Below are 72,089 nucleotides of genomic sequence, written 5' to 3' on the forward strand. Positions count from 1 at the left end.
CATAGTAGGTGACTCACAAAGCAATGTCAATAACTGGATACAAACATTGGCAACCATCGACAACTGCCATTCACTAGACCCCATCTTCTCACAGATAGATGTTAACGCACTACAGGTCGATCCTCCACCGACGCATGAAGAACCAATCGATCTAGAGATGCCATTCTTTATGGCTGACCTCGAATGGGATAATGAACCTGAAGAAGATACCCATACCAATGATGACTCAGATTTTCCTTGGGACCTTGAAACAGAGGCTGCGAATGCTGAAATTGAAGATCAAATCTTTGATAATGACCTAGCCATTCTGCATGCCCTAATGGCAGTTGAGCTCCCAAAAGTTGAACCTCCACAATTGCATAACAGCAGACGATCCCGCAAGAAAGCTGCAGGAGGAAATCGCAGAGAAGAGCCAAGGCCGAGCACTTCAATGAATTCGAACGAGTCCAAACAAGGATTGTGGAATTGTATCTTGCAAAGGCAGTCCCCTCAAAGTCAAAACCACCATCTCTTGAATGGTCCCCTGAAGGACTGGAAGGAGTATGTGCAGTACATGAACCCTTACTTGGAAACACCTTACCAGTGGAAAAGTTACCCCACAATTCCCAACGTAAGAAGTTTCGGAAATATAAGCCACATGTGCGGATGAAGCTCGATCAAGAGACTTCAGAAAAAGAAAGGAAAGAAGAGCCTAACAAATTACTAAATGCAACTATGCCACCCAATACTCATGCAACATCTCAGGCTAGTTCAACCCCATCAGAGGCCGATCTTCGAGAAGTGCCGGAATACTTTAAGAATTATACAAGTGGTAGTGCACCAATAGCAATGCCCAGACCAATCAGAGAATCTGAAGTTCAAGAAACCGATAGCATTGGAGAAACTCCAATCTATGAGGGACCGGCAAAAACACGCACAATAAACCTCGCCCTTGAAGGGGAGGAAGAAAAGTTGGTTTTCATTGGGAAACAGCTCCGTCAAGAAGATGAAAGCAAACTCAAAGACCTCCTAATGGAATACCGTGACTGCCTAGCATGGTCATACAAAGAGATGAAAGGAATTTCACCAGAAGTGGCAGTTCACACGATCCCTATAAGGGAAGGTGCTCGCCCTAAGGTATGTGGACCTTATCGCACAAATCCTAAATATGGCACCATGGTTTATGACGAGCTGGAAAAACTCCTAGATGCCGGATTCATCTACGAAATAGAGCACACTGATTGGGTTTCACCCATTGTCATTGTGCCTAAACGCAACAAGAAGCTCAGAATATGCGTAAACTTGAAAAATGTGAATGCCGTCACAATTAGGGATCACTACCCCCTACCCTTAACAGAAACAGTGTTGGAAAAGGTGGTAGGATCCGAAATATATAGCTTCTTGGATGGATTCAGTGGCTATAACCAAGTACAAATTGCTCCTCAAGACCAATCAAAAACAGCATTTGCTACAGAATGGGGTATTTTTGCATATAGAGTCATGCCATTCGGCCTTTGTAATGCCCCAGCCACATTCCAGCGAGTCATGTTCACAGCTTTCAAGTCATTTTTGAATAAGTTTTTACAAGTCTTCTTGGATGATTTGTGCATCCATTCAACCAAACAGGACCACTTCAAATGTCTGGAAGAAGTACTAATCAAATGCAGGGAGTATGGCATCTCCCTAAATCCAACAAAATGCCAGTTCATGGTCACCCACGGAGTTGTTTTGGGACACATCATCTCTCAACATGGGATTGCAACTGACATGGACAAAATCAAGATCATCATGGAATTGCCTCCTCCTACAAATTCCAAAGGTGTACAGGTCTTTATGGGACATGCCGGCTATTATAGAAGATTTATATTGCGGTATGCCATGATAGCTAGACCACTTTACAAGTTATTAGTGGAGTTCTTATGGACCGAAGAGTGCGACCAAGCCTTTGAGCTTTTAAAGTGGTGCCTAATCACAGCACCCATCCTTCTATCTCCCAATTGGGATATTGATTTTCATGTTCATACTGATGGATCCAAGTATGCAATTGGGAGTGTGCTTTGTCAACCGGGTGAACATAAGAAAGACTACCCCGTCTACTTCGCCAGTCGACAACTCAATGATGCAGAGATCAACTATACAACCACAGAAAGAGAAGCCCTAGCAATGGTGTACAGTGTAAAGAAATTTCGGCACTATCTACTCGCAAATGATTTTGTCTTCTACACCGACCATCAAGCATTGCTTTATCTTGTGAACCGTCCGTGTACCACCGGAAGAATAACCAGATGGCTCCTCTTGCTGCAAGAATTCAACTTCAAAATTGTGGTCCGCAAAGGTGCCCAACACTACATTGCCGATCACATGTCTCGAGTCAAGACAGGAGAACAAGCCACTGGCATAGAAGATGACTTACCAGATGCCACACTATTTCAAATAGATGCTGTTCCAGAATGGTGTGGAGATATCATTGGGTACTTGATGGCAGGAAGACCACCCCCTGACATGAAAGCAGTAGATGCCAGAAAATTGATTCTAAAGGCTGCACCATATCAACTCATTGCAGGACAACTATACAAGATGGGCAAGGACCAGATATTAAGAAGATGTGTAATGCCTCATGAGATCCTGCCAATCCTGAGTGAAGTCCATGAAGGCATTGCAGGAGGACACTTCCAAGGGGAAGCCACAGCAAGAAAAGTTCTCCTCGCAGGCTACTGGTGGCCAACACTGTGGGCAGATGCCTATGAATATGTAAAAGGCTGTGATGTATGCCAACGAACTATTAAACCACAACACAAAGACTTCAATCCTCTAACAACAGTTGTTGCACAACAGCCATTTGAAAAATGGGGGATTGATTATGTGGGTCCCATACATCCAGCAGCAAAAGGAACACAGGCACGCTACATCATTGTGGCCACTGATTACTTTACAAAATGGGCTGAAGCTAAAGCAGTCAGAAAGGCAGATGCCAAAAGCACAGCAAGATTCTTGTACGAACATGTGATCACCCGATTCGGATGCCCCCTTGAAATTGTGTCGGATAGAGGCACACATTTTGTCAATGAGGTAATCCAAGAACTCTTGTCTGGCTTCATGGTCATTCATAGAAAAAGCACACCCTACTACCCCCAAGGGAATGGACTAGCAGAATCCACAAACAAAATCATATGCAATATCCTCACCAAGGTAGTAGAACCACAGCGTTCTGATTGGGCAGAGAAACTGAATGCAGCCTTATGGGCATACAGAACCACATTCAAGGTCAGTACAGGGAACACACCTTTTCAATTGGTGTACGGCCTTGAAGCCGTGGTCCCACTTGAATTTGTAATACCAAGCCTGCGCATCGCAATACAGGAACGCATGGGCGATCATGAGTCCTTGAAAGAAAGGCTCTGTCAGTTGGAAAAGCATACAGAGACAAGACTAGTCGCTTATCATGCCATGACAACAGAAAAACGTCGAAGAAAGGCATGGTTTGACAGGAATCTGAAAGCTAAAGACATCAAGGAAGGCGACTTAGTCCTGTTATACAATGCCAAAGTACAAAAGGGAAAACTGAAGTATCTAGGTCAAGGACCCTACCGAGTACGAAAGATGAATCCCATTGGAGCTGTGCTACTTGAAACACTAGATGGAGTCCAATTCAACACAACAATAAACGGGAGCCGACTGAAGCGCTACTACGTCAACACGCGAGCCATCCCCGACAAAAACGAAGATTTGGGAAACCAAGTCTTCCTTAGTTAGGATTAGATTGTATCACAAGCACTCACTCGCATATGCACGTTTTTGCACATATAGTTTGCACTAGATTCTTACACGCACACTCACTGCATACGCACGTTTTTTGCACATTAGGGATGTTTGAGTCTTAGTTTCCCTATCAAAACCCACGAATAAGCATATAGTTAGACACATCACATGCACTCACATGATTTTGCATAGGCACATAATAGATTCCATAAAAAATAGTATCACACACTTTCATTCCATACTCTCAAAGCATGCAATGAATTCACATGCACTACACAAAGCTATGCCAAAACTCAAGATGAATTGGCAACAGAGTCTGCAGCCTCCGCAACGAGACCCCCGCCAAACATCACAGCCGTCTCCTATATGCAAAAATATCAAACTTGCATACTAATTCTCTACAAGCTCAATGCTACGGGTGCAATCGCATCCAACATGTATGCAAGATAGCAAGAAATGACAGCCTCAACAACGAGACCCCCGCCAAATCTCTTCCCAAGAAGATTCGATGGCAGCGTCCGCAACCTCAGCAACGAGATCCCCTCTGACAATCATAGTCATCTACCCCTCCTTAAGAGGAGATAAGTTTCTTGACTATTAACTACAAATTGTGTGGTGCAAAAGCATTATAGCAGGAACGACTCGCATACCACAAGCTAAATAGCCACTGAATTATGCACATGGCATCCCAACTCTGAAATCAAAATAAGCCATAACCCGAGGACGGGTAATAAAATGGATCCGGGAGTATGTTGACTCTGTGCCAACATGAACTTATGAAGAAAGAGAAGGTGATACAACTTTGTGATACAACTTTGTGTTACAACTTCTAGACACAACTTTATGTTACGACTTTGTGTAACAACTTTGTGTTACGAGTTTGTCTACATGAAGAGAGAGAATGTGTTACGACTTTGTGATACAACTTTGTGACACAACTTTGTGTTACAACTTTGTGTTACAACTTTGTGTAACAACTTTGTGTTACATCTTCTACATGAAGAGAGAGAATGTGTTACGACTTTGTGACACAACTTTGTGTTACGACTTTGTGACACAACTTTGTGTTACGACTTTGTGATACGACTTTGTGTTACATGCAGAGAGAGAAGCTCTCCAACTTGTATAAATACCCCATAATGGAATGAAGCCCACACTCTTGGGGCATTGTGTTGAGTCTACATTGGTATTCCAAGCATTTGTCTCAAGTGTCCATGCTTCCTTGCACTGCACGTCCAAAAGCATGTCCTAACCTTGCAACCCTTCTCCCCTCTCCTCCAACCCTGCAACCCATCCTCTCCCTCTCCTCCTCCCTTCTCCCTCCTCCTCCTCCTCCTTCTCCTCCCTCCTCCTCCCTCCTCCTCCTCCTCCTCCTCCTCCCTCCTCCTCCTCCTCCTCTCTCCTCCCTCTCCCTCCTCCTCTTCCCTCCTCCTCCTTCCTCCTCTCTCTCTTACTTCACCCATGCTCTTACACCTTCTTCCTCTCCCACTCCTATGCTTTCCTAAACCCTTAAACTCAATGATCTACGAGGGAGACGAGTTCTCCACCATGTACTCTACTCTGAACCTTGGATCCTCCTCCTAACCCTGAACTCCTTCTAAACCTTGGAACCTCCTTCTGAACCCTGGAACTCTTTCTAACCCTGAACTCTTTCTAAACCCTGGAACCTCCTTCTGAACCCTTAAACTCCTCCTAAACCCTACAACCCCCAATGAAGGCGAAAGCCTTCATTACCCCAACAACAATGGTTTACGTGCCTTTTACACATGCTTGCATTATGTTTACTCACCACACTTAAGCCTACGTCTCTCACCGGAACACGACTCGAGGTCCTAAGCTACATATATACTACAACGACAATTCCAATATATCTGTAGGTGACAAAAAGCCTCGGAACCCTGCAACATAGAATACCCAGCTCTTCCTACGAAAGCGGTAGGAAAGAGCCAACAAGGTTCCATTATGAGAGGGGATAGAAGTTGCAAGAAGAATGCAGGTGAGATAGAAACGGTCAAGAGGGATAGAAGATGAAATAATGAAGGAAATGGAATAGTGGAGGCTTGAGTTTGTAGTCCAAGTGCGTGGGAGAAAGAAACGGTCAAGAGGGATAGAAGACAAAATAGTTAAGGGAATGGAATAGCAGTGGTTTAAGTTTGTAGCCCAACTACATTATCAAGGTGAGAGCCACCCCAGTGGTTGGCCCAAATTTTGATTAATTCAAGGCTGTAGTACTACCTTGCATGGTAATGAGTAATTAGAGGTGGTGTCATCTAAGATTACCAGCCACGTTTGTGGTGGCTGCTAAGATTCCACTGGGCTGGTAGTTAATTACCAGCCACCGCAGTGGCCCGCAAGTACTCACCTTCCAGTTACCAACATCGGATTTGCATGCATGCTTACTACAAGTGGAGTAAATTATCGATCATCGGTTTGCATACTCGGTAGAGTACTAGAGTGCATGGTAATGAGTGATTAGAGGTGATAGCTTCATGCTTTGCTTTTGTGGTAATTACTGCTCGGTGGTGGTGTCTCTCATCAACCACATCTGTGGTGGCTAAGATGCCACCAAGCTGGCAGTTAGTTACCAGCCACGTCCGCAGTGGCCCGCAGTTACTCACCTACCAATTACCACCATCGAGCTTGCATGCATGATTACTACGAGTGCAATAAATTATCAGTCACTAGGCTTGCATGTTCTGTAGAGTACTAGAGTGCATGGTAATGAGTGATTAGAGGTGATTAGGCTTGATGATTTACTTTTGTGGTAATTACTGCCCAGTGGTGGTGGCTAATGGCTCTCGTCATCCACGTCTATTGTGGCTAAGATGCCAATGGGATGGCAGTTAATTACTAGCCACCACAACTGCCCCAGTTACTCACTTGCCAGTTATCACCACCGAGCTTATAGACATGATTACTACGAGTGCAGTAAATTACCAGTCACTAGGCTTGCATGCTCATTAGAGTACTAGAGTGCATGGTAATGAGTGATTAGAGGTGATTAGGCTTCATGATCTACCTTTGTGGTAATTACTACCCAGTGGTGGTGGCTCTCATTAGCAACATCTATTGTGGCTAAGATTCCACCGGCATGGAAGTTTATTTTACTAGCCACCATAGTGGCTTGCTCACCCACCACCGAGTGCTTGCTTCATGTTACTAGCCCATCTGGGATGGTACCTAAGACAATGCGGTGGCCTATAATTTATATGGATAGAACCTTGGGCTCCAGCCACCATGGTGGCTCGAACTTTATAATATATAAGATCCGTGGCATTTGGCATTTTACTAGATTGCTCTCATCCATCCCTGCTTTGCTACTTTCCTCCACACGCTCTGCTACTTTTCTCCACACACCCTCCTCTAGCTCTTTTCTGCTCTCGCTCTACTTTGCTCCATGCTCCCTCTAACTCTCGGTACTCATCCACTCCCCTGCTCATCTGCTGTTCACCCACTCATCTTCACCATGCCTACTATCACCTCCCCTTGATGCACTGTGATCCCAATGTTATCTGCCTTCTCATATAAGGTGATTGCGTTGCACTCACCTAGAGTAGAAATGATGGTACTAGTGGACACCCTTTGTCCCACGGTCGATTCCCCCATATCTGCATGTCACCACCTTAAATGACATGCTCACCTCTGACCTCTTTATGGTTGTGCTATATGGGTTTCCCCTAGATGATTGTGCTATATGGCTTTCATAAGCAGAGTAATCTCGACTTGTTGGGGGGACCGTAATCTCAGAACTGAGACTTGGCAATGTGCATGGTCTTCTGCCTATCCATTGTCTCCTCCATTGGCTCCCTAAAAAGCTTTAATGCAGCAAGCTGGTATGGCGGCAATACTGAGTTATACAAATTTTCTCTTACTCAACGAGGCTCATAACCACTCAACAATGGTGGCTGGATGTAATCTTTTGGCCCCTAAGGCTCTTTGTAATCTTTTGGCCCGTTGAATGTTATGTTTTGGTCTCTGAGGCTCTCAATAATTGTTGAGTATTTACTACATTTATGTAATCGCTTTTTGTTCAGTTTGAGGCTCTCAGTGTGCACTGTTGTTAACTTTTATATGTGAATGGTTATGGTCGCTAGATGTAATTAATCTTTTGGCCTTTAAGGCTCTCAGCAATTGTTGAATTTTTATAAGTGTAAGATCCTTTGTTCAATTTTTGCTCAGTAGAAGTTGTTAATTTTTATATAATTTGTTATTGGATGTAGATGTACATTGTAATCTCTTTTGCTCAAATTTCACTCGATGAATTGTATTTAAATTTTTTATTTAAAAGCAAGAAGCATGGACTTATGTCCAGTGCTTGCACATGATTTCTTCATCTGCATAATGAAATGTATTCTCAACAAGCAGCACATACATGTGTCGGAGAGAGAGAGAGAGAGAGAGAGAGAGAGAGAGAGAGAGAGGGAGATTACATCATACAAATAGACATGAAGAGAAATATGTGCTTGGGTTTAACAATCATGAATTCATGTCTGTTGCATCCAACTAAGGTGAGAGAGAGAGAGAGAGAGAAATATGTGCTTGGGTTTAACAATCATGAATTCATGTCTGTTGCATCCAACTAAGGTGAGAGAGAGAGAGAGAGAGCGGTCATAGAGAGAGGGGTTATGCTAAGAGTGAGAGAGAGAGAGACAGAGAGAGAGGGAGAGAGAGGTGTCACAAGTGGAATAGGTGGAACAAAATGTGGTGGTTGCCAAAAAAAACTTGCTTCAAAACTCGCTCGAAAAACTCACTTCTTGCCCATCCCCCAAATTAGTTATATTTCACTCAACATACAAGAAAGAACTAAAAAAAGAAAAGCTTTATTGCATGGAGAATCAACAACTCCAAGGCAAAGAGCCTAAAGACCCTATCAAGAGGAGAACCTCTGTATAGATTAATGGAATGTCAACACAAATGAATGAGCATCTACTATAGATATCCTAAAACTCGAGTGGTCCTTTGGAAGAGCTCAAGTGCTGAGGATGGTCTCAAACCTTCCATTAATGGCTGCCTGTCAATTCTGGAATCTTGCCCGGAATTGAGGATCTAGCGTAGAGCTTGGTGTGTTGCCATGTTAGAAGATCTAGAAGATCCCTGCAATCAAATTTTACTTCTATGTATGATGAACATTTCTTATGAAGAGCTCAAAGAAATCCAACGGTGTGATTCAGAGTAAATGCATCTCTAAAGTAGGACCCTTCCTGGCATTCCTAAATTTTTGGAAATCAGCCCTGAAAAGGGGGAAGCTTTTGATGTTAGGCAAATGTCATCCAATTGAGGTATCCTTTGGTAGGTATAACCTATATGACCATAGCTACTTGTATCCAAGTGGGATTAGTCTGATGCATAGTGGTGTCCATGTGACAAAGCCTCCAAGTGGGACCTATCATGCTGCCCTATGTACATGAGGCTTCCATCCCTGAATGTTAGGGAAGATTATATTATGCAAGGACATTATGCTTAATGACACATCCACATACGTGAAATTAAACCCTAATGCATGTGCTTCAAACCTATATAGCCTATTATTCTATAACTTATTCCTTGGTTGCACAATTTAGGCTCAAAGTGCCATAGCAACCTAATGCATGTACTTCAACCCTATATAGCCTAAACCAAATACAAGAAATTAAGCCCTAATTCATGTACTTTAACCCTATATAGTCTACTATTCTATAACTTATTCCTTGGTTGCACAATTTAGGCTCAAAGTGCCATAGCAGCCTAAGGTATGCATGCAACAATGCAATGCATATTACTTGAGCTAAATGCACACCAATGCTATGCAAAGTCAATATTATGGGGTGCTTATGTACTCAATATGGTCATTTGGGGATGTGAACCACATCAATTACTCCCTTCTCAAGCTTGTGTGGAAGCAAGTACACACAATTAAGGATTAGCTAGAAATGAAGTAGATTAGATTGGATAAAGTGAAGTGACAACTAGTCACACACAATATACACTAGTACAAGGATACATAGCACACCCATAGTCACATGGAGTGTGTAGCGAAGCACAAAAGTGGCTTAGGAGAAAAACCTCCACGAAGTGAGTAAAAAGTGCCTCGGCTTGAGTCCTACATGATCACCCGATACTGTTGTAACATAATGCTTATAAACTGCTCTTGAAATTTGAGATACTTTTTCTCACAAAATGGTACACAATTCTCTTATCTTATAATCACAATGGCTTCGACTTTTCAAGAGCATTCACACAAGTGCTCATCTTGTATAGTTTAGATTTAGTTTTGACCCTAAAGGCCATTTAACAAAAATCTTAGGTAAAGTTAGCATTCCCACTGTCCATAAAGTTGCAGCCTTTTTTTCCATAAAGTTGTATGCCTGCACAAAAGGTTCTTAATGTTCCTATTGTTGGAGGAAGCCTCATGGAGAGGCGTATGTTCTAAGGTTTCATGGAGGTTTCTGATTGGTTGATAATAGTGGAGCTTGAGTGTGATTGGACCATGCATCTATTTGATGGGCAGCAGTGGACGACATATGGGATTAGCATGCACACTTGACGTTTGGACACACTTGACGTTTGGAGAGCTTCTGGGAGTGTCTTCACGTGGCGGTGCTTCTAGGCGGCGTCATCTTCTTCTCTTCCTTCATATACACGAACGGTCGACTTAATCCATCCTTTTGTCGAAAGGCCTCGAGCCTGTGTGGAGTCCAGCTCTTCGTAAGCTCTAGTAGCTGCTAGTAGAGTCTTTAGGATCGGTGTTGTGTCTTGTCTTGTAATTTTTGCAACAAAGCCCGTAGGCATGAGCAGAAGGTCTAGTCTCAGATATTTTGTATTGCTTTTGGTTGTGATAAATACAGAGTCAAAAGGTTATCTTTCTCAAACATCTTACTGTAGCCTTAGTCGCAGATTATTTCAATTGATGCTAGTACGTGCATGCAATATCTCGTATGAGCAGTAATCTTTGAGGGTGAAAGAATTGTTTCATGCAATATTAATCCATAAACCTAACAGTGGTATCAGAGCGGTGTTGAGCAAATCTTGTGATAGTAGTGGAGCTTGAGTGTGATTGGACCATGCATCTATTTGATGGGCAGCCAGTACGTGGATGACATATGGGATTAGCATGCACACTGACGTTTGGAGAGCTTCTAGGCGGCGACATCTTCTTCTCTTCCTTCATATACACGAACAGCCGACTTAATTCGTCCTTTTGTCGAAAGGCCTTGAGCCTGTGTGGAGTCCAGTTCTTCGTGAGCTCTAGCAGCTGCTAGTAGAGTCTTTAGGGTCAGTAGAGTGTCTTGTCTTGTAATTTTTGCAACAAAGCCCGTAGGCGTGAGCAGAAGGTCTATTATCAGGTATTTTGTATTGTTTTTGGTTGTGATAAATACAGAGTCGAAAGGTTCTCTTTCTCAAACATCTTACTGTAGCCTTAGTCGCATATTATTTCAATTGATGCTAGTACATGCATGCAATATCTCGTGTGAGTAGTAATCTTTGAGGGTGAAAGAATTGTTTCATGCAATATTAATCCATAAACCTAACACCTACTTCATGGGGTTTAAATTTGCAAGCATCTTTAACATGCCTTTAAGAAATTTAACAGTCTAGACCCCCTTGAATGCTAGTTTGAATGCACACATATGTTAAAATCCTTAACTAGTAGCTCTTACTAAAAGTGGGATTATGCCCTTAGACGTATCAAAAACCGTTTGGTTCACTAAGGTCTATGTTGATCTAGAAACTTGGGTTTAGTAAAGGCTGATCACCAATTATGCTTGAAGTAATGTTGAACTTAGTGAAGGATCTTGTACAAGTATACTTCTTAGTGAAGGCTTATCCTATACACACAAACAAGTAATGTTGAAGTTACTTCTTCGTGAAGGCTTATTCGGTACACACAAACAAGTACACTCTTAGGGCCTTTCCCACCTACGATTATGTCATGTTAGTAAACTTAACATAACTACTTCAATTCGGTTAAAGCTAGCCCTAACAACACTGTTCCATTTCTATGGTACCCATTATATTATGCACAAATTGGTCTTGAAAATTTGGATTTTTTCCTCACAAAATGGTGCACTATTCTTTGAGCTTATGGCTTTTATTCAAGAGCTTTCAAAGGAGTTCTGATTATCTTGTATAGTTTTGATTTAGCCTTGACCCTAAGATAATGGGTCCATTTCCATGGTACCCATTAAATTAAGCATTAATTGGGCCCTAAAGTTTTGAATATTTTTTCTTACAAGATGGTAAACTATTTTCAGAGCACATAATCACAATAGTTTCTACTTTTCAAAGAGCTTTCAAACAATTACCCATCTTGTATAGTCTTGACCCAAAAAAAATTATAACAAAGATCTTAAGGAAACTGGCATTCCCACTGTCCACAAAGTTAAACCCTTATTTTCTAAATTTCAACTTGTATCCCTATACAAAAGAGTTAAAAAGTTCCTATTTCCTAGAGTTTAAATTTTCAAGCATCTTTAACATGCCGTTATGAGATTTAACATGATGGGCTCCCTTGAATCCCTATCGGAATGCACATTTCTATTAAAATCCTTAACTAGTCGTTCTTAATTGGGAGTGGAAATAGGCCCGGAATGCACATTTCTATTAAAATCCTTAACTAGTCGTTCTTAATTGGGAGTGGAAATAGGCCCTTAGGCAGGATCATACATGTTTGGGATGCCTTATGGGAAATGGTATTTAGGTGTTGATGTATTTCGAACATGAGTAGACATTGCCGGAGTTTCTACATGAGATGGGGTCCTCAAACCTTCACTTTTTTGGGTTGTCCACGCTTGCCCATGTCGGATGAAACCAAGTATGAGAGACATGAATTCCATCCAATTGTTTTGTGCCTACGGCCCTAAATGTCCCTTCACCCTCCCCTTGTCGAGGTGATTGTGCTTTCAAAATTTGGGTTCAGGCGATCCGCCCGACCAGCCTGGCCTAGCTACTGCGTGGCCGTGTTCACACCAACATGGTCACAAATCTGCCACCATAAATAAGACGTGGGTCATTAGAGATTGGTTTCACACTTGAAAATTGCGCACCCACTAAGACATTTGATTTGAGGAAGGATGCTTGGGTGGGCTGGCTGATGCCACACATCTCTTCTCTTTCTTTCAAACTAGAGTGCTTGTCCAGCTGGGCTCTTGATGAATACTTCTCTCTTTTGCTATCTTGTTGAGGTTCACATGAGTCACGTTGTCAGAAATGATGCAGAAGATTGATGTTCAATTGCATGCAACCTTTTTTAGAGATGTTGTTCATGTCAACCGGAGAAAGACAAATTCCTATTCTTTGCATTGTAAGCAAATCTATTGTCATTCCACTTCGAGCGAACGACGAGGAGATGTATTTCAGAAATGTATAAATAATAAATCAAAACGAAATTGAGCCAGAAGCATGCAACTGTGACAGGAAAAATCCAAATCCAAAGCTGCATTGCATGTACGACAAAAGTTCCAGCACCATTTGCAACTTCATTGGATCCCTTTTTTCGAAGGCACAAATGTTTATTTTTTGGGTCAAATTATGTTCCTACGCTTTAGGAAATAGTACTTCCGCGCTCTGGCCGGATGGCCCTCGAGCGTGTTGTAACCTAATGGACCTACTGTGTTGTGGCTCCTTATGTAGTACTGCTCTAAAGTTCGTGCTTTGTCTACGGTGTCTGTTGTTTCCAAAACTTTGATTTCGAAATTTTCTTCGAAGGGCTTGTAACGTTGCAAGTCCTCTTTCATTTTCACCGGTGGTTTTTTATTGTGCTGTTTGATCCTCCGCGGCAGGTCCGTCGTGCTCCCTATGTACTTTCTGTTGTTGGGCTTGCACGTGATGTAGTAGACGACGAGGCTCGCGTGATTCCCTTGCGCGGGCGCTTCAGTGGAGGCTCCTCCTTCATCTCGAGGCTCGCGTCTTTCAATATCGTACCTGCGTAAACATTGACAGTTACGTTAGTCATCGAGGTTTTCGGACTTTTTTTTCCCGTTTGACTTCCATAATAGAATGCATTTATTTACTTGCCCTGGTTTTTCTCTGTTGGCGTGAAAGGATCGTTTCCAATACCGAAGCGCTCCTCGTATAAGTCCCTGTCGAAAATATACGTTAGCTTCTCCATTGTTATCACCGGGTGCGTCGCGTTGTGCATCCCTCCAAATTGTTCCATGAATTGTTCGAGTATAGCCGTTGCTTGATCGCGTGTCGTGTCCCTCAGCAACTCCAAGGATACGTTGTACCCGTAATGCAGCAGCTCGCATGCATACGCTGTGATTCCTTTCGTCTTCGTGTCTAGTAGCTTCTGGCCCTCCAAACTTTCCATCATCCTATCGGTCTCATCGAACTCAATGTCAAGCTCGACAAGGATCTCTTTGAGGAGTCCTGCAGGAGAAGTGCAATCGATGATGAGTTTGTTGTTCTTGCAACTCGTTAATTCTTTTTCTCAACTGTTGTGTTTTTTTTAAATTTTCGGAAGCATTACGCACCATTTGCGAATCTCAAGCCTCCCGGCTCTCTTTTAGCTGGCAAACGCCTATTGCAGTTGTCAATGAAGTCGCGTAGTTCCGCATACGTGTTGAAGCCGTTGATGTAAGCTCCCGGACGTTCTCCTGCATTGTTTGCTAGCCGGAATTGCTTTGTGGTTAGGAAGAAACTCCTCTTTGCTGGTGGAGGTTTTGTTGCCTTCGCATTGCTTTTGTATAGCGCAAATAGCTGCTTGCAGGCACGACTTATTACACCGTCTTTTCAAATGAGCCGTCTTTTTAAATCTTCAAGAAAAAAAGATTCTTTCATGCTGGTGGAATTTACCTTGTCTGCGTCCATGTCTTATGCTGCAATGTCCCGAGCTTTATGATTCTCTGCACCTGTTCTCGACAACAGACAAGATATTAAAACCATTTTCCTTGCACGCATGTTTGACGCAACATATTCATGACTTGCCTCTGCCTTTTTCAATCTCTGGTAGTGAATACCTTTATGTGCGTGGTTGTGTTGTCGGCTGTGAGAACTCTCGTGGAATTGGTCTGAATATGTCTGGATGTGGGCAATGTAGTATGCGCAGCCTCGTTCTCTCAGTCACTCTAGACAACATCACGTATGCCAGGCCAAGGGCAAACACTCCTCGAAATATGAGCAGCGCTTTGTTGGATATGGTTGCACCTTGGGATTTGTGTCCCATGATAGCGTATGCTAGGGTCAGTGGAAATGTGGACTTGTGGAACCATTTTCCATTTATTGCCTTTCACTGATGCTTCGAGCGTCGTAATGTGAGCACGGCTGCTGTTGTGTCCACGACGACAATGATACCGTTGATTTCCCCCCTGCTAGTTGCATTGATGCTCTTGATTTTGCACATTGCTCCATTTGCGGCACCTATTGCGAGGTCGATGTTTTCCGTTATCATTGCCTTCGCCCCCACGCAAATTTTTCCTATCTCGTTGAAGCTTTTGTCCTCCAACCATTCTTTGAGAGCTGGTTCGCTCGCGGCGTTACTGTGTATTTGAACATGCACAATCGTCTCGGGAGTGTTGAATTTCTCCACAAGCTCATCGTTGAAGGTAGCGACATCGACTCTGTGTGTGCAAATGATGGTTGTTTCGGCATCGATGAAGTGGCATGCACCTTCCTTGTCAACAATGCACTGCCCCAAACAGTCAGAAATCTCGTCAGTTGTGGGCGTCCTGAGTCTTATGGTATGCAAGAATGCGAGGAACGGCATGTCTCGTGCATGTCGCACCGAGAATTGCATGTGGTACATTTTCGCTGCACGCCAGTGCGCGGAGGACGTGATGTGGCACGGCTCGCAGAGATCCTCGCGGTGTTTGCAGACTGGCGGTAATTGTGCCAGGTCACCAAAAATTATCAGCATTTTGTGTCTGAATGGCTCATGCAATGTGCCATTAGTGACATTGACGATTTGTCTTACCACGAGATCGAAAGTCATCCTTGTTAGCATGGACATCTCGTCAATGATGATCGCGTTGGCTTCCTTGATTGCGAGGTGTCACTCATCCGTCTCATGGATGTTTAGTGGGTATTGACTGCTGCGCACAGGGATCTTGAATTGGTAGTGTACAGTGGTTGCAATCCCGCTCAGCCGCGTCGCAGCCGCCCCTGTTGATGCACAGAGTATTGCCGTTTTGTTTTGCGCTACCAGATGCGAAACATAGTACTGTATCAAGAAGCTTTTGCCGCTACCTGGTGTTCCACAGACAACGTGTAGCCCCGAGCTTGTTGAAGCTAGGCTTTCGAAGACTCTTTGTTGTTCTACTGTCAATGCGGCATTGGCGACGGTGCGAAACTCGGCCATTTTTTGCAACATCCTCGCGCGTGTTGGCCCTTCGACGGTTTGCTGGTCGATGTTAGGCGCTTCCATCGGGCAGTCTCGGATGATCGCAACCTTTTGCAATATCATATTGATCAACTGGTCCGTGTGGTCAGTCGCTAGCAAGTTCCTTTGCGTGTATTCGGTCACATACATCTCGAGGTCCTCGTTGCTCAATATGAGGCCGCGCATTTGGCATTCGACAAAGTAGGATCCAGCTGTGTTGGCAGGTGATATGAGCTCTGTTTCATTCCTGAAGCTGAGTTTTCGCAAGAGCACGTTGTAGAAGTACCCCTCTGGTTGATGTCCAGGGTGGTAGTCAGTGAATCTGACTACTCGCTCACATTTTGCGATCCTGTTGCCGAAGAGGTCAAGACCGACCGTTCCACGTTGCGTTTCCTTGGGCTTTCGTATCACATATTGCCTATGGTAATCGTAGAACGTGCTCTCCTCGATGACGCTCAGTCTCCCGCAGTATATGTCGACCAGGTGCAGGGTGACGTTGTTGTTTCGCGAGACGATGCGTTGTCTTAGAGATGGTGGCGAGGAGTCGACATAGTGAACGGTCTCGCTCCTTGTGATTGTTGGTATCTGCATGCAGTTTAGCGCGGCCTCTATTGGAGAGGTTGGTTTTGATAGGAGGCTCGCGGCGATGAGTTTCAGCTTTACTTCGTCGAGATGTTGCAACCCCAAACGTGAGGCGTCTTCTGAACGGATGTTCAGAAGACGCCTCACGTTTGGTTCAGATTTCATCGCGTACTTGAGGAGGTAGTGAGAGATTGAAGAGTTTGTCACCCGCTGTATGTTCATGTGCGCACCCCACAACAGTAACACGGAAGGGTGGTAGGGGACGACATTTCGGTGCTCATGTCCCGGCCGGTAATACAACCAACGTTGCGTCAGAGGGTCGAGGATGGGTTCATATTCTGGCTGTGTTGCGAAAGGGAAGCCATGCTTGCAACTGTGGTGTGACGGTCCGACGTAGCACGCTTTCTAGCATACGTGCAATTGCTTCCTGAGAACTAGTTCTCGCAGCCTTGTGTTTCGAGGATCCAGGGCCTCGTCCCTGGGGACGTAAGCTGCAATCTCATTTTGCAATTCGCTGACGGTCATCATGGTGGACCCACAATATGACATGGGCGTGTAGGGAGCCCCTGTTTTGTATCTCATAACGAACGACATGGTGTTGTATTCGGCCAAGTAGACCGCCGGATGAAAGCCAATGCTTGCGCATGAACATGTGGAAGCGTGCGTGGAAAAGTGCCACGCATTCAACAGGACAGTCCTTCCAAGAATTGCGCATTATAATGCGTTGTGATGCTCTCGATCACATTAATTTCTTGCCACCGTGTATCGGTGACCTCGTCTGCAGTGAATGTCAGAAAGAAATCTGGGAGGCCCCAAGCATCGACCATCGTTATGAGGTCCTTCAGTTGCCGTCGATGCCACGATGGGGACCCCGGCATTGTTGATGGCATGCTGTAGCGAAGCACGTGTCTCATTGCGTCTTCATCGGTCGTGACAGGGTTGGCTTTCCTATATTGGTCGATGTCTCGTTGCAAGCATGTAGAGTTGCTTGAATTGGCAATCATCACTGCCTGTTTTAACTGGAACATGATCAACAGGTACGGCTTGTAGAGCATGTAGATAGAGAATAAGGTGCATATTCTCATTTTCACATAGTTGCTGAACTGTATGCAGCCATCATAGTAGCCCCGTCCGAAAGGGAACAGGAATGGGAACACTGCTGACTCCATGGTTATGTCAACGCACGCACTGCCAGCTGCTGCTACTCCGTCGACGTGGAATGAAGCGACCCTCTCTGAAAGCATTTCTGTACCCCGTAGCTGTATGGAGGCAAACTCATGCTTGTCCCTTGCATCAAAGGCGCGACGGTTCACGGGGTCCACCATGTTTTGCAAAAGCAGGAGCTCAGGCTGAGATTCCGCTATTGACATTAACTCGAAGGGAGCTATCTCATCGTGTAGTTCCAAGATACCTGCAATGGTTTGAGGACTCAAGATGCACATACCCATCTTGATGTCCGCACGCTCTGCTAAAGAATTGTACTTGCACAATATTGGATTGTTCTCGATGTTGTATGCGAGCACACCTGACAGCTCGTTCGTCACGATTTCTTGAGCCGAGCTTAGTGGGACGTTTCGCCAAGATATCAGAGGATTGTCTAGAAGTGACCTTCGATCGAGTGTGCCACGAGCAATCGCATTTGCAGTCGTGGTAACTGAAATGGATACATCTATGATGCTTAGCAGTTGCGTGTGGAGGTGGTTTGTTTTAAGCAACTGCCGAGAGTACTGTGGCATCAACCGCACAATGTATCTGCTCCGCTGGGCATCTCGTGTGCAGCTTTGGCATTTCCAGTAAGTCACTTGCATGCCCATATTCTCACAGGCATCCAAAAGTATCATGTTTCCGAGTGCGGCGCTGTGGCTTGAGATCCCTATGCCTTGCGAAGAAACGATCCTTTGGTTTGCAGACACTAGCGTGGTTATGCCACAGACACCGCAGATTTGAAGGCTAGAGAAAATAGCCGCGCAATTACTAACCCATTGCTTGTATCTATCTGCGATGGTCAACCACGATGACGTAGCTGGCCTCAAGGACATCTTTCTTGATGTTATATCAAGTTGAATAGCTCGATCTCTGGCTGCTCTGAGCGTTGATGAATGGTCATGTTCGAAGGAGTTTCCGGTGGTCATTTCTACATCGTGACATGAATCGATGTCTTATGTTCGGGTTTAAACACCTACAGGGATTAATAATAAAAACCATCCGAAACTTTGCTACAATTTCACTCACGTGGTTTTGTCTAAACGCAACAGGAAAAACAAAATGGACTGAACCTCTATCTTTAGAAGGTGAAAGAATTGATAAAATAACTTGAATCAAGCAAATACATTTTGTTGTGCGTACCTTTAGGAGAAGACACTCGTTTGGAGGCTGCAAACATCTCGAAAACAGAAGTGTTGCAGACATGATTAGTATATTGGTCGAACCAAGCAAATGTAATGTTCCCTTGCGGAAACAGAATGTGCGAAGAAGTGTGCGTGCTCAAGATGAGGAGTTTTAAAAAAAAAACCATACGTAATGTATGGTGGAGAGCCGGCACATGTCTCTCCAAAAATTATATATCATAGGGGAACGTGCCATCCCCCCGTTTCGAATAGTCACCTCCAGTGTTGGAGGTGTAGCGCATTAATGCGGACCAGAGCAACAGACGGTGCAGAAACATTTCAGAATTGAAATGACCGTACATTGTACTTACGTGGAGTATCCTTTCTAACGTCCACAGCTCGACGACAAGTGGCCTATTTCTTTGCTGGAGTGTTGGAATCTGAAAAACAATCATGATTAGTCTCAATAACTCATATGCACTCTGCAGAGAAAAAAAACCCAGAAGCGTGTATAGCTCTAATTCAATGGGAAGAGTCCAATATACTTTTAAGAGACACCTTTTACGAGATTTTTATGCTTCTCGTTCTGCCTCCGTACTTTCCAGTTCATAACTGTGAAAGAAGTAAATGTTGTCTTACCCATAAAGTCAATGACAAAGCCAGGAATTCAACATGATTGCAAATCACAAGGTTCGACTAGAGTCTATTCAGCTTGGTCAAATTCAAAAAAAAATAAGACGACTACAAGTGAAAGTGTGAACATGTTTCAAAGATTAAATTCGAATTAAAGTAGAAAACTCACAAGCCTAAGAGAAAAGGCCAAACATCAGCCCTAATGTTAGGTTCAATCCCCTGCAGACCACAAATAGGAACAAATTATTGATGATAACGAAATAGGCAGAGAATGTAAATCTTTTGAAAGAGCCACTAAAATGGACACTATACAATCCACTTTTCTCCTTGCGCCAGCCAAAAATATGCAGCTCAAACGAGAGATCCATCCGTAGGCAAAATGGTTCCAAAATCCAGCACATAACTTTTAAGACGGCACACATAAAAGCTTTTGATGAAACATCCCGGAGCACACGGATGTAACGTGAAGAGCATAAACCCATATCCCAGAGCTTGTAGACCTTGATGCTGCCAAGTTCTAAGTCCGTTTAACTACATATAAAACCTCATAGAAGACAATTAATTATATATGCGAGTGACAACCCTTCCAAATTTTATTTAAGTGCAGTACTAATACGGCCGGCATACGCGGATCTGCGCAGGAATCGCTGATTGAGTCGTAGAAGAATTAAATTTGCGATGCGAAAGGAGAAGCACACTCACCCCGAAACGAATTTTTTTCAGAAATTTGTACTCCTCAATCAGGCAACCATTTTCGGAGTCGAAGACCTCTCGCCATTCTTTGTCCGTCAAGGGAAACCGTTTCTTCTTTCGGCGCTTGACGTGCGATCTACAACAAAAAGACGTCCGACGTGTTGCAATCGTACCATGGATAGATGACGAGGCAAACACATGTTCCAACTCTACTACAAGAATCCAGTAGCGTATTTTCCAACCCTAAGTCATTCTCTTCATGAAACGAGACGGCTGCGGAAGTGCAAGCGGCAAACGAAGGCCATCGTGAGGTGCAGAAAAGCAATTGGAGGACCTGTGGCTGTAGAGCTCCCGAAGTAAGAAACAAAGGATGTCTAATGAACACAATAAACAAAAGTGCACGTCACGCGCCATTTTCAAAATCAAGCTGGACTTATGCCATCTTCTGGCAGCTCACGTACTCGAACAATGGAGAGCAGGTTCTGGGTTGGGGAGATGGGTACTTCAATCCCAAAGAGGTCGAGCAAAGCGATCGTGCAAGGCAGATGGCAGCGAGCGAAGTGGATCAGCAGCGAAGGTTGGGGAGATGGGTACTTCAATCCCAAAGAGGTCGAGCAAAGCGATCGTGCAAGGCAGATGGCAGCGAGCGAAGTGGATCAGCAGCGGAGGAGAATTCTGCGAGAGCTTCAATCTCTAGTTGGCGCGGATGACAAGGCAGATGGCAGCGAGCGAAGTGGATCAGCAGCGAAGGTTGGGGAGATGGGTACTTCAATCCCAAAGAGGTCGAGCAAAGCGATCATGCAAGGCAGATGGCAGCGAGCGAAGTGGATCAGCAGCGGAGGAGAATTCTGCGAGAGCTTCAATCTCTAGTTGGCGGGGATGACTCCACAACGGCAGGACTGGATCTGGAAGCCGATGTGACGGACACGGAGTGGTTCTACTTGGTGTCGATGATCTACTCGTGTCCCCTTGGTACAGGAACACTTGGGCTCGCAGAGATACTCGTATTTATGTATGTTTCACCTATATTTAAAGGTGCAGTTGGCTTTTTACTTGGCTTTCAAAGCTTGGCTTTTTACGCAGATGGCTTTTCAAAAGCTTTCAAAGCAAAGCTTTTGGGCTTTCAGAATTTAAATCTAAGGGTGTATATTGTGCCATGTGGAAGCACAGGATTTCAGAATTTGAAACAGGATTTCAGAATTTGAAAAAACGTTCTAGTGCTGGCCAAGTAATCAAAAGATGACGCAGCGTTTGGATTCTTGGCCGATGTTGGGGCTGATCATAAGAAGGTTGCGTGAACTAAGGTTAGGACTATAGTGACTAAGGGGCGTCTATCCTCATTGGAGTCTTATCTAGGGGGAGCCAAGTCTGAGTGCATTGCCAAATGAACATATTCTCGATTGCGGTAGCGATCCATGGAGGCAATGCGCGTAATATCTGTGCTTGAGTGAGGCTAGAGCTCGACCCAGAGAGAAGAGAGGAAGGGAACGTGAGGGGACGAGCCACAGAGACAGAAAGAGCCGGAGAAGACGACCCAGAGAGAGAGCTGGAGAAGACGAGGCTCTGAGAGAGGAAGGGAGCGTGAGAGGACGAGCCACAGAGACAGAGAGAGCCGGAGAAGACGACCTAGAGAGAGAGCTGGAGAAGACGAGCCTGTGAGAGAGGAAGGGAGCGTGAGAAGACGAGCCACAGAGCGAGAGCGAGAGCGAGGGAGCGAGAGAGAGAGATGGCAGTAGCTTCTCTTTCCACCGTTTCTTCCATCCCTCTTGCCTCTTCTCTTTCCAAAACTCCTACTTCCTCCTCCCCTAACCCTCTCTGCTTCCCATCTTTCCATGGCCTCCGCATCTCCCATTCTGCTTCTAGTCCTTCTTCTTTAGCCTCTGCTTTCACATGCCTTTCTCTGCGAGCTACCCACAATGCCGCTATCTCTATGAGCTATGAGGCTGGAGTTGGGTTCTTGGGTACCAAGGTTGGAATGATGACAATTTTTAAGGAGAGTGGCAAGGCGATCCCTGTCACCGTGATTGGGTTTCGTGAAGGAAATATCGTGACGCAGATAAAGACCGACCTTACAGATGGGTACAATTCTGTGCAAATTGGTTATCGAAGAGTTCGAGATAGGAAACTGACAAAACCCGAACTGGGGCATTTGGAAAAGGCTGGAGCGATCCCTATGCGCCATCTGCAGGAGTTCAGGCTTGTCAGTGTTGAGGGCTATGAGCCCGGTCAGAGGTTGAAGCTGGAAGAAATTTTCAAAGAGGGTGACCTTGTGGATGTTTCAGGAAAAACGATCGGAAAGGGATTTCAAGGTAAGTTTTAACCTTTACCTTTTCACAACCTTCCGCATATTCCTTTTGGAGTTGTAAAGAGTATTAACACTCCAATAGCTTGAGACTTTCCTAAGAGCATTAAAGAATTGAGCCTTGCTGCTGTAAGCATAGTCCACGTTCTTCTTCACGGAACTTCTCTACTGTTGTCAGTTCCTTCGTCTCAAACCTTGTACGTGGCCGCAAGGTTTCAGGTCTCAGGCACATTCTGTTATGCTTGGGACGTTCCTAAGAGTATTACAGAATTAAGGCTTTGGTCACAGGTTCTTCTTCACTGGAGTTCTCTACTGTTTTCAGTTCCTGCGTCACAAACCTTGTACGTTTACATCTAGCCATTCCCTTGTAAAACTATTTCTGGGTCATGACACGAGTCTTCCACCTTTTAGGGTATGGTTGTATGTGTGTGTGGGGGGGGGGAAGAGGGGCTGCCATGCCTAACGCAGTAGTGGTAGTGATACAGCCAGCTAGAATGTCAGTAATCCTGCCCTGATTCCTTTGTTTAAGCCCCATGTGTATGATAATCTAACTCAGAAGGGAAAAGCTAAAGATTTCCAAGAGGGAGACTCTGCAGTCAAATTCGAAACCTTTAACATGTTTGGCACACCCTTACGATTTTCCATCATCCCTTGCATCCCTGGCTGCATCCTTGGCTGCATGCCAACATTACCATACATCATATATTGGGGCGTATTAAAAAATGCATCAGCGGTCTTCTAGGCATGAAAAGAACCAACTGGCCATGATACTTTGAATGGGCCTTAAACGCATCTAATTTATGGTTTATGAAATTATCATGCCCATTGGGTACCATTTGCATGGTCAAGAAGCCATATTTTCCTGTTTTTGACCATGCATCACACGTGTGGGGAAAAATGCCTTTGTCGTCTTCTAAGCATGCAAATGGGATCTGATGGCCATGATACTTTTTATAGATATTAAAATCATCTACTTTAAGGCCAATGAAAATTATAATGCCCATCAGGTACCATTTCATTGTTAAGAAGCCATATTTCCATGTTTTGGCCCATGCATCACGCATGTGCAGAGAAAAAATGCCTTGGTGGTCTTCTAAGAATGAAAATGGGACGTGATGGCCATGACACTTTTCAAAGTAATTAAAGCCACCTAATTTCAGGCCCATGAAAAGTATCATGCCCATCAGGTGCCATTTGCATGGTCAATACCTGGCTGAAAGCCCTTCTCATAATTTCCATACACACCAGTGGCTCCTTTGTCTTGAACAGCCATAGCCTAAAATATCATGTGTGACTACCTGCATAAGGAAAAGCTGGCTGTCCCATATTCGCAAACTGAAAATTCTGATTTGGGCCTTGCATACCAACTCCAAAACCTGGCGTATCTTGTTGTGTGGAGGTCAACTATGCTGCCTGCTCAGCAGCGTGCTGTCCCTATTGGCATGGGCCCAAAAAACATTTTTGGATCACCTTTTGACCCCTTTTCTTTTGAAGAAGCCTTCTGCCCCTTAACCTTTGACATGCCTTGCATCAATTCAGCAAATTGTGGATTTTCCGTGAGCTGAGTAAGGGCTCCCATCTCCGTAATCATATGCTCTCGAAGCAAAGCATCCAAATCTGCCTCATCACCTTCTTGCTTCGACTTCTTTGATAGCAGCACACGAGAGCCATGTTGATTCACTTCAGTTGCTCATCTGCATGCATCAGTTGCACCATGCATAGATTACTTTTCACCACAACCTCATCACCCTATTTTGGGTCATCATCCTCCCAATCATTACTCACTTGCGTATCACTACGTGCCATGATTCCTGTGAATTACCTTATGACTCAACAAGCAATACTTGCTTCCCTAACGCGGCCACAGGCTCACCCTTTAGGAAAGTCGATGATATCCCAACAACGGGACCATGCAACCGGCCTATAATAAAATAAGAGCGTTAAAATCACAACTTAGCAAGTATTATCCCACTAGCAAAAGGTATTCTTTATTATTTATTCCACTGAAAACAGATTACACCAAATATTAAATCCTTCCTGTAGGCTTACAGTTCACTGCAAAACCTCTGCTTTCAGCAATCTCAGCCAATCATGGCTTCACTTGTCACCAATTGGTATTTCTCCCAAGAAATAAAGAAGAGTCTTTATCAAATTGACTATGATAAAAGAAAACTGACTTTGGTTCACTAAAATAAGTTTTATTGTTTTTACTTTTGCTTTGCATTGGTAAAAGGAGAACTGTGGGGATGCCCACAAGGGACTAGGATTAGTCAAAGAACTAGGAATGCATGCATTTCGCTAACCTTTAAAGGTTTAAAGTGTTCGAGTTTGTGTAGGACTTGGAAGTGTGCTAAAAGGAAAAGCACGTCCAACAAGGCAAAAAGCACCCGAGAGATAGCGCCATTAAAGAAGACCCCACGAGGTTCTAGAAAAGGCTTAAAAAGTGGCCACGCGGTGGGCGAAAAGCAAGAAAGTCTATTTTTATAAAAAGTAGCTATTAAAAGCGGGTCTAGCTTTTTGCTAGCCCAAGGGCTCTCAGATCATTCAAGAGTTGTACTCAGCTTCATGCTCTTTTCAGAGCCAGTTGTACAAAAGTATTATTCTATTGCAAGGTCTTTCGGGGGGGTCCAGTCCTTATTTTTGGGCCCTAGTGTTGCGCGTGCCGCGTCTCCTTCTCTCCCTCTGCTCTATCGCGAAGAGTCTTTGAGATAAGTGCTGCAATTCTGATTTTCAGATTTCAGTTTGTGTTCTTCAGTTTCTATCGTGGAGTCCTTGTGAAATATTACAAAAATATTGCGTGGGAGTAGCAGTCTTTGTTCTTTCTCTCCATGGATGAGGACCTCACCCCCCTACAGGTTGAGGAGAGGCGCTCCTTGTTGCAGCAGTGGGATCAGACCCGCAAGGATGGGAAGTGGGCAGTAGTACGAGATTGACGACTTCTTACAGGTCCTCGTCAAGCATCAGTCCCCTCTCCCACATAGGGAGGAGGGGTCTATGAAACTCAGACGTCCGAGACCCTATCTGCACTATTTGGAACTGTAATGGTACCCTATGGTCAGAACCAAGGATCTCCTCGGAATCCTATAGAGGTCGCGACATAGTCTTTTACACAGAGACACATCAGAGCCCAGAGCGCCCACTACTAGTAGTCAGCGGGTACACATGGGAGTTTGCTTATAGAGATGAGACTAGGGACACAAGGGAGTACACGGTTTAGGAGGAGTAGCAGTTCTTTCCTTTCAGGTACCATTTCAGTAGAGCATAGAGATACACATTCTAAGTTTCTTTGGATCCGAATCCGACACATGGGACAGCCGGGATTTGTTTGTTGCACTATGCTACTTCTCTCTCGAGGCCTCCCACTTTGCTAGAGATGTTCGAGATGAGACTGAGACATCTCCATTTGCAGCTCTTTATGAGTCCATTGTTGACTTCTCGAGCCGCGGTCCTAGTTGGGGACTTCAACGCGAGGACAGACGCTCGGCAGGCACCACTCCTTTTTTTTTTTTTTAAATAGTGCTGATTATATTACTTCGAGAAACAAGAATACATGGCGTCAGTTTTGCAGCTGACGGGGCTGCATTCACAAATCGGACGCAGCCCTAAGAGGAATCAAAAGCTCTCTCTCACGGAGGGATCAGGCGGGTGTGAGTAAATAGCCAGAGAGGCGGTGATTAGCGCCATTGAAGGCCCTGAGATGTATGCTCGAAGAAGAGGCCCTGCGTATCCCAAACTCGGAGGAAACGTCTCCGCTTCTCCCAGCCGGCCCGGGAGTCCCCCTGGATCTGGTCCCACTGACCTCTGAGCGTGTGGATAATCTCGCTCCAGATGTCGGCCATGATCTGGGCAGTCGAGGGTGAGGTACCTCCGAGGATCTGCGCGCAGCGCGAGGTCCAAATGTGCCATCCAACGATGCTGCCAATAATCTCCCAAATTGGCTGCCTCACCTGAGATCCTGTGTCCACTTCTGCCAAATGCTGCGGGATGCCCTCAAGCGGCCCCCAAGTCCCCTGGGTGATGAGGAACATAGGGTCCTGCGGGCCTGCCTCGAACATCTGGTGATAGCCAGGTATGGTACTGCACCCGCAGAATGCGCCCCAAGTGATCAAACCTAGCTCCAGCTCTGCACGAGTGAGGATCCCGAAAGCCTACCTCCACACTTCTTGGGCGCGAGTGCAGCTCCACAGGCAGTGTTTTGGTGACTCCTCGTCCTCATGACAAATCTGACAGAGTCCCTCCTGACCAAACTGCCGCAACCAGCTCTCCACTGGAAGTCCCTTGTGGGCGAGTAGCCAAAGGAAGTAGGAAATCTTCCGCAGCCGCCAACTCTCCCTCAAGGCCTTCCAGAAGGCCTGAAGAAATAGCCTGGAAATACCCTGAGCATACCATCTGGGCCGCTGGGTGGGCGGTTTGCTCTGCATTCTCCCGAGACCGCTCCTGTCGAGCTTCGCACTGTATGCGAAGAAAGGGGTCGGCCCCTGGTCTGCCACAACCTCTGGCCATCTCCACTCTCCTGGGTCCCAGTCAAGCTCTGAAAGGGCCCGCCCCTCCCAAAGCCAGAGACGCCACAACTGCAACTGATCCTGCTCTACTCTAGGATCGACGTGCCAAACCTTCCCCAAGAGGCCTACAACACGAACCCTTTGCCACGGGAGAAGGGGGTCAATGAGTGCACCCTCTCTCCTGAGTCGGCCGTCACCCAAAACGGCGAAGGAGACAGGTGTCGGCTAGCTGACCTGCGACAACCAGTGGGATGCCACGGGGGGTGAGTTGTCCAAGCCAGCGGGCATCACCAGGCATGAGGATCTGAATCTCTGGTGGTACCAACCAGCGGGCAGGAATCACTCCATCTATCTCTGTGCGCCTCGCCTGAGCACCACGGACGCCCCCTACTGCGGCTGCAAGTGCAGTTGTCTCCAAGTGCCTGTAAGTGTCCCTCCAAACTCGAAGGGACCGAGCGGGCCCCTGCATCCAGCCATCCCACGAGATATGCGACCTCTCCCCCAGCTGAAGGCCCGAACATCTCTGACCTGACCGTTCCAGATGAGCGGCTGACGGTCGATCTCCTCCTTACTGCTAGGAGGCGACTGGATGAGGCTGAGACGAAGTCGCCTCCAAACAGTGAGCAGGCTACGAATGAGCGGGGAACACAGGCGGGTAAGCGGTGCAGAGGTAAAGATCCACCTGAGGGACGGCAGCCACTCTCCTCGGCGCAGGGTGCAAGAACTGATCCCCTGGTGAAGTAGTAGCTTCCACGTTTGCCCCCCCGGGGTCAAACCGCGGATAACTAACTTGCCCAGCAGGTCCTGACTGTGGAGCTCTGGATCAATGACTCCTAAGCCTCCCTCCGCCTGCGGGAGAATGACTGTCTGCCAGGCTACCCTGGCTCTGGTATCTCTGAGACCATCCCCTCCGAACCACAGAAAGTTTCGAACCATCCTCCTGAGCTGTGCCATGCAAGACCGCGAGAAGCACCAACAAGAGGCCACATACCAGGCCGTGGCCAGGAGAACCTGATTGACCACAAGGGCTCGACCTGCAAGAGAGAGCTTAGTAGTGCTCCAAAAAGCCAGCTTCCGTCGTATGGAATCTAGCACTGGGAGAAACTGCTGAGCTGGCGTAATGTCCAGGCCAACCTGAAAACCGAGGTATCTAGTAGTCTGCCCCCGCGGGATCCATTTGAAACCCAAAAACCTCCCCCACTATGAGTAGGCCCTCGGGTCTGTGAGAAAACCAACTTGATTTGTTTCAATTGATTTTCGCACCGGCTGCCGAACAGAAGACCTCTAAGGCCAGCCTCACCCTCTCCAGCGTCATCTCATCATCCTGTACATACAGCGCCGTGTCGTCTGCATACTCCGAGTCCAGGAGCTCAGAGTCCTCCCTGATGGGAAGGCGAACACCCCGAATCCTTGTCGTCCTACCTCGAAGATAGTGCGTCATCGCCTCGGCGAAGAAGAGAAACAGGTAAGGAGCAAGTGGGCAACCCTGACGCACTGATCTCTCCAAACGAAATTGCTCTCCCATCTTGCCGCTGATGATGACCCTGTTGGAAGTTGTCCTGTATAATGCTGAGATGCCCTGAATCCAGCCCACTGGGAATCCAAGTCTCTCCAGAGTACCCTCCAGGAAGGACCAGTCCACTCGATCATAAGCCTTCTCAAAGTCGAGAAGTAGGATGGCTAAATGAAGCCTGCTGTGCTGAGCCCACTCTGTCGCCTCTGAGAAGGTGAAGACATTATCCAGAATACTGCGATCCTGGACAAAGCCTGTTTGAGTGTCATAGATGAGGTCCGGAAGTAGTGGTCGAACTCTGGCACTGATCATTTTGGCAAGGATTTTGTAGGCGGTGGTGAGGAGAGTGATCGGGCGCCACTGACGGATCTCTTGCCGATCTCCCCCTTTCGGGATGAGGCAAATCAATCCCGAAGAGAGGCTCTCTGGCATCTGGCCGCTGCTGAAAATCTTCTGGAGAGCTACAAGAAGGGGCTGATGGATCTGATCCCAGAATGAAGTGAAGAAAGCTCTAGAGAGCCCATCCTCACCAGGGCATTTCTGCCCATCGATAGCCATCAAGGCCTCCTGCATCTCGACGGTGGTGAACGGGGCCATCAGCGTCGCCTGCATGCTGGGCTGAACAAGGGCCGGAGTGTGCCTCCACACCTCCTCGCGGGAACGTCTGGTGCGGGAGGCAAGCTGCTGGTGCTGGAAGAGAGTCCTGTGGAAGTCGGTAGCCAACCTCGTGACCTCCTCCTGGTCGGTAGTGATATGACCCTCCGTTGTCCTAAGACTCCGGATCTGGTCTCGTGCTGTCCTCTGACCATGAGTCCTGAAGAACTCTCTGCTCATCTTGTCTCCCTTCCTAGCCCAGTAAGAGAGGGAGGCGTGATAAGAAAACTCCGAGCATCGCTGGAGAGTCTCCTCAAGAAGGGCTCTGGCTCGAAGGGCCTAGAGACGATGCTCCTCCGAACCCGGAGCTGCCTATTGGAGCCGCTGAATGGAGGCGAGGTCCCTACGAAGAGCTCTCTCTCTGCCCCACCACTCCTGACGAACGTGAAGGGCTGCTAGCTGGCAAATCTGGCTGGACTCCTGCAGAGCCTGAGCCACTGCCTCTGCCAAATCCTCGCACTCGCCCCAATCTCTATCCCAAAGGCTACCAATACGACTGCGCTCCTCCTCCCTGGAGAAGATGGAATCAGGAATCTTGCACGAACGGGGGGCAAGGGACTGAGCTGCCGAGTCTAGTGTCAAGAGCATTGGCGCGTGGTCGGAGAGCGTCGTCCCTGGCACTACACCCACCTGACCACCTCTGTCGATGGCCCAATCACTGACATAAAATTTGTCCAATCTCTCCAGGAGTCTACCCCCTTCCCTGCGGAAACCCCACGAGAAGTCCAAGCTCCCTTGCCATCGACGGAAGGCAAGGTCTCTCCAGCTGTCCCTCCCTCCTATTGCAAAGAGAAAGGAGTTCCACGCGGACTGCTCTGCCTGAGCTATGCCTGTAAACTCTGGTCCTCTGCCCTGCTGGTCCTCCATGGTCTCAAGATTATTGAAGTCCCCTCCAACAATCCACGAATCCATGTTTGGGAGAAGCTCTATAAGTGTCCTCCAAAAGGTGGCTTTGCGTCGGAGATCTGCGGGTGCATAAATGTTGAGGACTCCTCTTTTGGTTTCCTCCAACTCTAGGCCAACCCACAGCGCACGGCCTGGGATCAACGTACCATGGTCAAAAACCCCCTGGGCAAGCGACTCGCAGACGGACGTGCAGACACCGCCACTCCTCCCCTGTTCACCGATTGAGGGCTCCCAGTAAGTGTGAGAGTGCAGAGGGAGGATCTTCTCGCAACTACTGGTATGAGCCACTGAAAGCTTATGCTCCTAGAGCAGGAGCATATCCAAGCGACCAATCACCGCTGGCTGAAGTTCCTGTCTCAAGATAAGCTTCCTAGGACCACGGGTGCTAGAAGAATGAAACCCGTTCACATTCCAGGAAACGGTGTAAGCTCATGGCGTAGACTAGTAGGCTGCGAACAACTGTCTGCTCGCGGTCGAGGTCGATGAAGAGGGTGGCTGTAAGGAATGAAGGCGCAGACGCTTCTGTGAGGGTTTTGAGGGGGAGGCGGGGTCATCCTGCCCGTTCTTCAAAACTCTGAGCAAAGGCATGAGGCCTTTGGTGCCATGGACGAACGCTTTCTCGAGCCAGCTCGAGATCTCTGAGGTTGTCATCCCGTAGAAGACGCGAAGTTTCTGTGCTGTCCAGACTCTGACATCCTGTGGGAGGTGCCAAGGCAGAGGGGGCCTGAGGATCACAATCAACCTGAAATGCTTGGCGACGCATCGCCACCGTAGGCGCACGTCACCCTCGGACCACTGGGTCTCGAGAAGCTGTCCACCCGTCGGGCCTATCTAGGAGCTAATCTGAGCGTGTGTCTGCTCCCTGAGAGCCTCCCAGACCGAGTCGTCTGTCCAACTCTCGGTGCCGTCGCTGAGAAAAGTGAAGGCAAAGTTGGGCCCATCCCTCGGGGCCAAGGCTGCGATCTTCCCATCCGCCCTTTGCGGAGCAGGAAGGTATTGATGTCAAGGCAAGTTGGGAAGGTCTCGAGGTCGGCCACATCCAAGTAATCCCAGGGTCCGGACCTGTAGAAGTCGCGTGGGAGCTCTCTCCCCTGGAGCTGAGGCCCGCCAGAATCTGCAACTGAGGGGGCCGGGCTAGCAGACAACGAAGGCTGCTCCTGGGGTGGTGAAGTCTCGGGGTGCCCTACCAGGGAGGAGGAGGGGGGAGGAAGCTGCGGGGTAGGACACACTGACTCCACTGAAGCGGCTAGCTGGGGGGGCGGAGGTGGGGTAGTAGGACCTGCACGCGGTTGAGAAACCACCTGTGAAGATGACGTTGCGGGAGAGCTGAGAGGGGCGGGGGGGGGATGGGGATGGGGCTGGGGCTGGGGCTAGGGCAAAGGGGAAGAGGCGGGGGCTAAGGCTGGGGGGCGGTAGGAGGGGACTGCGTTTGGGGCAGGGACTGGGGTTGGGGGAGGGGGGGCTGGGGGTAGGGAGGATGGGGGACCTGATGCTACAGGGGGTGGGTAGCAGACGAAGAAGCAGCTCTCCCTAGACCTTGGGGCTGCTGCCTGTCAGGTCTCTGAGGCACTGCTACAGGCTGGGTACCCTCTGCCTCCTTGCCTTTGTCAGAATTCTTCTTATTCTTTCCCCTTTTCCTTCTGACCTCGGTCCAGCCACCAACCACCTCTGGATCGGACTCCTGCTGCCTTTGCTGTGCCCGGGGGGCGGCGGGGGAGGGGTGGGGGGGACTGAGAGGGGCTGGAGAAGCGCGGGCAAGCAGCAGCCAGGTGCCCAAAACCATGACAACGCAGGCACTGGCCTTGTCCTGTGACCACCATGCTCTGAGTAATGATGCCAACATCTGTCACAACCTCGATCTCTGCAGGGAGGGACGCAGGATCTACCACAGCCACGCGAACTCTGGGAGCTCCTGCCGCAACAACCGCATCGACAAAAGTGTCATGCATCACCCAACCAAAGTGGGTACCCAAGTCCCTGACTATCGGCCGCAACTCAGCAGCAAGGCCTGGAAATACTAGCGCCACTGGGTGGCGAGGTATGCAGAAACGAGCATCAAAGTCCGTTGTGCTGAAGCCTCGGTACCCACTATCATGATGATCTTCCCATCCACTGATGTAGGGGAACAAGCAATCAGGTTGCTTGCAGCTCTTGCAGTGGAGAGCTTGAGCCAGAAGATGCCCCTTCCCATAAGGGCCACCTCCTCAATGTGGCTATCCTCTAGCACAAGGGTGGACTGTAGCCAATCCCTAATGGCTGCCCTGGAGGGAGATTACTCTTTATTTTCTTCTTAGAAATCCCAAATGGTGACACTCCCTCACTGTGCCCCTTGTCTTCTACTTTGATGCCCAGTTTTCCAGCCAGCTTTGGAGAAATGAAATTGGCACAGGCCCCTGGATTAAAGAAGAACAAAGCTGTCTGGTCACGGATTGGCCCCATGCTCTCCATAGCTCCGTGGCATCCACATCCTGTAAGGCTCCAATCACATCCGGCATAAGATCAGCAGTGGGCTTGAGCTTCTTACCCTTCTGGTCATCCTTCTTTTCTTCCCTTTTCTCAATTTGCTCCAACGAGAAAACCGATTCATGGGTGTTGGATAGTGGTGCCTCCCGTCACATGACCTGCAAGAAGGGTGCCTCTACAGGAACCCATCACCATGACGGTTGGTAATAACGCAAAATGCCCTGTTGAGGGTACAGGTACGGTTTCATTTGTTTCTATAAATGGAGATGTTAAGAAACTATCTAATGTGTTGTATGCTCCACAAATCAAGAGAAATTCACTATTAGCTGCTTCCATAATTGACCTTGACCATCAGGTGAGGTTCAACAAGACAGGAGCAAAAATTTTGGATAGTGCAAGCAATCTTGTTGGCACAAGAGTAAGGAGGAACAACCAGTGACGAGCTGAACTGACGAGCTGAACAGCAGAATCTGAGCGCGGTGAAGTTCTGAATGGGGGGGGAGAGGACAGCTTGTGCGAGCTCGAGCAGAAGGTAGGCGACAGAGAGGGAGAGATAGACGCGCAAGGAGTGGGGGGTGGGGGGTGGAGAGAAGAGGCGATGGCGAGGCGACGGGCGGAAGAGGGAATCAGGGGGAGGTAGTCGCGATGGCGAGGAGGGGGGCTCGCAGGAGCTGTCCTTGGAGGGTCTATACTCGTCGTTGCAGGTACCACTCCTCTACTTCAAGGATGATTCCATTTTGTCAGACATTGACCTTGAGGGAGCATATATGCTACAGGTTTTGATTGACAGATGAGGTCCGGTCACATCTTATGGATAGGCCCTATTGGACCTCGGCAGATGCATGATCTCATTATTTATAATGGTCTTGATAGATGGTCAGCTTCAGGTGGTCTCACATGCTTTCCACATGGGGAAGGCTCTAGCGTTGTTGATTACATCATGGGATCCCCTGCCTTCACATCTCGCATCACTGATTTTACTGTAGCACCTCTTTTCCAGGGGCTGATCATACCTACTTATTCTTTAGCATTTCCACTCCCCGTCGCACAACACCTTTCGCCCCACTGATTTCTTACTTCACCTATCATGCATACTCTTCGACCGCGACCACTCACCTATTTACTCACGCCATCTGTACATACTTCTCACTTATATTGACTTCATACCCCTATTAGAGGACCGTGCTGCCCTGATTACCTGCTCACTACATGAGGTTGCCCTTCACGCTTTCCCTCACACCACTCCTAAGATCGTACCTTGTAATAGTTGGTACGGTGATGAGTGTAAGGCTTTACGCCATCAACTCAAATTTGAAACAAAAACAATTTTCCGAGCAAACCAAAGATGCTACGCGAGTATCGCTGATTGGTACACAGAAAGGAACTGGATTTCGTTCATCGGAACGAGAAGAAACTACTGAACATTTTGTTTAGTAACAACTCTAAGAACTTTTGACGGAGATTTCTAGAGGGGCGGTCCCCCTCGTCACTCACTGATACTCAGGTTTGGTATAACTATGTGTAATCTCACCCGTAAAAGACAGCAAAGAAACACTCTCATTTCTCTCTCTCTCCCTCTCTCAACAGAGACACTAGGGCCTAGGACAATCATTGGGCTGGACCCCCTGAAGGTTTTTATTACTTGAGAGAAAACTGAGTATAAGAATTCAGCGTGGAAGCTGTGTCTACAGCGTGGAAGTTGTGTCTACCAAAAATCCAAACGTGAATGATATACATGAGCTCTTAGGCTCTCTTTCTTGGCAACAAGCCACTTTTCAATTTCTACATTAATTTCCTAATTACATGCCACTAAGGGCAACTGTGGAGTCTTCGAAGCACTTGGTCACGCGAACTGCCTCCTAGACTCTTGTTAGGCTCCCGTAGCGCTTAGGAAAATAACTTTTCCTAGTACCTACAACAATTAATTAAAGCGCACCACCATGGCACCCATTAATTGTTAGCGCTTTGCATGCAAATAATACACTGTGGACTAATGCTAGTCACGGTGGGCGTCCCCACTGAACACATGTGCACACATAATAAATTTGACCGAAGTCAGGCCTACTTAACCACAGTCAAGTATCTTTGACCGTAGTTAATTCTTTGACCATCAAAAGAACTCTTTGACCATAATTAACACATATGAAAACTCTTTAATTATGATCAAATAAATGGTCAATTGTACTTTGACTTAGGATATTTACATTGTGGTGACATCCCCTCCGCTTCTATTCAGTTGACCTCAACTGAAAAGCTTCCTTGTAAACATCCAAAAGCTGTGGATGATCGGATAACATGTTTTCATCCATCCACTTGGCATCTAATGCCGTAGAATTCTTGAATTTTACAAGATACCTGTAAAATTCTTTGCCCTGAGGGCCTTTGCGTACAGTATGGTACGCAATCTGCTCGGGCTGAAGGACCTCCTCCAACTCATCCACTTCTGGTGGATCCTCAGATATTGGCTCTGTAGGCTCTGGCCCCTGGAATTTCTTTAGAAGACTCACATGGAATGCATTGTGAATCCTCCAATGCTCTGGCAATGCCAACCTGTATGCAACTTCATTTATTCTTTCTGTAACCCTAAAAGGGCCATAGTATCTGGAAGATAACTTTGCATATACTTTCTGTTTGCCTTTAAACTTGCGGAGCCTAGCTTTCTCGAACTTCAAAAGTACCCAATCCCCTTCCTTGAGATCTAATTGTCTCCTATGCTTATCTGCAGCTCTTTTATGCTTCTCTTGAGACCTTTCAATTGCTGTCCGGACTTGGCTGTAAGCTGTCTGGAGGTCTCTCACAAACTGATCAGCTGCAAATATTTCATCTTTGGTCCTCAGGATAGGTGGCAGAATCACCTTCCCATAGATGACCTCAAAGGGGGCTTTCCCTGTAGAGCTGTGTATTTTATTATTGTAAGCAAACTATACCAATGGTAGGTACTTTTCCCAATCTGAACCTTGGTCACCCACGTAGCATTTCAGCATATCCAATGCTGTAGAATTTGCTACTTCACTTTGACCATCTGTCTGGGGATGGAAAAAAGAAGAAAAATTTAGATTCGTCCCCAGGTTGTCAGATAAAGCTCTCCAGAATAGACTGGTCATTTTGGGATCTCGATCACTGACAATGGACTTAGGCATACCATGGTGCTTAAAGATCTGTGCCATGAAAAGCTTAGCCATATGATCTGCCTTTATGGTTTTGTGAACCGGAATGAAATGAACTTGTTTACTGAATCTATCAATGGTAGTCCAAATCCCATCATTCCCTGACTTTGATCTTGGCAAATCAAAAATGAAGTCCATTGTAATACTTTCCCACGGTGCTTGAGGCACGGGAAGAGGCATAAGTAGGCCAGGTGCCTTCCGTCTGTCACTTTCTGACACGTAAGGCATTCAGTAACAAACTGATGTATATCTTTCCGCATCCCTGGCCAAAGGAAATACCTCTCTAGTGCTAGAGTTGTTGCTGTAATTCCTCTATGTCCAGCATAGGGAGGTGCATGGCATTCCTCCAAAATCTTTTTCCTCATCTCCTGGGTGATGCATAGGCAGTCATCTTTCATTAGATACCGATCTTTCAGGGAATAGTGACTGGTGGACTGCCCCTATTGCATTTGCTGTAGAATCTAACCAAAATCTGCATCATTAGCATATTGCTCCCTCATGCCTTCCAGGTTGTGATCATGTGCCACTCTGTTCCGAATTCCTGGGGTATGGACAATCTGAAAATGATACATTGACAGCATATTTGCCCATTTCATATGCTTCTCGGAAAGTTTTGTCTGAGTTAGAAAATATCTTAGACTTTGGTGATCTGTTTTAACAGTAAAATCTGCACTCAAAAGATAGTGCTTCCATGTATGGATGGCATGGATTACAGCCAATAACTCTTTCTCATAGATTCCCAGATATCTCTCTGCATCCCGGAGTCTCGTGCTCTCATAGGCCACTACATGACCATTTTGATGCAATGCAGCCCCAACACATTCCCCACAAGCATCACAATCCACATCAAATGGCTGATATAAATCTGGAACGATTAAGATTGGCTCTATAGTCAGCCTCTCCTTGAGTGTGGTGAAGGCTGTCTTTTGAGGAATTCCCCATCTGAAAGCTGCATTTTTCTTAGTAAGATCGTGGAGTGGAGCGGCTATATCCGCAAAATGCCTGATAAATCTTCTGTAATAAGAACACAGGCCTAGGAAACTTCAAACTTCATGCACGGTTTTCAGCTTTGGCCATTCGTGAATGGCACGAATCTTTGCTGGATTCATCTGTATCCCATCTTTGGATATTATATGCCCCAAGTAATGGATTTCTTCCAGGAAGAATTTACTTTTCTTGCTGTTTGCATAGAGCTGATGATTTCTCAGCTCTTGAAACACTATAGCAAGATGTTCCTTGTGCTCTTCTTCGGATTTAGAAAAGACAATTATGTCATTGAAGAAGGTACTAGTGAACTGTCTGTAGGGTCGGAAGATATGATCCATCATCCTATTGAAGGTAGCTGGGGCATTTGTCAATCCAAAAGGCATCACCAGATATTCATACAACCCAAAAGTAGTGCGGAACGCTGTCTTGTGCACATCCTGAGGCTGTATCCTCACTTGGTGATTGTAAGAAATCCTAGATTTACTATATTTAGAAATGTGCTAAGGAACAGAAAAGAGATTGAAATAGCAGAGAACAAGGAATAATTGTATTGCTTGAGTGTCTGTAGTATATGTAGTGTGTCATCCATACAATTGGGCCTCTCTTATATAGAGAGTGAAGAGTCACACATGAAAAGGTGTGTACTCCAAAGTGTATGTGCATGAAGAGGTGTGTACCCCTTGTGAAGTGTGTGATTCTTGATGAGAGGGTACATTACAATAGAAGTGTCTCTTCCATAGAATGTCTCTTGTGAAGGGTTGTGCCTCATAGGAAGTGTCCCGTTGAAAGGGCATACCCTTCCACAAGTGTCCATTCATCAAACCATCCATAAGTCTAGATATAGAGAAAGGAATACGTCACAGATCGTGACATCCCCTCCCACTCAAAATAAGACCCTGGTGGAGATAATGAACTGATGTAGAAAATATCACGGTAAATTCTGAAAATACTGTTGTAAAATGGCAGGGTACTGCTGTAAGTCTTCATTAGATTGCCAAGTAGCGTCGGAGTAGTCCAGATCTCGCCAAAGAACAAGGAATTCTGTGATAAGTCGATGTCGAGTCTCTCGCTGTCGATGGTCCAGAATACGCTCAGGAATAAGGAGAACATAATCGTCTTCAATTTCTGGGACATAATCACTTGCAAGAGGAAGTGCTTCATCGCCTAGAATGTACGTCTTTAGCCAAGAAATATGAAATGTCGGATGGATTTTACCCCATGATGGTGGTAATTCCAATTCGTAACTTAAAGGTGAATTTTTCTTGATGATCCAGAAAGGTCCATAGTATCTTGGTCGCAACTTAGGAAACACAGACTTAACCGTCTTATAGCAATGTGGGGCTACAAATAATAGCACCATGTCACCAGTGTCAAAGTCCAGGTGACGTCTATGTTTGTTGGTAGACCGTTGATACCGCTCTTGCACTTTTCGCATATGATCCCTGACTTGGAGTAGAATGTCTTGCATTTCTTGAACCAGTTGATCAGCTAGGGCCACTCGATGTTGAAGTACAAAATTCGTTGGTACAATCGGAGTGTGTCCATAAGTTGCTTGGAATGGAGTCATGTTGATGGCACTATGGAAAGAGTTATTATAAGCAAACTCAAGGAGTGGTAGATACTCTTCCCAAGCTGCTAGGTGTGACTGAATGTAATGTTGAAGCATTTCTTCCAGAACTTGGTTGACTCTTTCAGTCTGGCTATCTGATTCTGGGTGGTAGGCTGAACTGAACAGTAGAGTTGTTCCCAAAGATTCGAATAGTGAAATCCAAAAGTGACTGGTAAACTTAGGATCTCTGTCGGATATGATATTCTTGGGCAATCCATGGTGTCGGAAGATGTGTTGTATGAAGAGTTTGGCGATGTCTGGAGCCTGTGCACTGCTTTTGCAAGCAACAAAGTGTGCCATTTTGGACAATCGATCAACAATTACCATAATCTGAGTGTTACCTCTGGAGGATCGTGGTAGTGTTGTAATGAAATCCATGGAAATACTTTCCCACCTTTCAGTTGGAACTGGAAGAGGCTGAAGAAGTCCTACTGGAAGTCGTCGGCTTACTTTCATTTGTTGACAAGATAAGCAAGATGTAACCATTTTGATGACGTCGCTTTTCATCTGAGGCCAGTAGTATGTTGCATGAGTAACCGATAAGTCTTGTTGATGCCTGGATGGGCAGCATAAGGAACTACATGATGCTCTTTTAACAAAAGACATCGAACATCCTTGTCATGTGGTACATAGACACGATCTTCATAATACAGAAGGTCGTCCGTATAAGAATAGGATGAGAAAATCTTCTATTCGGAAGTCGAAGGTTGATCTTTTGAAAGAACTTGTACTGCTGTGCCGAAGTCTTTATCATTGAAATACTTCCCTTTGAATGAATTCGAAACATCCACAGATAATGTAGAGATTACCATAGCTGATGCTAGAGTTAACCTGTTGAGAGCATATGCAACTACATTGCGTAGTCATGGAATGTACTCAATGGTCATGTGAAAGTTGGCTAGAAACTCAACCCAGCGTGCTTGTCGAGCGTTCATGACTGGCTGAGTAAAGATATACTTTAAAGAGTGATGGTCTGTCTTGACCATCGAGTCGGCTCCCATGAGATAATGTTTCCAAGAGCGATAAGCATGTACAACGGCAAGAAACTCCTTATCATAAACCGGGTATCGGGTTTGGATATCAGAATGTTTATGGCTGTCAAAAGCAATAACTCTGCCTTCTTGCATCAAGACTGCTCCTGTAGCGATGTCGAAAGCGTCGGTCATGACCTCAAATGGAAGGTTTGGGTCAGCAATAGCCATAACTGGTGTGGTAGTGAGTGCTTGCTTGAGTTGTTGGAAACTATACTTGGTTTCGGGAAGCCATTGAAAAACTGATGTGCTTTTCAATAATTCGGACATAGGAGCTGCGATTTCGGAAAACTGATAGACCTTTGTATGGTAGAAGTTTGCATATCCGAGAAAAGAGCGGACATTATGAATAGTCTTAGGAGTAGGCCAGTTTGGGATTACCTTGACCTTCTTGGGATCCACAGAGATGCCTTGAGCTGAAATAACATGTCCGAAATATTGGAGTTGGGTCTTGAAGAACTCACTCTTCGCAATGTTGATGTAGAGAGAATTCGCGCGGAGAACTTCAAAAACTTGGTGAAGATGTTGTTTGTGCTCATGTAGGGATCTGCTGAAAAGGAGGATGTCATCGAGGTAAACAATGACGAACTTATCGAGGAAAGGCTTGCAGATGTCGTTCATTAGTGTCTTGAATGTGGCCGGGGCATTGTTTAACCCAAAAGGCATGACCAAACATTCATAGTGTCCATACTTTGTTCGAAAAGCTGTCTTGTATTCATCGCCTTCTCGTATGCGAATTTGATGATAACCTGAACGAAGATCAATCTTTGAGAATTGTGTTGCGTGTAGAAGTTGATCGAAGAGGTCATCGATGCGAGGCAATGAATACTTGTTTTGGATAGTGAGCTTGTTGAGGGCTTGGTAGTCGATGCAGAGACGCATTGACTTATTCTTTTTTTCCACAAGTAGTACAGGAAATCCAAAAGGGCTGCGACTGGGCCGAATGTGACCTTTGTCGAGTAGTTCGGTCACGTGTCTTTGGATTTCTTCATTTTGAGTGTAAGAAACCCGATAAGGAGGTTTCGACGGTGGATTACTGCCGGGAATAAGTTCGATTGGGTGATCCACTGGTCGTCAAGGTGGTAATTGCTTTGGTAATTCCCGTGGAAAAATATCCAGGTAGGGCTGGAAAAAAGGTTGGTTGAGGTATTCAGGAGGATCCTTTTGGTGTCTCCTCGACTGCCGTAACCAACAGAAGTGAAGTCTTTACTTGGCGTTTACGAACCCACTTCTTTACTTGTAGGGCAGAGGCAACTGGGGTTGAAGAAGAGTCCCTAGAACCAGTTAGCTCAATAAGTTTTCCCTGGTGGACAATCTGGATAGTATGGCTGCGAAAACTGATTGATGGATCATAGTCGTAGAGCCACTGTTGTCCAAGTATGACATTGTATCGAGAAAGAGGCATGATGTCGAAGTTCAACTTGTCCGTATAATGTTGGATGCGAAAAGACAAGTTTTTGATTCCGGTCTTGCACAAGAAGGTAGTTCCATTTGCTAGTTCAATCTGATAGTCCATGAGACTAGGACTGGTGGTCAACCAAAGTTTGTCGACCATAGAACTAGCTAGGAAGTTATGAGAGTAGCCACTGTGGATGAGAATAGTGACCGTTGTTCCATGAATCGATCCTTGAACACAAAGTACTTGAGTGGCCAGGGAAGGTTCGGGGTTGTTGGCAAGGCTCAGGTGGATGGTATTCGCCATTCAAACAGCTTTGCCTTTCTTGTCTTGTGCTGGGGTAGCATCTTCTGTTTGGGAAGTGCTAGGTGCCATATTGGAATTTTACTTTGGTCGCTTGGGACAATCGAACTATCTATGGTCGCCTGTACAGATGGTACAAAGTCATTTTGTGTTGGAGTTGTTCTTCTTGTCAGTGGCCACACCTTTATGTTGGGGATGACGGTGATGACTTTGTGAAGAAGAAGGCGTGCGATCCTTGGAGGAGTGCTTCTGTTGGAATCCAGCATACGATTTCGGAGACTTCGGGGGATCTTGAGACTGAGACTTCGGGGGATCTTGAGACTGTCGTTGACCTTGATTACCCGAGTTTTTTCTAAACCTGGGCTTATCTTGAGGGCAAGCACCTTTGGCCATAGTAGAGTTCTGTGTTCGATTAGCACTCTGCTTCCCTGCGTTTTGAAAATCTGTAATGTGCTCTACGTAAGCAATAGCGCCAGCTGTGGTGGTGATGTTTGCTTTAAGGACATCAATGCGTAACGAGGGATTTAGGCCTGAGATGAAAGCATGAAGGCGATCATCCTCAGTTAACCCATCAATCTCCAGCACCAATGTGGTGAACTGAGAGATGTAGGAAGACAGGGAGCCTGTTTGCTCCAATTGTCGGAGTTTTGAACGTGCTTGGAAGTCCGCATTGGTAGGTATGAACTGCTTACGGAGCACGTGTTCAAAACGTTCCCATGTTAACACACTTTTGCCATCCTTTAAGCGTCTTTGCCACCATAGAAAAGCTGTATCCTTAAGGAGGGAGGTTGCCAAGGCGATCTTTTTGCCTTCAGTGAGGTTAACAGTATCAAAGTACATGCGCAATTTTGCGAGCCATTGGTCAACTGTTCGGCGATTGCGTTGACCAGTGTAGGCTTCCGGAAGTTTAATGTCAAGTCTTTTAGTTTTGGAAGCTTGGAGTAAACGGTAGAGGGCACGGAGTTCAGTGTTTTCTATCTCTGGTGGGAATGAATCCGCATAGTCGTCTAGTTGCGTCACGTCATCCTCTGTATGTGGTACTGCGAGAATCTTGGAGTTGTTGGACTTTCTGGACCAAGTCGGAGATGCTGTCTTGAAGCCGGGAAATTTGAAGTTGCAGTAATGTTTCGCCTTGTATGTTGACTTCAGGGGTCTTTTTTGGACTTGAGTCGTTGATCTCTGGAGAGGCTGCACGCGAGCGTTGCGACATATCTGAGGTTCTCGTGAGAAAAGCACGAACATGCGCTCTAGTTTGTACCATTCCTGGAAGAAGATTCGGGCTGCTCCCTGAGATTGCTCATGTTGGAGGGGGCAGGAGAAGCAGGATGGAACCAGCCGTGGAAATCTGGTAAAGGAGGTCCTGTCTGAGGTAACACTGGTGATGCCGAAATGGGTGCTACTGCTCGTGAGAGTACAGGAGTAGGTCGCAGAGTCCATGGATCTGAGAAGGGATAAGGAGCTGTTGTCGAGAGTGGAGGATATCCAGGAGGAGGAGTGCCTTCAGAGTGTAAATACTGTCTTGGGGAAGGTACAACTTGTATAGGAGGATATCCGGGAGCTGAAGGAGGTGGAGAGTACCCTGGAGATGCCGAAGGTGAGGGGTAAAATTCTCTCCAAAGATGGACAGCAAACTCTTGAGGAATATCAGGTTCTAGGTATCTTCGTGTCTCGTGGAACACAACCTGGACTGTGCTGAGGAAGTAATGTAACTAAGGTGCCTCACGCGGAAGGTATAGGATGTGATCCAGATCACTAGGAGGGCACGTGACACAAAAGATCCACGATGCAATAGCTCCGAAATGGGCTGGTTGTGCAATCTGAACACGACTTTGTGTGGTAGATAATGCCTGAGGTGTCCTTGAAGGGACGGGTGAATTACTAGGGGTTTCCATGCTTTAAGGAAGCGTCTTTCATTTGCTGTAATTTGATAATGACAAGAGAATCCTTAGAAGTAGACTGGAAAGAATCCACCTGGCATTGATGTAATCTGCCAATTTGTTGCGTAGAAAAGGCCTGCAGATTTCTGTCCGGAGGTCCTTGTTGCAGTGGGTTGCGAGGAGCAGATCTGGGCCTGGCTGGTCCGGATTGGAAAACAGCAACAGCGCGCGTTTAATTGGCAGTCTGAATCGCGTTAAAAGGGCTGTACCTCTGTTGATCTGGCAGGTAAGATGGCGAAAAAGAGGGGGCAGACTGCGTATGGCGAATAAGGCTGCTGGTATCCAATGCTGGATTGCAATAGAGGGCTGGCGAACCAGGCTGCGGGCTTCCAAGGGCTGTTTAGGGGCAGTAATGGCAGGGCCTGGCAGGTTACCAGGGCAGCAACTGGTGAGGGCAGGGCAGCAAACCGGCGAGGGGGCAGGGCAGCAAACCGGCGAGGGCAGGAGGGCTGCGTAGGGAGGCGAGCCTGCTTGACGAAATCTGTACGGGCGTCAAAAAGTGCGTCCCTTTTTTTTTTTCGTTTATGGCTGCCTATGTTGGGTGGTTGCTCAAAAAATTAAAGGGTGGGTTTATTTGACCCTTGGGTAATCTAGGGTAGACCTAAGGTTTGGGGCTGGGTTTTCCTTTTTAACCCCTCTAGGTACCCTTTTATATAAGGTGCTTGGTTCCAAAAGGTGTGCCTATTCGAAGGGGTGTGACCCTTGGAATTGGTGTACCCCACATGAATAGGTGTGTCCTTTTTGCCACGATGGGGTGTGTCCCTGTTTTTAAAAGGGGTGTCCCCACATGAATAGGTGTGTCCTTTTTGCCACGATGGGGTGTGTCCCTTGGGTGAGGAGTCAAGACTCTTCATCAAAAGGTGTGTTCGATGGTGGAAAAGGTGCATCCCTTGGTTTTGGGACAGCCCAAGCACATGAAAAGACACGATTTTTATCGTGTCCATTCACATCAACTCGTGATGTGTGGGAGATGGAGAGGCCATTGATGACTTTAGGCAGGGTTGGCGCTGAAAATTTTTACGCTCATTCTCTCCATCTCTTCCATGCACAATGTGCACGGATATCCTTCTAGTGGAAAGAAATGTATCAGATAGGCGCTAGAAGGTGGGGGGCATTTCCTACAGGCAGGAGCGAAATTTGCTCTGATACCACTGTAAGAAATCCTAGATTTACTATATTTAGAAATGTGCTAAGGAACAGAAAAGAGACTGAAATAGCAGAGAACAAGGAATAATTGTATTGCTTGAGTGTCTGTAGTATCTGTAGTGTGCCATCCATACAATTGGGCCTCTCTTATATCGAGAGTGAAGAGTCACACATGAAAAGGTGTGTACTCCAAAGTGTATGTGCATGAAGAGGTGTGTACCCCTTGTGAAGGGTGTGATTCTTGATGAGAGGGTACATTACAATAGAAGTGTCTCTTCCACATAGGAAGTGTCCCGTCGAAAGGGCATACCCTTCCACAAGTGTCCATTCATCAAACCATCCATAAGTCTAGATATAGAGAAAGGAATACGTCACAGATCGTGATAGTGATAGCCACTTTTTAAGTCTATCCTGCTGAAAACTGAAGCTCCATTTAACTGGTCCAGCACATCATCAATGCGCGGAATAGGGAATCTATTCTTGATGGTCATTTTGTTCAGTGTGCGGTAATGAGCCCATCTTTCCTCTGTACTAGTAGTACAGAGGAACAAAAAGGAGAAGAACTGGGCTGAATCAACCCCTTGGACAACAAGTCCTGCACTCGAGTCATAATCTCTTCTTGCTGAGTTGCACTAACTCTGTATGGGGGCCTATTGGGTGGCTCGTTGCCAGGAATGAGTTCTATGCCATGATCCTTAGGTCTCTCAGGAGGTAGCTCCCCTGGCAAAGCATCAGAAAAGCAATTTTTAAAAATTTCAAGGAACTGAAATTTATTTTGATCTGCCTCACTTATTTCAGCATGCATTTCCACATCTCTCTCTTTTACAAAAATCATGTAAGCTGAAACTGCAGCCTTTATTTCTTTTCCAACAGAACTATTTGATACAATGGGAATAGTTTCCCCTCTATTCCTAGCAACCACACGATATACTCTGCCCCTATGTACAAACTCCAACACTCTTTCAAGAAGAGTCAACTTCATTGCCTTGTGATGAAACCAAGGCATACCCAAGACTACATCATGATGTTGCAGTGGAGAAATGAAGAGTCTTTCTGATCCACATAACTCTGTACATGAAGACGGAGCTTCCCTATCAAGGGAGTGACTGGCACAGGGTTTCCACAAAACATCTGATCGGCATCCAAAGCCCTGCCCAACTCCTCCGTCTTTATTCCTAGTCTCAGGGTTAGGTCCTCTGATATGAAATTATCAGTAGCCCTTGGATCAAATAAAATCAACGCTTGTTGGTCTCTGACTTTGCCTCATGATAGTAGCAATTCTCGTTTTTTTGGGTTTGAAACATGACCCAGAATGTCAGGAATTCCTTCTGCCATTGGCTTTTGTGGTCCTTGTGGCTTCTCTGCCTCTTATCCCTTCGAAGTTGAAGGCTTTTCTGGGCACTGGGCAGCCACATGCCCCTCTTTCCCACACTTAAAGCATTTCCCATCTCTGCGGAATTCAGCTATCGGTCAGGAGTGAATGGGGATTTGCCTTTTTATGTCTTTGAAAACTGAGTACCCCTCGACTCTGAGGCTGAAACCCTTTCTTTTCAACCTTGGGATACTCTTTCTTTTCTGATTTTGAAAAATCAGTTTTCTTTCTTTCAGCACGTCCTGCATGCAAGGATAGTACCGTGGATGGATCTTGTAACAGCACAAGACTATAGCTACTGAAGCTGAATGCATAAGGTCTTGAATGTTCTTTGCCCCTAAAGCATTCACTACTGCCTGGATTCTTGGACTGAGACTTGCTCTGTACTTTCTCATTTGGGTTCCTTTGGAGATCTTTTTGAAAGGTGCAACCTGCAAATAGGCATCCTTAAACTTTTGGTTGTACACATCCACTGTATCTCCTGCATCCATATGCAAACTGTCCCAATCTTGAAGAACATGATCTCTAAACTGTTTAGGCATAAACTGCTGGTAGAAGGCTTTCTTGAAGTCCTTCCACCTCTTTGGGGCTGACCCATCTGTGGTCTGTGCACTCCACCATGCACTAGCAGTGGCTGTCAAGTGCAAAGTGACCATTCTTAACTTGGAGGATTCTGAAAACTTTTCTGTACCGAATGCAGCATCAAACTGCCTGATGAACTGCAATGCTTTGTCTGTATGACCATATTGTCCATTGTAGGTCATAAACTTGACAGATTTACCTCCCTCTTTGAATTCCTTGGTCTCTTTGGAAGAATTTTTCTTCCTAGACTTCTTGTGTTTCCTTCTTTTCCTGGATGGTTTATCTGATAAAGAAGAAGATACAGAAGTCGAGCTCGAGGAGATGGTGAAGGACTGGGAGATCGGTGATGATGCCTCAATCTCTTCCTGCTATGAGACCGTCACCTATGAGATCTTTCTCTCTTTGGCTGTACACGAGAGTGTGCCTCTGGCATTGGCACATCATAAGCTGTGTTAGGCATAGTTTCTGCTTGAAACAAATGCTGAGCTCTTGGATCCCTTCTGAAATTTTCCATCTCCTGTATACGAGTGCGTACCATCTACTCAAATTCTTGCTGAGGTTGTTGCACACTTCTCTGTCTTGGATGTGCATCCCTATCTTGTGAATCCCATTGGATAGGTGATTGAGCCATTTTCTTACTTGTCTGAGATCTGCAAGTTTCTCACACACACTGTGTATGCTACTGATGCACGTTGCCTTTGCTTTTCAGAAAGAAAGTACCTCAACAAGAGGTGTCTTGCATTCACAACTTGTGCCAGTAATGGGCTGCCAGTTCAAAGCATATGCCCCATCAACAACTATATTGCCCCTTTTCTGGCTGCTGCAAAAAGCACTCAGAATGCATCTGACTCCCTTTTCCTGAGCACAAAGGCATACATTCTCTCTTTTCTGCAAATCTCTGATTTCTCTGTTTTTCTGCTTTTTCTGACAGTAAATACTCTCTCAGATAGGTGAAAACTGCTAGCAGAAACAGTCTCTGCAACTTTTTTTTAAAATAACAGTAACTGGATGAAGTAACCGGCTGGTTACACTAACCAGACTAACTGGCTCTGGTCTGGTTGGCTCTCAACTGGACCTCTAACCAGATTAACTAGATTCTGAAGTAGCTGAACCGGACTGGAATCTGGCTAACTGAACCAGACTGAGATTCTGGTTAGCTGGACCAGTCTAGTCAACTGGACTAGACTCTAACCAGAGTCTAAGTCAGTGAGATTGAGTTCCCTTAACCAGATTGGTCTGGTTAGATCAAATTGACTGGACCTTTAACCAAGGTCAACAAAACCATGGTTGACTAACTGTAGTTAATCTTGACGGGTTGCTCTGACCTGCCACCTGGCTCCCACGTGTCTTGCCATGTCATCACCCTGCATGTGCTGCCACGTCAGCATTAGCTCCCACTGCCACGTCAGCATCCACACTTGTCTGCCACATCAGCTGGACCTACGTGGCTGTATGCCACATCACAAAAGCGACATCAGCTCTATTCATGCCACGTGCATGCTTTGTGCCACGTCATCATCTACATGTCACTGCCACGTCATCTGCTGCCTGGCTAGATGCCACGTCAGCGCAGTACACGTGTCTGCCACATCACCTAAGGTGTGAGACCTTGGCTGGTTTGGTCGGCGTCGTGCGTCGCGCCTTTTGGAGATCATCTGTTAGAGACCATCGTCTGTCAGGCGCTACGAAGCATCAAAGCTTGCTTCTCCATCGAAAATTCCTGTCAGGGTCTAGCAAAAGACACCCCGTCACCTGATCTAAGCACCTATGTGAGAGCGGTGCTCCTTTACGCCACTTAGACTCCTGGCGTTGGCTTACGAATGGTTTGTGCCTGCTACCTTCAGGTGATTATCTCGGTGCGCCTCTGCATATCATAATTCGATGAAGGGTCATCAAAACAGATGCCACCTTGTTGTTTCAAGCCTATGCCTACAGCAGCGTGCACCCCCCCCCCTTCGTCGACGGAACTAAGTCACTATTTTCTCGGCCAACCTTTCAATTCACGACTTTTAGTTCACGTCCCACGTTGGCATCACACCAATCATCTCCCGTAACTTCTGCTGGCAACACTAGATGCCCACGCGATGGCCAACAAGGCATTGTGCAAGCAATTCCATTCATCATCGCGTTTGTCTGCTCAAATCGTCAAAACTTGAAAAGGCTTTGATTGTTGGCTGTGATACCAATGTAATCTTACCTGTAAAAGACAGCAAAGAAACACTCTCATTTCTCTCTCTCTCCCTCTCTCAACAGAGACACTAGGGCCCAGGACAATCGTTGGGCTAGACCCCCTTGAAGGTTTTTATTATTTGAGAGAAAACTAAGTACAAGAGTTCAACGTGGAAGCTGTGTCTACCAAAAATCCAAACGTGAATGAATATACATGAGCTCTTAGGCTCTCTTTTTTGGCAACAAGCCACTTGTCAATTTCTACATTACTTTCCTAATTACATGCCACTAAGAGCAACGCTGGAGTCTTCGAAGCACTTGGTCACGCGAACCGCCTCCTAGACTCTTGTTAGGCTTCCGTAGCGCTTAGGAAAATAACTCTTCCTAGTACCTGCAACAATTAATTAAAGCGCACCACCATGGCACTCATTAATTGTTAGCGCTTTGCATGCAAATAATACACTGTGGACTAATTCTAGTCACGGTGGACGTCCCCACTAAACACATGTGCATACATAACAAATATATAAAATATATATTTATTCTCTGGTTGACTGAAGTCAACGCTCTTGATCATAATTAAGAAGCTTTGACCAAGGGTCGAGGTGCCTTAATTATAGTCAAGTCTCTCCAACCAAAGTTGGCACATCTTGGTTAACCGTAGTTAACCCTCTTGGCGCATGCCAAGTCTCGTTGACGGAAGTCAACACTCTTTGACCATAGTCAGCTCTGTGGTTCTCTGGTTTACCGCAGTTAACCCTCTTGGTAATAAACCAAGTCTTCTTGACCGAAGTCAGGCTTACTTGACCAGAGTCAAGTATCTTTGACCGTAGTCAATTCTTTGACCATTAAAAGAACTCTTTGACCATGATTAACACATATGAAAACTCTTTAATTATGATGAAATAAATGGTCAATTGTACTTTGACTTAGGATCTTTACATCGTGGTGACACTATGCACGCTCACTACATGACATCCTAAATCAGCCAGTCCTTGATCTCTCACATATGCCACGCCCCACATCCTGCATGCTCTTCACTAAGAGGGGAGTGAAGGATTCCCCAATGAAACTTCTTATTGGCCAAGTGAAGGATCATGAGGAGCTATGCACTGAATTCATTGCATATGGGATTAACCTCCTAGCCCCGATCTTAGCAAAGCTCTTTTATGAAGCGGTTTGTTTGGGGTTTCTACACACCTGGACCATTAATACTATGGCACCCATCCACAAGGTAGGGGATTCCATGAGCCCAGAGAATTACATGACCATTATGATTGGGCATGTCATGTCCAAGATTTATGCATCAGTGCTTGATTCCGAGGTCAGCGGATTTGCAGAGTGTCGAGGACTTAGAGTAGTAGGAAATGTTGGATTTCGGAGCGATCATGGGACCATGGATCACATTTTCATGCTCAGGTGTATCATCCAAGAGGTGAGGACACGGAAGCAGAGGGTTTACTGTTGCTTTGTGGATTTTTGTAAAGCATTTGATACGGTTCCGAGAGCCCGCGTCCTTCGGCGCCTACAGGATTTGGGTTATGACTAGGAGATCATTTGGGTTGTCATGGCACTTTATGAGAGAGTCTTAGACAAAGTCTGGGTAGACAGATGTGATCATGAGCACTATTGGGGTCAAACAAGGGTGTCCTTTATCACCTACTCTACTAAGCCTTTACATTGACGAGTTCGAGACGATGATGCAGACAGAGGGAGATGGATGCTCTCTTGGTGGCACGCTGATCTAAATATTGCTATATGCAAATGAAGTGGCACTTTTGTCTTCCTCAGCAGAGGGGCTCCAGATACACCTTGACGTACTATACTTTTTTGTCTCATGATTTGAAGGTCAACCTTGGTAAAACCAAGGTGATCTTTAATAAGCCGTCATGCACCAGGAGAAGTGCACATTTGATGGATCACTTGTTGAGATAGTTTCATCATACATGTATCTTGGGGTTTTCTTCTCCGGACCCATCTTCACTATGAGACTTGCGATGCAGGCCCGCCTAAGCAAGGGATACGTTTCATTGGCTAGACTAGAGAGGCAGTGCTTCCGCTCGCACTTTTAGGATTCACGGACCAAGGGGCTGCTTTTTGACTCCTTGGTCTGTCTAGCAGGATGTATGGTAGTCCTTGATGGGGGCCAGACTTGTCGGATATAGAGTGGGCTTATGAGGAGCGGCTATGGGTTCTCATGGTATCGCGGATGATTCATGGTAAGCCATCCGTTCCTCACCAGATCATTTAGGATGAGTTCGGGTCATTCCCATTACAACCAGATTCAGATCATCATCTATATGTATTGAGTCAGGGAGTTTGGGGATTACACTTATGGGCGCAGCAGACTACTGAGCGACTAGGGCTTCACATGGGTAGACTCCCTCCCTTCCAGTACAATATGGACTCTTCGTTTTCTCCCCTCCTGTCACACGAGGTGAACCACGTGATCCGTGAGGATCTCTTACAGCTACACACATTCCGGACCTGGTTGGGACCGAGCGAGCTTCCAGTGAAGCTCAACTTCTACAGAGATCATTGCTTACATATCACAGAGGAGAGTTTCATTGACCCATCATGATAGATGCAGATTCACATACCCCACTTACTGAGGTTCTCTATTGGGCAATTTCGGGTCTCTTCATATATACTTTGTATTGAGAGTAATAGAGCTGAGTGTCTACCCAGGGAGAGGCGCATATACACATTATGTGACATGTAGGAGGTTGAGATGGAGGAGCACTTCATCTTTAAGTGTCATTTTACTATGAGATTCGAGGGCGTTTCTACTTCCCCTTTAGAGATAGCTGTGGGGTTTTGTCCAGATTCCTCTCCTATCTAGACCAAAGACGCTTGGCAGGCTTCAATCATGAGGTAGTCAGGCACTGCGAGAGGATACTTTGATCACAGAGACATGAGCTGACTTCTTCCTTGGCAGATCCCTCTTAAAGCTCTATCACGGAGTTCTTTCTACCAGATCACATGGACCCCCATGAGACGAGGCCTCGACATGATCATGACTTAGAGCTAGTGACTCGCCAACTCAAACTGAGGGTGGATGCACAGATTACACTTGGGTATATCCCCTCTCTATTCAGAGTCAGAGCTCGGCCGACAGGGGTTACTGTAGCCATTGTTAGGCGCAGATAGGAGCTGACTTCTACCTTGGCAAATCCCTTTCAGAGCTCCACGAGACGAGCCCTCGACATTATCATGACCTAGAGCTAGTGAGGATTTTCACTTTCCTTGGTGGAAATGGTCCAAGGCTAGCATGCAGCTGGGAATTAAGGTGAGGTGCACTGGTTTTTGTATCAGTTTGAGTGATGGAGGGTGAGACGCACGAATTGTGACTTGATTCTTGCGCGAGAAGGTGGGGCGCTCGTGTTTGTGAACTAATACACATCCGGGACGGTGGGGCACTCCTGTTTGCCAGCTAGGAGCTAAGGTGCATCTTTCAGTAGGCACAAATTCGTATTGGCATGATGTCTCTTCTCACTCTATTGCCCTATCTCTTGGGCTGTTTTCTTCTCTTCTCTGTGATCTATCAAGTGGGAAAGACGTTCATCCTGTCATCATCCTTGGTGACGTGCTTCCAATTTATTGGTTTGGCAGCTAGGAGCTGAGGTGCATCTTTCAGTAGGCACAAATTTGTCTTGGCATGATGTCTCTTCTCACTCTATCGCCCTATCTCTTGGGCTGTTTTCTTATCTTCTCTGTGATCTATCAAGTGGGAAAGACGTTCATCGTGTCGTCATCCTTGGTGGCGTGCTTCCAATTTATTGCTCAGAATTCTCGCAGCAGAAAGCACTTGCTTTTCACCCCAAAAAAAAAAAAAAGCATCCGCTTGTTGTGCACACGCAGCCTTCTTTTCTCCAAAGCGGTGTAAAAAAAAGCAATAAAACCATAAAAAAGCAACAAAAAGCAGCAATTGCTATTTTGTTTTCCTCACCATGGACGCGGCCACTCAGTCCTCGCAAGTACAAGCACCTAAGCAAGATTGCGAGATGAAGGGGAGAAGGTTCCAAGATGAGGATTCCTATCATGAACTAATTGGCTGAATTGGCAAAAGCAAGAAAGAACCACTTCTTAGTGAAAGCTTGTAATTCGACAAAGTGCTTTCAGAGGTGTTATGGGAAATCTAAAGCTAAGTATTTGTTTCATGATTATGAAATTTGATTTATTTTTATTTAAAGATCTAACCCTTTATCTTACAAGGAAAGAAGAGGGTTGTTTCCTTGATTGTTTTAGGAATCAAAAGCCAAGCACACAAGATTACTCATACATACACATGTGGTCCTAAAGTAATCCTTGATGGGACAAGCTAGTTATTCCGAGTTATATTTCAGTTTTAGAGGATTCCAAGTTATTGTACACGAGTGATAGTCTCTATTATGGAATCAATTTTCTATGACCTATGTGGTCGAGGCTATGGACTATTTGTTTGGTGTCATCAAACTTTGTATACATAGTACCAAGACAAAAGAATCTCAAAGTCATTATATCTAGTTTATGGGTTTGAGCAGCTTATGCCAAAGAGGAGAAGTGTCAGAGACTACTTGTATATTTTTTGTAAAGTGAAGAGTTAGATCCATGATAGATTCAAGATTAGATCCTATTTGAGGATAGTATGTTTAAAGTGGCAAATTGATAGTCATGCGCCTGACTTTATGATAATTAGGGAATTGAGTTATGATAACTAGTCATGATAATTAGTTATGTTCATATGGAGGATAAGATGATTAAGTATGCGATCCTTTATGGCAAGATTCCATGTGGTCATTATTGACCAAGTATTTCAGTTTCAAGTTATATTATCTCATTTCTAGAGGAATTTCAGTTATGATATTCGGTTTTGTAGTTTTCTTGTTATGGAGCATGACATGCTTAAGTACCAGCTCTCAATATGATAGAATTTAATGGTCATTATTGACCTAGTATTTTCTTCAAGATTCTATTATTCAATAGTTTCCATTGGGGTTTGTTTTATACAAGAACTCTTTTGGTTTCTCATGGATTATTATGGCCAAAATGACACAGTTTTACCGCTTATCTGTCAGTTATATGTTCTTTTGGAAAGTTTGAGAACCCTCCAAGATTATCTCTGACCAGCTCAATAAGTGTTTGGTAGCAAGAAGGCTATTGAGAATTGGGAGCAATTGTGTAGTGAATGGAATCTATTTTAGAGTAGTTCTTTCTAAAGCCATTCCAAGAAGAGAAACTGTATCAGTATAACTGGAAATCACTCCGTGAGAGAAGACTCGAGAGGTTTCAATACAGAAAAATTTGAAGCTTTCCGCAAAGTTTTTGGCAGGCTTCTATTTGGTGACTGATCTATTACCTTGTACATCCTTACCACTATAGGGGGATTTGTAAGTTGTTAGTAGTGGGTTAGTGTGGAAACCTCACCCAAGTAGCACTTTTGTCCCTAGTTAAGGGGTTTTCTCCCGTGGGTTAGTCAGGGCTAGTTAGGGTTGCTATTTTTCTTTGAGGGTACATAAACACTAAATGTTGTGTTGTAATTCCGCTCTCACATTATCAGCATCTCTTTTTGCTTCACTACCCCTGCTCACTTCTACTCTATCCTCTCCCCATTTTTTGAGGGCCCTCTAGGGTGGAAGATTGCCCCTTGTGAAGAGAAGAGGTTAGGATTGGGTGGTTAGATTGCCCTTGTGGAGAGAAGGGATTGGGTTGGGTGGGGCGGGCATACGCTTGAAGCGCTGGTGTGAGGAAGGGAAAGTCCATTTGTGTCCCTCAAGAGGATCTGTTAAGGAGGATTCTAAATCCTACCATTTTTTGGGTGATCAAGACCTAAGGTTTGATAAAAAACAAGCAACCACGTACAAACGGCATTAGTTAACTGTGGGTGAATCCTTCCTATGTTACTTGACCTGAACTGCAGAGATTCGTAGGACAACTTATATTTTTAGATACTTGACAAAGAAAATTGCTCCTAACCATTGAGGATCTGATGTGTGATGGGTCTTAAACTTCAATGCACTACAGTCTCCTGTGTTGGTGCCGTTCCCTTATTGAAACGGATCTGTTCTGGCTCTCTCATTTTCAAATTTTGGTTTTTCTTCAATCAAAGGTTTCCTAGGAGGTTGTTTTCTGGAAGCCTTCAAATTACTGACATGAAAAATATCCTTATTTTCCCATGGATCTGGAGCCTAATATGCAACCTCATTTCGGCAATGAAAAACAGTTTTCTTCACTCATAATACTTCACTGCCAGGTTACATATTTGCTGTGCCCTTGAACTATTTGAATATAGAGGGATTATGCTCATTGATGAGCACACTGTGTTGTGTTCTTAGAGGATGAGTTTGAGCATATTCCTTGGATTGATCTAGATAGATGCTTCTGCCCAATTAGAAGCAATGCAAATTTCACCTTGTAAAGTTTTTGCGGCCTGCTGATATTGCAATAATTCTTTCTATCTTAAGTGGTATGTTGCCCTATCAGCAAATGGTCTAAGCATTTTTTTGCTTGGATGCCCATTTGGAGAGACCAAAATGAAATTGTATAGACTTGACTAGCAATTGAGCTTTAATGAAGAGAATCTGGACTAATTTTTTGTTAGTCTTCTCCTTTATTGCTAGTCTTTGTTCACAGCTGAGCTTGCCCTTCACCTCCGGAGTGCGGATAGAAACTCAGTACAAAGACCTCTAAACTTAGGGTGTCTTTGACACCCTATCAATGGCAAAGGGATGCTAATGTGTGGGTAGATGCTTCGAGTACGAGTTGCATAGTGATAGAGGCAGATATACCTCAGTCAAGGTGCAAACGAAAACATGTCAAATGGTGGATGAACTTATAACAGTTTGCTATCTACATGCAATGGTACTCAAATAGATGACCCTCGGTACAATCAAGGTGCAAATGAAAACATGTCAAATGGTGAATGATTCATGAAGTATATAACAATTCTTTATCTCTATGCACATTGTACTCTCAAGTGGAGATGTCACGTAGAGACAAGAAGTGGTGCTCTCGAGTAGTGGTTTAATCGTGCTAGTTGCAATTGAGCTGTATATGTTGTTTGATGTTGCACTGCTTGCCATACAATTTTTCTTAAGAACAATTGCCTCCCGTCACTTCCCCCTTTTTGTGGACAGATAAGGTAAGAAGACATCCAAGATTGTAAGGACACCTGTGACACCTAAGGTGCTTAGGACACATAGGACTTGACATCAGGGACATTTACGGTAGTAAGGTAAGACCGCCTTATTGAAAGCAAACCTAAGGTACTTGAGGTGATTCTAAGACAAGAAAACCTAAGGTCCTCAAGGTGATGGAATCAAGGAGAACATGGCCAGCAAGGGTAGTTGTGAATGAGATTGACAAGTGGTTGTCGATGAGAACTCTAGTAGGGGATGCAGTACAAGTGTGCTGGCAAGATATATGCTGATACATATGATGATGTGAGAGCTGGTGCAATTGTACAAATGGTGGATAGGTTGGAGCAGATGATTGTAGTTAGGATGGAGAAGCCTATGTATGGCTGTATCATGTATGGGCTAGATCTAGCAGGGACTGATGCATTCACCCCCTTGGCAACGTGGATAAAAAATGCACCATGCGTTCTAGCTTAGGCCACGTGGGCCATCAGCTCTACCTAGCCACATAGGAGTCACCTCATCCAATCTACAGATGGGCCCAAGTTGATGAGCATGATTAGAGCCTTCAGTCTAGATGTTCACGAGTTCAATATATAGGATTTATTTTGCATGTACATGTAGGCCATGTGCCTCTCCAAGAACCACTGTTGAGGATGCTCAAGTATGTGTGGGTGTGTGGATTTGTATGTGTGAGAGCATATAGACTGACTCTTGGTCGCTGATGACGTGAGTGGGGATGTCATAGTAGCTAGTCCCTACTATGCGTGATGGAGTTTATGGTTTTCAACCTTATGAGTAACTATCATGAGATTGAAACTGTACTATGTTGTGTTTTTAGAGGATGAGACAATATATGCTTCTACTGTATTAGCGGACATATAAATTTCACCTTGTGAAGTTTTCGTCTAATGTTGCCGCCTGTTGGGATTGTGATAATTTTTTTTATATTAAGTGGTGTGTTGCCCTATCAGCTAGATTTAGATGCTTGTTTGGGAGAGACTAAAATGAAATTGTTAGTCTTCACAAGCAGTTGTAGCTTGAATGAAGAGATTTTGGACTACATTTTTATTAGCCTTCTCCTTTAGTGCTAGCCTTCATCATGGCTGATTCTGCCCTTCACCTCTAGAGTGCGGGCAAAAACTCAATACGAAGACTTTGTATAAATGGGTCCTCACGTATGTGTGAGAGCATATGTTTATACTATGGTCTACACCCACGGTTGGGCGCTGATGACGTCAGTGGGGATGCCATAGTAGCTAGTCCCTGCTATGTCAACCTTATGAGTGACTATCATGAGTTGAAACTGCACTATGTTGTGTTTTTAGAGGATGAGTTTGGGCATTTTCCTGGATTCATCTAGATATATGCCTCTCCAACAATGCGGCATGGACAAATACGTGTGAAACTCCCTATGCATGAATGGGAACAGCTGCCCTGCATTGCAGGTCCCCGATCGCTATTTTTCTAGCTGCCACCAGTCCTATGAAGCAGGTCATTGTCAACGTTTACATTATTACTGGGCCAAAACCTCCCCAGCAGCAGTTGCAGAAATGACATGTCGCAATCATGCAAACAGCCAATACAGGAGCAGATCACAGTGGTGCCTGATACTAAATTGTTGGGGCAAAATGCCATGTGTTTCAGTTTAGCCCATGCAACCCCAGTGGAACAGAGCGCAATCATATTGCCACGTGGGCTGAAACCGCATTTTCTTTGAACGTTTTTAATTGATTATCCCTCCACATTGCATTTTAAGTTTTAATCAGCAGTTCTAACCCATTGGTTGTCTTATGCTGAATAGAAGGATCTTTTCTACTGCCCCCTTCCTTGCACATAAAAGGATAAGGAAAAATAAAAAATAGGCTGCAGCGCTTTTGCATGTTAAGGAAGACTGCACAGTGATAATGCATGTACCTAAAATACCTGAAAAGATACATACTTTGTGCCTCATGATAATGCCATCTGCACTCTTGCAGAGAAGAGGAACCTAAGGAAATTAAAGAATGTGATTATGCATGAGGAATAAAAGCTAGGCCAACTACCAGGATTTGCTATTAGCGCTCATAGTGACTGGGGTAACTATAAGAACAGGAAATTGTTTCTTGAATTTGTCTAACCTCTTTTGTCAATGTCTTGTATATTATCAATTTTGCTGCTCTTTCTTCGTTCTCTATGGGTTGTAATCTTATTAGCTGAAATGTGCATTAAAAATGTGGGTGTGCTATCTACGATAAACATTTTTTGACTGCGATTGTCCTGCAGGTGTAACTATAAGAACAGGAAATTGTTTCTTGAATTTGTCTAACCTCTTTTGTCAATGTCTTGTATATTATCAATTTTGCTGCTCTTTCTTCGTTCTCTATGGGTTGTAATCTTATTAGCTGAAATGTGCATTAAAAATGTGGGTGTGCTATCTACGATAAACATTTTTTGACTGCGATTGTCCTGCAGGTGGTATCAAGAGACACAACTTTGCAAGAGGAGCCATGACTCACGGCTCAAAGAGCCACAGGCAACTGGGTTCAATTGGTGCAGGAACGACTCCTGGTCGTGTCTATCCGGGAAAGAAGATGCCTAGGAGGATGGGTGGAACAAAGACTAAGATAAGGAAGCTAGAAATAATAAAAGTGGACAGTGAATTACGGACCGTCATTGTAAAAGGGGCTGTCCCTGGAAAGCCTGGAAATCTCCTTCGCATTGCACCTGCTAAAATTGTGGGCAAAAACATTCCACATACCTAGGTTTGCCACTAGTTTGAAATGATAAGAGAGCATTCTAAACCTCAAGCTCTCTTAAAAAAAATTCCTGCATAATGTTTTTTGGAATGTACATGTCAACTCCCCACCTATGAGCCCCCCATATGAAGGACCACAATGGGGAGTCACATATTCGAGGGAAGGATTATGAGAAACTGCCATGTGGGCAGTGAGGTGCATGACAGTGCTTCTTGGATTGATTTATCGGCAGCCATATGGGCCACCCAAGCCAACACCCACTGTTGGGCCTTGATGACATCGGTAGGGATGTCATATTATGTGCGAGAGCATAAGTTTATACTTTGGTCTACACCCATTGCACCATGTGTTGTGTTTTTAGAGGATGAGTTTGGCAATGTTCTTGGATTCATCTAGATATATGTTCCTGTCATATTAGCGTACATGCAAATTTCACCTTATGAAGTTTTTATCTATGTTGAGGCTTGCTGATATTGAGATAAATTCTTTCTGTCATAAGTGGAGCGTTGCCCAATCAGCCAGATTGTCTAGTCACCTTTTGTTTAGACATGCTCATTCGGTATAGACTAAAATGAAATCATTGTAGTCTTCACAAGCAGTCGTAGCTTGAATAAAGAGAATGTGGACTACTTTTTTATTAGCCTTCTCCTTTAGGGCTAGCCTTTGTTACTTTTGAGTCTGCCCTTCATCTCCGGAGTGCTGACAGAAACTCATACAAAGACTTTGGTATAAATGAATGCTCAAGTATGTGTGAGAGCATATGTTTATACTATTGTCCACCCCACCATTGGGCACTGTGGGGATGTTATAGTAGCTAGTCCTTGCTATGCGTGATGGAGTGTATGGTTTTCAACCTTGTGAGTGGTCTTCAAGAGTGCCATACTGGTTATGTTATATTCTTTCTAGATGTAAAATGTTTCGTTATCTACTTGTGTGCACACTCTGAAGTGAGACGAGATGGTGTGTAGTATTCTGCCAATTCAACTTGTGTTCAAATTGATGCGAGGCCATTATTCTTCTTAACTAAGCGATCCTTCAGAACATTCAATTGTGTTTGCTTCACATTCTACAAAGTCACCTACGACCCATTGCATCATATTGAAAGAGGAGTTTTTGAGTTAGCTAACCATCTCTAAAAGCTAGGAGGCTTCTATTTGTCTCTTAAATGCCAGGTTAGTAGGTAGTTTGCCTACTCCCCTTGACTCAAGTTTAGTTTCAAATCATGCTATGACTATAATGGAAGCTAGCTTATGGCATTTGGTAGTTCAAATTTCTCGAATTGGGTGGGTTTGAGGGTTAAAACTAGACTCTTGCCTCCACAAGATTTTTTCTCGGACCAACTCTAGATTTGCTCCTACATAGTGCCTTTGAACCTCCATGTACTTGTCATGAGCATCCTCAGCTCGTGGCATGCTGAGTGCCATGTCAGTAGGCCAGCAGCACAACCACATGAGCAGAGCGCAGGGTAGCCATCTCGGCATATTGCAGGGACCTCATCTGCAAGTTGTATAGTGCAGCCATGTCATCAATCACGTAGCAGATTGGCACATGGCAGCTAGTGACCGGTTGGACTTGACCTGACAGGTTGGAACAGCTGTCAACCTTGGTCCGGTCAAATTAAGGCCAAGGGGGCCTATAGAAGGGCAGCCCTTTGGCCTCATCTTCATCCAATCTTCAGGGCTTCTAGCACTCAGCCAGGATCAGGGGCAGGACAGGCTGCAACAGACCAGCAGCCTACCTATGCTTCTTTACAAGTTCCAATAGTCTGGTTCAGTTCGGGATAAAGCAGCAAACAGGGAGTGCCTCATAGTAGCCCTCAGTTCCAGCTCTATAGTGAGGGATCTCCGTCTATATACTATTTTCTTTCCCTTTTGTAGTGAGGGTTTATTCCCTTCATGCAATATTTATTCTTTCAGTTGTATACAGCCGAGCAGATAGATATTTATTTGTTAAACACCCTCTCCGGAAGAGAGTGGTGACTCCTACTTTAATAAGGAGTGATGGTAGTGTCAATATTAGCACTAAGGTCGATGAAAATGAGGAAGTGGAAGAGCTTCCCAATACAAGACATGCACGAGCACATGTTGATGATGTATATCTATTGGCAAATGGATCAGAGGTGGTACACAATGCCTTAAATGAAAGTTAGAATAGAAAGATTTAAAAAGCAAGACAAACACTCGTGGAGGATGGTCTTCTCAGCATGATCACTTGAGACAAATGGAGATATTTGTAAAGAATGATATAGCATTCAATGTCATGAGAGATGAGACGTTTCATAATATCTTAAACCCATGTGCTAGATTACAATTTATCTTACCAAATTATAATAAAATGAGAATGGTCCATCTTGTCAAAGAGAGAGTGACAGAATGCATTTAAAAAAAAATTCTCGATTTATTCCTATATACGGCTTTTGATGGGTGGACAAGCAAGCCATACTCGTAATAGATGTGATGTGCATTACTCCTAACGGAATAATGTTTCTAGAGAGTATAAATAGGGAATAATGTTTTTAGAGAGTATAGATACTTCTCTAAAAGAAAAAAGTATGCCTTATATTTATAACGTATACGAAAGAACAATTTCTCAGATTGGTGGTCGCAATAATGTTATTCCATTAGCGACAGATAATGCATCAAATTATAAAGCTACAAGTGAGATGATCATGGCAAAGTATCCCACGTCCCATGTGGTGCTCGTACTCTCAACTTATTGTTGAAAGATATCGGACAATTGCCATTTGTTCAACTAGTGCTACAAGATGCTATCAGTCTTGCTAATTTTATAAAGAGCCATCAATATTTGCATGTTGTGTTTAGAGAGTACTTTGTGAAGCAACTACGATAATTTTGTCAGACTAGATTTGCCACATCTTTTCTTATGCTTGCTAGATTGTTGGAAGTGCATTAGCCTTTTATTGAGGTTGTTGCTACCAGACAATGGGTCAACTGATTTGAGAAAAAGACACAATATGCACTACCTGGTAATAAATGTGTGCATTAGCAACGTCCAAGAGGTTTGTATGAAGTTACTTCCAAGAGAACAAAGTAAATTAGCCTACAAGCAAAATGAGTAAAAGCCTACCAGCAAAACGAGTAAAGTGTACAAACCATGAAGGTTCATTTGGAGACCCTTGGCATATTAAGACAACCATTGCACTTACTTGGTAAAAGGAATATGGTGGAGAGATGTTGGAGTTGTTGCATGTTGCAACACATGTGCTCTATGTTACTGCATCATTCCAAGTACCATGCCAATAATGGACCACATGATGTGTAATCTTGTATCTCTTAAATCTGTTATTGCACTGTTACTGGATTTTAAATGCCAATAATGGACCACATGACGTGTAATCTTGTATCTCTTAAATATGTTATTGCACTGTTACTGGATTTTAAATGTATTTTTGCACACTCTTAATGCAAAAAAGCATCATATATTTTGAAGTTACAAAATGAGCGTAGAGGGAGCCTATGTTTAAGTAAATGAAGAATCCCCCCAAGACATTCCAAACCCCCCAACAAGTTTTGTGCCTCAAGAGCCCAATTTGGGTGAGCAAGTTAATCATGTCAAGGCACAAGTGATCTTGAGTGAGCGGAGACAGCTGCTAGGAAAGGAGAGTCTAGGCACAGTCTGCGGGTCCCATAGAGGATGACACGATGATGGGAGAGCCACTTAGTCTTCGAGAAGTGGATGAGCTATACCCATCAAACTTCGTAAGAAATACAGTGATTCTTTGATCTAAAAATGCAAGAAACAAGGATTCGCAACAATCAAACCTTGCAGACTTGAGAGATAAAGCTTTAGCTCACATCCTAGTCCAGCATGGATAGACCAATAGCACTGAATGATGCCCGAGTGTTGGACGTCTCAAGCATGAAACCTCTTCCGAAGCTTTCTCTTGAAAATCCTCAAGTGTCTTTCAATGCTTCAACACCTTACAAGCATAAATCTTTCTGGAGTGGAATTCCATTTCTTCATCCATGGCTTTCTCCCATTTTTCATTTCCCATGGCTTGCTCAAAAGAAATGGGTTCTGGTTCCTGTATCACTTTGACCATATAGGCATAGTGAATGGCTGTAAATCCATCATATTTCAGCCTATCCACAGGATACCTGGTAGACCTATGCAAAATAAGCTCACTTCCAGGTGCTCTCAAAACATCCCTGGTCTTCCTTACTCCAGGCGTAACAACAGAAGGAATACCCAACTCATCATCAATGCTCTGTTCTAAGCCACTGGATTCACCATCCACACAAGAGTGACCTACATTCACATCAAACATGGGCTGATCTACCTTCTCTTTTCCTTTTCGTGATACCTGCCGGGACACGGATATTGTGTAGGCTAACATTTTCACACCAGCCTATGCTCATTGCCGCATGAGGTATGAATCACATATCTCATCATTGGAAAAGTACTAGTTGGCCAATACAACATTGCATGAGGAGTATACTGTGTGTGCATTGTGGTTTCGGCATGGTTGTATTGGTGTTGCAAGTGGTGAAGTTAAGGTGACCACAAGTGCAGATATGGGTGAGCATTTGGGGGAGGGAAAATTATCTGGATGTGTGGCAAGAAGCACAACTAGACGTGGAATTGATGGCATAATTGGATGAGGAATTGAAGGTACAAAAGCAGGGTGTAATTGTTTGGAAGATGTGAAACAATTGAAGGAATGTAATGTGGTAGTGAACGTGATGGTGGACCTACAATGAATGGAACAAATGGTTGTTGTGTATGTGGATCAGGATGTGGGGGAACATGTGCTATAAATGGAAGAAGAACTGCAAGATCAAAAGGAGGATGTGGAAAGGTAGATTGTTGGGATGTAGTGGGTGCTTGTGGGTGCCAAGGATGTGGGTGCATGAGAGTGCTCTCAACGGAAGCAAGAACGGAAGAGGGAGAGAGAGAGATAGAGAGCCACACAAGTTTTGGTGGGTGCAGAACCACCCTAATCTTCTTTTTCATTCATTTATATATGTGTTTGAGTATTGTACATAACCGGGGTTAAGGCACAGTGATCTTTAACCCCCACAACCTCCCACTTAAAGGACAATGTGCCTTTAAGGGAGAACAACCAGTGGGCATACTATCCAATGCCCATCAATACACGACAATACTCAAACCGCTGACTAGGTAGACTCTTCGTCAGCATATCTGCAGGGTTATCATCTGTATGAACCTTGACAAGCTCTATGCGCTTGTCCTCAAGTACCTCCCTGATGAAATGGTACCTGACCTCAATGTGTTTGGTCTTTGCATGAAAGACCGGATTCTCGGTGCTAGCTGAATAGCACTCATGGAATCACTATGCAATGTCGGTACACCTGTATGAATCCCCAAATCTCCCACTAGCCGATCAAGCCATATAGCCTCCTTGCAACCCTCTGTGGCTACAACATACTCAGCCTCTATGGTAGACAAAGCAATGCACTTCTGTGCGCGAGACATCCACGACACTGCACCACCTGCAAAGGTGAACACATAACCAGAAGTGGATCTCCTACTATCCACATGCCCCCTGCATAGTCTGAATCTGTGTACCCAAGTACACGCATGTCTCCTTTACCAAAGCAGATGCACATCTCCTTAATACCCTTCATGTACCTCATGATGCACTTAACTGCCTCCCAATGCCTCTTTCCTGGATTAGCCATATATCGGCTAACAACTCCCACTGCAAATGCAATGTCTGGTCTAGTAGCTATCATAGCATACATAAGACTCCCAACTGCTGATGCATAAGGAACCTTGGCCATCATGGCCCTTTCCTCATCTGATTTGGGACTATCTGTATGACTCAGTTTCACATATGGAGGCAATGGAGTACTCACTGCCTTCGCCCCCTCCATTGAAACGCTGCAATACTTTTGTAACATAGTCTTTTTGTGAAAGCCAAAGGAGTTTCCTACTCCAATCACGCGTGATGCGCATACCAAGAATATGACCTGCAAATCCCAAATCCTTCATATCAAAGGCCTCATGCAACTTGGCCTTTAATGCATCTAGCTCATAAGTATTCTTGCTAGCCAATAGCATATCATCCACATATAGTACCAAGATTATCAGGCTATTATCCTTAGCCCTTTTAGTGTAGAGGCAGTGATCAATTTCACTCCTTCTAAAACCCTGGGACTGAATGAAAGCATCAAACTTCTTATACCATTCTCTAGGCGCTTGCTTAAGACCATAGAGACTCTTCTTCAGCTTGCAAACTAAATGCTCTTTGCCCTTTTCTTCAAAACCTTCCAGCTGCACCATGTAAATTTCCTCATGCAGATCCCCATGCAAGAAAGCTGTCTTGACATCCATCTGCATAAGCTCCATATCCTCTGCTGCCATTAGTCCAAGCATGCATCTAAGTGTGGTCATCTTCACAACCGGAGAGAATATCTCATCAAAGTCCACACCCTTCTCTTGCTTGAACCCTTTAGCAATCAAACAGGCCTTGTATCGAGGCACATCATCACCCATGACCTTCATCTTGTAGACCCATTTACATGGCAATGCTTTCTTTCCATGTGGCAAAGAAACCAAGTCCCAAGTATTATTCCTCATAAGTAAACTTATCTCTGATTGCATAGCATACTCCCACTTGGTTTGATCCTCGCACATCATAGCCTCTCTATAGCAAGAAGACTCCCCACAATCAGTAAGCATCACATAGTGTACCCCTGGAACAAACCTATTAGGCAATCTGGACACTTTAGATGATCTTCTCAAGGGCATTTCAGCTTGCTGTCCCACCTACATATCAGCCACATTTGGCTCATCATTTCCACTAATAGATGATCCATCATCTACCCTTGATTGTATACCTGTGGGAGTACTTGGTGGTACCATTTCTTGCACATTTGGTGCATCGACAGCTTGCTGTCTATCAACATATAAAGACCGGATTCGGTGCTAGCTGAATAGCACTCATGGAATCACTATGCAATGTCGGTACACCTGTATGAATCCCCAAATCTCCCACTAGCCGATCAAGCCATATAGCCTCCTTGCAACCCTCTGTGGCTACAACATACTCAGCCTCTATGGTAGACAAAGCAACACACTTCTATGCGCTAGACATCCACGACACTGCACCACCTGCAAAGGTGAACACATAACCAGAAGTGGATCTCCTACTATCCACATGCCCTGCATAGTCTGAATCTGTGTACCCAAGTACACGCATGTCTCCTTTACCAAAGCAGATGCACATCTCCTTAGTACCCTTCATGTACCTCATGATGCACTTAACTGCCTCCCAATGCCTCTTTCCTGGATTAGCCATATATCGGCTAACAACTCCCACTGCAAATGCAATGTCTGGTCTAGTAGCTATCATAGCATACATAAGACTCCCAACTGCTGATGCATAAGGAACCTTGGCCATCATGGCCCTTTCCTCATCTGATTTGGGACTATCTGTATGACTCAGTTTCACATATGGAGGCAATGGAGTACTCACTGCCTTCCCCCCCTCCATTGAAACGCTGCAATACTTTTGTAACATACTCTTTTTGTGAAAGCCAAAGGAGTTTCCTACTCTAATCACGCGTGATGCGCATACCAAGAATATGACCTGCAAATCCCAAATCCTTCATATCAAAGGCCTTATGCAACTTGGCCTTTAATGCATCTAGCTCATAAGTATTCTTGCTAGCCAATAGCATATCATCCACATATAGTGCCAAGATTATCAGGCTATTATCCTTAGCCCTTTTAGTGTAGAGGCAGTGATCAATCACACTCCTTCTAAAACCCTGGGACTGAATGAAAGCATCAAACTTCTGATACCATTCTCTAGGTGCTTACTTAAGACCATAGAGACTCTTCTTCAGCTTGCAAACTAAATGCTCTTTGCCCTTTTCTTCAAAGCCTTCCGACTGAACCATGTAAATTTCCTCATGCAAATCCCCATGCAAGAAAGCTGTCTTGACATCCATCTGCATAAGCTCCATATCCTCTAATGCCACTAGTCCAAGCATGCATCTAAGTGTGGTCATCTTCACAACCGCAGAGAATATCTCATCAAAGTCCACACCCTTCTCTTGCTTGAACCCTTTAGCGACCAAACGGACGTTGTACCTAGGCACATCATCACCTGTGACCTTCATCTTGTAGACCCATTTACATGGCAATGCTTTCTTTCCATGTGGCAAAGAAACCAAGTCCCAAGTCATATTCTTCATAAGTGAACTCATCTCTGATTGCATAGCATACTCCCACTTGAGTTGATCCTCGCGCATCATAGCCTCTCTGCAGCAAGAAGGCTCCCCGCATTTAGTAAGCATCACATAGTCTACCCCTGGAACAAACTTATCAGGCGGTCTAGACACTGTAGACGATCTTCTCAAGGGCATTTCAGCTTGTTGTCCCACCTGTATATCAGCCACCTTTGGCTCATCATTTCCACCAATAGATGATCCATCATCTACCCTTGATTGTATACCTGTGGGAGTACTTGCTGGTACCATTTCTTGCATATTTGGTGCATGGACAGCTTGCTGTCTATCAACATAGGCACGTGGATTCACATCCTGGAAAGTGATTCTCCTCATTTCCACATCCCTCATGGGTGCCTTATGCATCTTCTTCTCATTGAAGACCACATCATGACTGCGTATGATCTTCTTTGCTTCTGGATCCCAGAGACGATAGCCCATCTCTCCACTTTCACCATAACCCAGAAAGATGCATTTCCTAGACTTAGGATCTAGCTTCTTTCGAAGCTCTTTTGGCACATGTGCATATGCCTCACACCCAAATATACGCAAATGAGAGTAAGAGGGCTTCTTGCCACTCCATGCCTCTTCAGGAATACCACCATCCAAACTCTTACTAGGTGATCTATTGATCACATGCACTGCAGTCTTCATTGCCTCAGCCCAAAAACCACCAGAAAGACTTGCATTGGAAAGCATGCATTGCAACCTTTCTTGAATGGTATGGTTCATCTTTTCTACAACTGGATTTTTCTCTGGAGTATGAGGGGATGTTGTTGGGATATCTCAAGGTGTATGCCTCAGGCATACCTTATGTTTCTATGTGTGAGTGTTAGAGGCACAGTTAGGTGCCCACAAGCACAGTTAGGTGGTGGAAAAGCCACATAGGATGATTGAGTGAATCTAGGAGCAGATTGAGGAGATGATTGAGGAGCTTTGAGGTCATCAGTGATGTCAGTGACCTTGTATGAGGTGCCTACTTAAGGACCTCTTTCTTCTTCATTCTATAAGCAAGTATTCTAATTTTGTGTCCACTCTACTCTTTCCTTTCAGTGTTCCAACATGGTATCAGAGCCATTTGATCCTCCTTGAGCCCATTTCTGCCACATCATCATCATCTTCTTCTTCTTCTTCTTCACCATCTCTCCCTCTTCTCCCAAAATCTTGCTTGAGCTTGTTCTCCTTCAATCCTCAACCATTTCCCACGTCCTTTCTGCTGGAGATCCCTCTAGTTGGGGCAAACTTTGGGCTGGAAGGAATCGACAAAATTCGCGCGCTGCTCGTCGCCATTGCTGAAAAGTCGTCGAAATCCTCTACTGCAAGTTCTCTGCACCTGCTCTGTCTTTTCCTAATTCCTTCCAGGGCAAGCTTCTCCATACCTAGAGCTACCTTGTGCTGAAATCTGAGCAGCAATGGATGCATACTGAAGGAGAAAACAGAGAAAAACCAGTCGACTTTGTTCATGAAGGTGAAGGCGACCTGACGCATATTTTCGCCTCTTCTTCCCAGAGGATCTACTGTGGTATACCAGCTTTCTTTTGCCTTAGAAAGCCCTCTTTCTTTTGCTTTGAAGAGTGTGATATGAGCCCTCCAAGTTCAGCTCTCTAGTTTTGACAGTTTTAACATACTTTTGAAAATGATGCTACATAAAATGCTACTCTAGCATTTCTGGTCTTTTGAAGTTTTTAATAACTTCACTACAAGTGTTGCTTCAGTTTTGTTTTGACTTGCTAGACTTGGTTGTGATTGGAAAGTGTTTATTTCATTCACTACTATGAAGCATGCAAAAGTAGCATCATTGTTTGAAAACTAGTCACTACTATTTGCTACATCAAGTGGCTATACTTTGGAAGTATTTCAGTTCTTTTTGCCTTGTAAGAGAGATAGACACTGCCCAATATTTGGGTTAGACCACTCTCATGGCTACTTTATATAATCTTGAGAAGTTCAATGGAAAGGGGTTCCATACATGGCAAATGAAGGTAAAATTTGCATTAATGCGGGAGAACTTATGGGGACTTGTCAAACCTACTCCTACCGCTTCTTCTACGGCCTCAAATGCTGGGGAATCTTCAGCTCCGACACGACCGGCAAGGGATCCAGCAAGAGAAGAAAAAGCATATGGTATAATTGCTTTAGCTTTGGGTGATGATTACATACATCATATATCTGACTTGGAGTCTCCATCGGAAGCATGGCAGAAGCTAGATTTGATTTTTGGTGCAAGCTCTCATATTTCTAAACTATCACTTAAAATCTCTTTCTTTGAATTAAAGATGGCAAGTGATACTACTTTAGCTGCCCATGTCAACTATATGCGGAGTCTTATGACTCAGTTAGCTTCTATCAACTCTCCTATCACCCCTGATGATGCTATGGCGGTACTACTTAAGAGTATGCCTGAAAGCTTTGATCACATTGTAAGCACTTTGAAGAATCTTCCCAATCCAAACCTTGAAGGCATCATCTCAGCTCTCCAAGAAGAAGAAAGACATATGGAGTTAAGGAAAGGCAATGACACTGCTTATGTTATGAAATTCCAGAAGGGCAAGTATTCTCCTTGCAATCACTGTGGAAAGACAAATCACCTTTCAAAGGACTGCTTCAAAGTTAATCCATGTAAGCACTGTGGCAAAAACAACCATAGTGAGAAGTTCTGCAGAGACAAAGCAAAGACAGAAAATGCAAATCTACTTACAGTGAATTTGCCTCCACAAGATGAGGCATCCCATGAAGATTATGCATTTTAACTCATCTCTATGTATGCTCCAGATCACTCTTTTTATGTCAAGGTACTCAGCCTAGATAGTCCTCCAAAATGAATGAAAATAAATTATTGTGTGTTGTGTGTTTTGTAAACACCTCTGGTCACCTTATGATGTAGGCCATGTGTATGTTTTGTTCCATGGTACCTCCTACAGACATTGTGTGCATGTACATGTAGGGGAGATAACCATTGGAAGGTCTGTTTGTATCCCTTTCTGTTTACCTTACACCCAAGGAAACCCTTGCTAGCATGAGAACCTAGCCATAGATTTATCCTTGACCACCATGAGATGGCATGAGAAACTATGAGACTAGATGTATCCATGACATAGCCTGAGGCATTTCCTTGAGGGGGGGTTTGTTGGGATATCTCAAGGTGTATGCCTCAGGCACACCTTATGTTTCTATGTGTGAGTGCTAGAGGCACAGTTAGGTGCCCACAAGCACAGTTAGGTGGTGGAAAAGCCACATCGGATGATTGAGTGAATCTAGGAGCAGATTGCACACAAAACATATAGAGATTCAATATCACTATGTGCATGATTTGATCGAGGACAGGATAGTGGAATTGGTCTACTATCCAATAGAGCAAAATGGAGCAGATATCTTCACCGAGGCACTCGGCCAGAGCGTGAATCCACCTGCATATGTTGATAGACAGCAAGCTGTCGATGCACCAAATGTGCAAGAAATGGTACCACCAAGTACTCCCATAGGTATACAATCAAGGGTAGATGATGGATCATCTATTAGTGGAAATGATGAGCCAAATGTGGCTGATATGTAGGTGGGACAGCAAGCTGAAATGCCCTTGAGAAGATCATCTAAAGTGTCCAGATTGCCTAATAGGTTTGTTCCAGGGGTACACTATGTGATGCTTACTGATTGTGGGGAGTCTTCTTGCTATAGAGAGGCTATGATGTGCGAGGATCAACCCAAGTGGGAGTATGCTATGCAATCAAAGATAAGTTCACTTATGAAGAATAATACTTGGGACTTGGTTTCTTTGCCACATGGAAAGAAAGCATTGCCATGTAAATGGGTCTACAAGATGAAGGTCACGGGTGATGATGTGCCTCGATACAAGGCCTGTTTGGTCGCTAAAGGGTTCAAGCAAGAGAAGGGTGTGGACTTTGATGAGATATTCTCTCCGGTTGTGAAGATGACCACACTTAGATGCATGCTTGGACTAATGGCAGCAGAGGATATGGAGCTTATAAAGATGGATGTCAAGACAGCTTTCTTGCATGGGGATCTGCATGAGGAAATTTACATGGTGCAGCTGGAAGGTTTTGAAGAAAAGGGCAAAGAGCATTTAGTTTGCAAGCTGAAGAAGAGTCTCTATGGTCTTAAGCAAGCGCCTAGAGAATGGTATTAGAAGTTTGATGCTTTCATTTGGTCCCAGGGTTTTAGGAGTGAAATTGATCACTGCCGCTACACTAAAAGGGCTAAGGATAATAGCCTGATACTCCTGGCACTATATGTGGATGATATGCTATTGGCTAGCAAGAATACTTATGAGCTAGATGCATTAAATGCCAAGTTGCATGAGGCCTTTGATATGAAGGATTTGGGACTTACAGGTCATATTCTTGGTATGCATATCACACGTGATCGGAGTAGGAAACTCCTTTGGCTTTCACAAAAGGAGTATGTTACAAAAGTATTGCAGCATTTCAATATGGAGGGGGGGAAGGCAGTGAGTACTCCATTGCCTCCATATGTGAAACTGAGTCATACAGATAGTCCCAAATCAGATGAGGAGAGGGCCATGATGGCCAATGTTCATTATGCGTCAGTGGTTGGGAGACTTATGTATGCTATGATAGCTACTACACCAGACATTGCATTTGCAATGGGAGTTGTTTCCTGGTATATGGCTAATCCAGGAAAGAGGCATTGGGAGACAGTTAAGTGCATCATGAGGTACATGAAGGGTACCAAGGAGATGTGCATCTGCTTTGGTAGAGGAGACGTGTGTACTTGGGTACACAGATTCAGACTATGCAAGGCATGTGGATAATAGGAGATCCACTTTTGATTATGTGTTCACCTTAGCAAGTGGTGCAGTATCGTGGATGTCTCGTGCACAGAAGTGTGTTGCTTTTTCTACCACAAAGGCTGAGTATGTTGCAGCCATAGAGGGTTGCAAGGAGGCTATATGGCTTGATCGGCTAGTGGGAGATTTGGGGATTCATACAGGTGTATCGACATTGCATAGTGATTCCATGAGTGCTATTCACCTAGCATGGAATTTGGTCTTTCATGCAAAGACCAAACACATTGAGGTCAGGTACCATTTCATCAGGGAGGTACTTGAGGACAAGCGCATAGAGCTTGTCAAGGTTCATACAGATGATAACCCTACAAATATGCTTATGAAGAGTCTACCTAGTCAGCGGTTTGAGTATTGTTGTATATTGATGGGCATTGGATAGTGTGCTCACTGGTTGTTCTCCCTTAGAGGCACATTGTCCTTTAAGTGGGAGGTTGTGGGGGTTAAAGGTCATTGTGCCTTTACCACGGTTATGTACAATACTCAAACACATATATAAATGAAAAAGAAGATCGGGGTGTTCTGCACCCACCAAAACCTTGTGTGGCTCTCTGTTTCTCTCTCTCCCTCTTTTGTTCTGCTTCCCTTGAGAGCACTCTCAAGTGTGACCAAGTTAGGTGGTAGAAGATTCTATTAGGTGTGATTGAGAGATTCATGGGCTTGCTTGAGAGATACTGGGAGTGATTTGTGGATCTAGAGATGCTCTCCTTTGGGGCACATGCATTGTATAAATTGCCCTTATAAGGGCCTCTCCTTTCTTGAATAAACTACTCTATTTGTTCCATTTGCTGAATCCTTCATGCTGCTCCATCATGTGGTATCAGAGCCACGTCCACCCTCCTTAAGCCCTCTTTGAGTGCCATGTCATCATCTTCTTCCAAAATGAAG

General features: G+C 45.0%; 1 protein-coding gene and 1 long non-coding RNA gene across 2 annotated transcripts; one reads left to right on the forward strand and one right to left on the reverse strand.

Moving 5' to 3' along the window:
* Positions 1-19,517: 19,517 nt before the first annotated feature.
* On the reverse strand, positions 19,518-20,476 carry LOC147879723 (uncharacterized). Its single transcript, XR_015540658.1, has 3 exons — positions 20,278-20,476; positions 19,745-19,794; positions 19,518-19,554 (listed from the first exon to the last, which is right to left on the reverse strand). It is a non-coding gene; the product is annotated as an uncharacterized LOC147879723 (long non-coding RNA).
* Positions 20,477-21,569: 1,093 nt separating this feature from the next.
* Positions 21,570-58,491, forward strand: LOC147879724 (Ribosomal protein L3 family protein). Its single transcript, XM_087371729.1, has 2 exons — positions 21,570-22,577; positions 57,877-58,491. The coding sequence occupies exons 1-2, from the start codon at positions 21,995-21,997 to the stop codon at positions 58,164-58,166; spliced, it is 873 nt and encodes a 290-aa protein (XP_087227855.1). The 5' UTR covers positions 21,570-21,994; the 3' UTR covers positions 58,167-58,491.
* Positions 58,492-72,089: the final 13,598 nt, after the last annotated feature.

This window comes from Dipteris shenzhenensis, chromosome 33 (genome assembly GCF_047967505.1).
Source record: "Dipteris shenzhenensis isolate YYH24624 ecotype China chromosome 33, Dip_SZ_1.0, whole genome shotgun sequence".
Classification (NCBI taxonomy): Eukaryota; Viridiplantae; Streptophyta; class Polypodiopsida; order Gleicheniales; family Dipteridaceae; genus Dipteris; species Dipteris shenzhenensis.

What these genes read in the sequence shown, in the direction of transcription:
- LOC147879724 (XM_087371729.1), top strand. Translation starts at nt 21,995, where the DNA reads ATGGCAGTAGCTTCTCTTTCCACCGTTTCTTCCATCCCTCTTGCCTCT. An exon ending in GATCGGAAAGGGATTTCAAG is followed by an intron (nt 22,578 to 57,876) that starts GTAAGTTTTAAC and finishes ATTGTCCTGCAG; the next exon opens with GTGGTATCAAGAGACACAAC.